The sequence below is a fragment of the Nicotiana tabacum genome, chromosome 10 (assembly GCF_000715075.1).
Source record: "Nicotiana tabacum cultivar K326 chromosome 10, ASM71507v2, whole genome shotgun sequence".
Lineage (NCBI taxonomy): Eukaryota > Viridiplantae > Streptophyta > Magnoliopsida > Solanales > Solanaceae > Nicotiana > Nicotiana tabacum.
The window spans coordinates 76,964,143-77,036,231 of NC_134089.1; the positions used below are offsets into that span (position 1 = coordinate 76,964,143).

The 72,089-nt window shown below is 40.3% G+C and overlaps 1 long non-coding RNA gene across 1 annotated transcript; it reads left to right on the forward strand.

The window, feature by feature from the left end:
• The first annotated feature begins 25,067 nt into the window (after positions 1-25,067).
• LOC142164680 (uncharacterized) lies at positions 25,068-44,331 on the forward strand. Its single transcript, XR_012695562.1, has 3 exons — positions 25,068-25,275; positions 43,787-44,081; positions 44,165-44,331. It is a non-coding gene; the product is annotated as an uncharacterized LOC142164680 (long non-coding RNA).
• Positions 44,332-72,089: the final 27,758 nt, after the last annotated feature.

Genomic DNA, 72,089 nt, shown 5'->3' on the forward strand with positions numbered 1-72,089 from the left:
CCCTCGACGAGGCTTATCGTTTTGGCCTTGTGGTGAGTTTTCGGCCGCGGTAGGGATGTTTTGGCCCCGTGCTCCTTTCTCTTCCCTTTGCTCACCTAGCTTTTCTTCTTCAGGCTTTTGATAGGCTCAAAGCTGAACTGCTTCGTTGCGAGGCCCCGTTGTGGGAGGCTCGAGAAAGGGAAAAATCCCTTAAACTTCTATGTTCGGCAATGGAAAGTGAGCTCGTTTCTTTACAGCGTGGGGAAGACCGAAGTAGTGCCTGGGAGGCCCTCTTGGAGAAACAGGTATTCTGCATTTCGCACTAGCCTATATTCCCTTTTTTGTCTTGCTGTCTTTGACGTGTTGCTGTTTCAGTTGAAGGACAAGGTAGATGAGCTGGAACAACTCTGGGGCGAAGTCGGCAAAGCTAAACATGAATTCTCTTAGCTGTAGGCGCGTGTTAGTGCCCATTCTGAGGCCAAAGAGAGGGCTCAGGCCGTGACATCCGTTCTTGAGGTGCAAATTCAAGACGCTCGTGCAAATTATTCCGCTCGGGCGAAGATGATCGCGAGACTCTCATCCGAGCTATCAAGGGCGAAAACTGAGGCGGTGAATGTCCGGGCCTAGGTTGTAATGAATAATACCAGGGTGGGGAAAAAAATGGCGGCTCATTCAATGAGTGCCACTGCCGCTAAGGCTAAGCTGAAGAAGACCCTCGATCGTGCAAACAATAGAAGGGAGTACAAGAGGTACAGATCCCAGAGGGAGATCCTTGAGGAGATTCATGCCAGAGGCTTCGATCTTTCGGAGGAGATCGAACAAGCCAAAGGAGAGGAGTTCGATACTAAGTTCCTGATGTCCGATGTTGAGGATGATGAGGAGGAGATCGCCGGACCGTAGCTGCCAAAGAAAAAGGGAAACAATTATTCCCTGCCTTCTTTGTTGTATTTATATAGCTTTCATTATACGACGCAGGCCGGGATTGCGCTTCGTCATCAATATGTAGTAATAAGAAGGGGAAGCCCGCAACTTGTATTTTCTGTATTTCTGCTTGTTGGAGTTTTCATTGGGTTGATTCGATCCCGGATTTGCCCTTAGGCTTGCATGCTTTAACTATCTTCAGGTTCAGTCTCCGAGTTAAGGTCCGAATCGAGCTTAATATACCCTCGAGTTTTGCATTTGTTGGGGCTAGTAATGATGGTTTTTATTTCCTGCCCTTGGGTGTTTGGTTGTTTCAACAGCTTCGGGTTCAGTCTCCGAGTCGTGTTGCGACTCGAGCTTTAATTGACCCCAAAGTATTTTCGAACTGGCGATAGCGCCTCTCATGCTGTTTCGATCGTTGAGACCTTTCAACATGTGGATCGGGGGCTTGCATAGTTAACTATTTTAGATCCGGTCTCCGAATCGGGTTACGATTCGAGCTCATTTTAATCCTCAAGTTGTCAGAATTTTTTAGCTGGAGAAAATTGTTCTTACACTATGTGGTTGTAGAGACCTTTCAATATGAGGCCCGTAGGCTTGCTTAGCTGGCGATAATGGCTCTTACACTGTTTTTGCCCTTGGGCTTTTTTGTAGGCTTTGTTTTCTCTCGTTAAGGTCTTTTTAGAGTATTTTTGCTTGACCCGTCGTCGATTCCAGAGGAACCTCAATTTCAAGTCATTGTCGGCGATGTTTCGAGCACTTCATAAGGTTCATAGCTCGTAGGTCGAGTAGATTGACGCTCTTGCGGTTTGGAGCTGACATGGTCGGAGCTCCTTTTTGCCTGTTGAGGGAAGCCTGTTTTAACCGGTTCTTTCTGAAGTGTATTTGAAGTTGTGGCCTGTGATTTTTAGTGATAGTCGAGTGTCCCCGAGTCGCGTTATTTTGGTTGTATCAGCCGTTTTGACCATAGTCATGTACGTTTGGCAGTAGCCATTTTTGATCCCAAGCAATAGTTTAGGCATCTACACCGAGGGTATTCCCTTTAGGGATTCTTACAAATGTGATGTATAGCCTAAACTTCGGGGTTTTCATGCCTGTTGAGGTCTTACAATTTATCATGCTTATTGAGGTCTTACAGTTTGTCATGCCTATTGAGTTCTTACAGTTTGTATGATGTAGAATAGATCTGGTTATGCCGAGTCTACCCGCTAGGGGTCTTACAGTTTTGGATTTTCCAGTTCTCGGCGATTGGCGGCAGTCTCTGAGTCATCGAGTTTGTTTAAGCTTGAAGACCGCTTCTCGTGAACTCGGAGTTGCATTGTGAGGGCTTTGTGAGCCCGGGGTTCTGACCTTGGGGCTGTGTGGGCGTTGAACCGTTTAAGTCTCTGAGTATCTCGGGACGTATTCAGCGGAGAGGCCTTTGCTGCGAATATGCCGAAATAGCCTTTTTCGAAGTATGAAATGCCGAAAAGATATTCTTTATTGCTTAGCGTAAATATAGGCTATAAATACATGTCGTCTCGTTGCTGTGAGCTTGGACCGCATGGGTGCGGCTCCTCTGATCATCTGATCTATTTACAAGATTCCGTTTTGAAACTTAGCCTGCCATTTATTGGCCCTTCCGAGAGGATGGTGTCCTTAAGAGAAGGCCATCACACGTCGTCTGGCTATTGAAGAAAGTCCCGCAATTTCGCCGGATCCTCTTCTAGGGGGTGTGCTACTTTGCTAATAATCTTGCTGGCGGGACCCTCTTTAGGTTGGAAGTCCGGTCGAGGAAAGAGAGCACGGCGAGCCCCGTAGAGGCCTCAGATCTCCGAGTGGAGTTAGAACTTATGAATACCTCGGCTGACTGCCTGCTGTATAGCAAAAGAAAAGCAACAACAAGGGAGCAGAGTAGTTCTTCCCTGTTGCGGGATGTGTAGGCAACGTTTTGAGGTCTGGTATGTTTCTACCATTTTGAGGTGCGAGCCCTTAATACATCCTTCTGTTGTGTTCAACCAGGCTTGGCCAAAGATGTGGATCTGCTCACCCTTTGATCCCTTCGAGGGCGGAGGCATTGATGCCGACGATGGGTCATATGGTGAGGGATCTCCTCTCGTCGCGTGTAGCTCATTGTCGAATACTTTAGTCCTACCTCTATCGTGGAGTTTCATCCCTTTGGTAGAGTGTGGTCGAAGTCGTTTCCAGGCGGTGTGCCCATTGTTATTTGAATGAAACATCCGTGTTTCGCAGGCTCGGCGTTCCAGCCCGAGCTCAGTCGGGCTATATAGAGGGAGCGGCCTTCCTGATTGTTGTGGCGATCAGCGTCTGGAATCCATCAAAGATTTGAGGTATGGGAGTGATTTAGTTCGTTAGTCCGAACCGCCCCATTAGCTTTGGCCTTACATCGTCAGTATAATTGACCGAACCATCTGCACTCATGAACACATGTTTTATTTGAAATAGGTCAAATGAGGAAGGGGTTTACCAATCATGTTAATACGAGGCCGAGGCGAAGTCTCGGCGTCCCTTTCCTTGGATACAAGGGTGTCCTTTGGGTATATTCCCTGGACCCGTCTTTCCCCGGTGATGAGCACTTTCACTCTGCATTTTCTGGATCTTTGAAGGGTGTCGCCGCCCTTTACTGTCGTGGCAATATGCCGTGTCTTGTTAGCTTCATTTTTCCCGATCTCCTTCCTCCCTTGAAGATGGATCCGAGCCTGACTGCTCGATGATACTTGGTGGCGATCTCTATTGAATAGCATAGTTGTCGTTCTTTTGAGCCGGTGACCGCGCACGCCGTGCGGTTCCTGCACCGGACCATGGTTCTCTTGAAGGGGTCATGGTCAAATAGGTCTGAGCCGCCTGGCATTCCCAGTTTTGCTTATGGTGATCATGATGTTCGGTTTAGCAACGTTGAAATCATACTCGGCTGGGCGGGGTTTCCTTGCTAGCTGTGCCTTGTTGAATCTGGTTCAATTAGCAGTTCCTCGAGGGTGCTATCCTCGGGCTATTTCTTTATTGTTGTGAGGTAGGTTGCATCTCGAGTCATTCTTTCCATTCGCAGCGCATGGATGATACCCTCATCCGTTAGGCATTAGCTTCTTTAGCGGGAGTCTTCTTGGATATACTGAACCCGAGGAGGTTCCCGGAAGGTTGTCCACGGCCCCGATTCGTGGATGGAGCCAGGTATGGGCATCCAACCAGACTTTGGTTGGGTATCCGATCAGGCTTCGCTTGAAATGTCCTGGAGTCGTCGGGCATGCTTTGTTCAGGCCTCTGGTGAAGGCCTGTATTGCCCTATCGTCCGAAACCGGGAGCGATCTCATTCGTCCTCTCAGGCAATGGGGTGCGGCTTCCCACGGTATTTCATTTCTTTTTTGTTTGGCCTCAGGTGTATCGGGTCCTCTCGGTACTGCTTTGATGGCGTCGGTGCGTGCTTCCGCAGAGGACCACGCTAGTATGGTAAGCGAGTCTATGAGGTCAGGTGCCGGGCAGTGGCGTTGCGTCATGGTTTCTTTCGAGAGAGTTTCTTCGAACTTCCTCAACGAGATAGGCTCAAACTCATCATCTTGGAGGTCGCTGCCTTTGAATAGGCTCGTATAAATGGTGGTGGACCCGTAAGGATCTGAGGCCATGTCGCACCTAGGGGGTTTCGGCGTTCTGGATTTTTTTAAAGCGAGTTCTGGGACCGTTTTCTCGGGAGATGGTTCCTGTAAGAGCTTCCACAAACCTGATTTGATCCTTTCGAAGAGATTCCCAAGCATCCTCACTGCGACGGGGTTGGTTACCGATCCATCGTTACTTGATCTCTCGGGTACCAGCTCGACGTAAGGAGGTGTCTCCAACGCTACTGCGTTGGGAGTCTCCGGGCGACTTTGCAGCTGAGCGATAGCCAACTGCCGTGCCTATAACATTTCAAAAATAACATGAAAATTAACTTCCTGTTCTACCCGGGCCAGGGTTTTTTGAGCTTCCCGTCGGTCAATGCGCTGTATGCTGTCATCGGTACGCGAGGCTTCGTCAACCTATTGCGCGCCTTGTAAGCCCGCGTCCGCTTGAATCGATCCAATTGAGTTATTGGGGTCCTGCAGTGTCGCGCCAACCTCTAGAGTAGCCATACTATTTTTGCCGTGGTTCGGGGTAGTCATTCTCGGTTATGCTTACCGAGTTGGACATTAACCTGAAATCAAAAGATCTTGGGCAAGAAAAAGTGTGAAAGATAATGTGCGTTTGTGTGACAAAACTATAAAGAAAATAATCACTATTATTTTTAGCCCCACGGTAGGGGCCAAACTGTTTACCGTGAAAATGGTAACAACAATTAAATGTGTAAATGAGATTCTAAAAATATGTGATCTATTCCCGAGCTAGTTCTTAGAGCAGTTGATGTTAAGAACGTGAAGCTTAACAATGAAATGCGAGCTAAAACAAGACAGTAATCAAATCGAAGGGGCCTGTTGCCCGGATGCAAAGCTGGTCGATAAGGACCTCGGGGTCGGGACTTGTATTGATCTCGAGTTATCGGGGGCAACCGGGAATAGGATAACAATTAAGGATACGATCAAGCAAGGCTCTTTATGGCCAAAGTTGCACAATATAGCATGAAATAAGTAAGAAGACAATAGATGTTAAAGCGGCCTCGAGCTAGTGAGAACGAACAACTCAGAAGAAAAGAGAGAGAGATATTATTGCTTTAGTGGAGAAATGGAGCAACATCAGCCTTTTACAAAGTGGTATGAGTTCCCTTTATATAGGCGAGGGAACACGGCATGGTACATAGTGCATTAAATGTAAAGATACGGGGATGGGACAACTAGATATGACACCAGAGCCTATTGATTCTAGCTGCTTGCCTCGGGAGTTCTCCGTCTTCATAACCTTTGCTGGGTCGCGGACAGATCCCCTAACCTCGGAGCCTCTGTAGGGCCTTAGATGATCTTTGAGATAATGAGCCCGGTCATGATCCCACAGCCTCGGGGTGCTGACATGACATTCCGAATATACCTTAATGGCGGGAAATGGATTTCCCTAATTTCACCGCATACAAGCTTCCCTAATTTTGACGGCTCATCGGGATTGTATCCAGCTTTTGCAAATAGCTTGTAAGCGTTATGATCAAAACCTTCATCTGTTCGCTTTGTAGGGAGTGCCACATTCTGCAAACGATTTTGGGCTACAAACCCTGCAAGCGGCTTAGAGGAAACATTTACTACCTTAATTCATTTTACCGGAAGAGTTAACTCCTTTAGCGTCTTGATTTGGAGATTAGATGATTCACCTTCATCTTTCTTCCTTTTAGGGATATATTGGAGCGTAGAACTTACTTTCTTGCCATAAAACGCAATATTCCCTCTATAAGGTATATTCGTATTGGGTTGTACCTCCTCAGTAACAGCTTTGGCTTCACTAGTAGTCACCTCTTCTCTTTTAGTTGTAGGCTTATTATTATTGTTTTTCATGCCATCATCAGCTTTTAGCTCCTTCATAACGCAGTTCTTCAAGTAGAACTTTGCATCGACGAAGTGTGAATCAGCCTCAGTGAATGGCTTATCATCAGCAACTATCTACCTCACCCTCGTAGTATTTTAAACATTGATGGTAGGTAGATGGAACTATTTTATTCTCATTTATCCAAGGTTTTCCAAGCAAGAAGTTGTATGAAGTCTTTGCATCAATCATATGTAGCCATGCACTTGATTGCATATCTTCAATGGTGATGCCCAGCCTAATCGCGCCTATGGATCTTTACCCCATTGGTTGAATCCTTGGATCATCATATGACTTTCTAAGAGTTTGCTCATGGGAATACCAAGTTCTTTCACAGCGCGAATTAGCAAAATATTCACTGAGGATCCTCCATAAACCAAACTTTGATTTACCCTTTCATCACGCATATAGCCAACCAGGTATAATGGGCGGTTATAAAGAGTGTCACCTAGCAGAAGATCTTCATTTATGAACATGACCTTTTCCTCACAAGCATTAACTTCTTGAGGAGTGGCCTCGATGAGCTTTTCTGAAGATGGTGCCAATGGTAGGTCATCACTCTTTTCTTCCCCTTTGTCAACATTGAAACAAGAGGCTTCAATACAATCACGGGAAATCTTCGTACGGAACCAACACGACAAGAAATCCTCCAAGGTCACTGGATGTCGTGGCTTTTGAGGGTGGTGCACCTCCACTTTTGTTTTCTTTACATGCTTAACTGGATTCCATCTCCTCCGTCTTTTCACCATTATTTTCCTTGTTGGTTGTTCCATTGATCCTTTTTGTGGGCTCCTTTTGTGGCGCCTACGACGAGTCACCAATATCCAACCTTCATCATCCTCAGGTTGGTCGTCTTCAACTTTGTTGTTCTCCAGTAATTCTTCATCTTTACTTCCTTCAAAACTACATAATTCATCTAGACTAAATGATCCAAATGTGATAAAGACTTGATTTGCGCTTGCTTTCTCATCTTCAAGCATGATCTTCTTTTCACGAGCAAAGTCCATAACTTTTTCCTTGAAGACAAAGCACTTCTTGAGAGGGTGGCTCACAAGTCGATGGTATTTGCAGTAATTTGGGTCATTTGGTTTCCCCGCTTCATTTGGTCGCTTTATCTCCGGAAGCTCAATGAGATAACTCGAAGAGTTCTTCAAAAATAGCTGGCACATCAGAATCCAGAAATGGGTACTCTTTCTCTTGCATTTCTTTTAGAGTCAACTTTCCACTTGGCTTATCTTGAAAAAATGTGGATTTCATACTTTGCCTCTTGCTCACTTTCGTTGTAAACTTCACAAGTGATGTGTTGACATTCATATCATCTTTGTTTTCAGATTGGGGTATGAACTTGCCCCATTTATTGACTTCTTGCTTGTCATTCCCTTTGCGAGGCTCATAGATAGGCAACCTTTCATTTCCAGCAGAGGCCATGCTCAACTCCATGTCATGGGCACGAGTCGCAAGTTCTTCAAATGTGCCAGGCTTGATACCTTGCAAGATGTAGCATAGTCCCCAATACATACCTTGGATGCACATCTCTATGCCCGAAGCTTCACTAAGCCTGTCTTTGCAGTTTAGGCTTGCATTCCTCCAACGATTGATAAAGTCGATAACTGGTTCACCTTTTCAATGACGAGTGTTTGTAAGTTCTATTATACTCACAGTATGTCTCGTGCTATAAAGGCGATTGTGGAATTCTTGCTCTAGTTGGTCCCAGCTATTAACAGATCTAGCCTCGAGGTCCGTGTACCAATCAAAGGCATTTCCTTTTAATGAGTGGACAAACAGCTTGACGAGGTAATCTCCATAAGTCCCGACATTGTTGCATGTCTCAACAAAGTGCGGGCACATGTTGCTTTGGATTGACTTTGCCATCAAACTGTTGAAATTTTGGAGGTTGATAGCCAGCATGCATCTTCAACATATCGATCCTTAAAGTGTACGGCTTTGCGTATGTAAAGGAGGACTTGGAAGCGACTTCATATTTTTTTATAGTCCCTTCAATGAACTCCTTTAGTTGATTGATTAGAATCATCCCTTCTTAAGAGACTGGAATTTCCTTAGCTGTTGCAACTTGTCGTGGGGGAGGATCAATCTCTTTGACTTCTGGGAGTTTGCTAGGTGTATGGGTGGATTCTTCTTCCATCAAATTCCCACCCTATCTGTTAGCTTGTCGATTCTAGCATCTTGATTTTGCATGTACTTGGTCGAGCCAACAATTGCTTATGTCAAGTTTGCCAACTGCTCCTCCACAGATGAAGTGTTTGTCACCATGGCTTGCATGATTGTCATGGACGATGGAGAGTAGCATGGATTTTCACACAGATTGATTCTTGATCGGCTCACGCTATATGGTGTAAGTGGGGAGGATCCATCACTTGAAGCGTCATCATCTTCCTTCAAAATAGAGTGCTTGGATCCGAAGATGTCAAGCAGAGCAAGAGTTTTCTTGATCTTTTCAGTGACAACGCTTCCTTCTTCGGGTGCGTTTGTGGAAGATCTTGCTCCTTTTGAGGATGAAGATCCGAAAACAAGGGTAGATGTGGACGGCACTTGGGGTGCTTGTTGTCCTAACGAGCTTTCTTTGCTCCTCATAACTGGTCCAAAACTTTCAAAGGTAACTTCGAGTATGTTTTCCACATCAGCATAGAACCTGGAATTCGCAGCCTTGGTGGAAGTTGAACTGGAGTTGATTTTCTTTGAAGCCATTTCGATGTTCTTGAATTTTGATGATTCAGAAGTTGAGATGAGAGGTAGAGATTGTCCCACTGGGTCAGCCAGAATTTGTAGATAATAAATTGCGTCGAGAAAATAAAATCAAGACCGAAAAATATTACAACAATTGTAGTATTTTATTTCAAATATTTGAGTGTTACAGTCTCTATGAATCCTCTAATTCTTCTTTTCAATTGTAAATAAATTCAACGGCCTTTGAGCTTGATATTGAATCTATGTTTGTACCACGAACGATGTTCTTGTTCTTGAGCTTGAGCTTGATTGCTTGAACTTGACCTTGACTTGTTCTTCGTTATTGAGCTTGAACTTAATTTGTTCTTCGTTCTTGAGCTTGAATTTGATTGCTTGAAACTTGAAACTTGTAGAGAAATTTGTGACGTTTGATCCGCGAGCTCTCTCTTGCTTCTTGTTATAACTTATGGTGTTTTTTCTGGGTTATGAAGACCCCTATTTAAAGTTGTGGTAGGGAAGAGTTATGATAATAATAAACTCTTTCCGACCAATCAAATTGAAGCGTGACATGGCCGTATTTGATTGGCTAGAACATGTCACTTGCACATGTGGTGCGGTTTCATTGGCCCTTTAATTTGACTTGCCATGTCTTGTCATTTTGATATGTCGCATGGAACTATTGGCTCTTCCATTTGATATGGCGTGCCACATATTTGACGCGTGGCACCAAACTAGGCTTCTAGAAGATGACATCTTGGGCTTAATGACGTGGGCTCATCACTTTAACCCAATTATATGGGCTAGCCCAATGGATTAAGACTTATTTATTTAATCCATATATATTGGATTTATATAATTTGTTACACCCCATGTTTTCATATGTTTATGTACGCCATAAGTAAATTTATGGAAGATCGGGAATGAGATTATTTTGAGGTTACAAGTATTATGCTATTTCAAACATGGGGTAAGTAAATTCGTGAAGGTGAGAGGGTAAGCAAATAGAAGAAAATGAGTTTTGTCGAAATTTGTAATTTTGGGATAAAATACGGCCCGAGCTAAAATACCCGGTATTTATGGACTGGTGTCATACAAGGTACCACATGACCATGATAGTAAGGTGTATATGTGTTAAAAGTGAGTAGTATTTTAAGTAATTTGAGATAATTCTTAATTATGTGGGTAATTAGTCAATTATTGGGTAACAGAATATTACCTAATTAACTAAGAAATAATAAGATAAGATTAAATCCCCCCCCAAAAAAAAGATGTCACAACACCCCAATCATATTTAAAGTGACTATTAAAGTCTTGCATAGATGGCACAATTTGGAGAATTAAAGTGGCTTAGTCATCCACTAAGTGGGGCCCACACCCAAAAACACTAAAGAGAGCTCTTAATTCATTTTGGAATCTCTACAATTCAAAGAGAGAGCTTCTGTAATGATAATGTTCCAAAGGCAACATGAGTTACTTCAATAAATCATACGAAGATGATATTATGTAGTTGCAGTGTGAATTTGCAAATTCCAAAAGAGCACGGTACAATCTTTCTCAAGAATATCATACGGATTTTTTCCTACTCGGGTCTTGCCGTCACGTGTTTTATCGCGATTGTCGTGTGTTAAAGGAATTGTCCAGAGAATCGGCTCAGATATGTTAAGGCTATCCCTTCTTTCTTTTGGCATGATCTATACGACACAATCGAAACGACCAAATGCACAATTTCCATAAATGACTCTATTCATAGAAATACTAGAGATGCTTATGTTCTTGATTCCCCAAATGTCTTATTATTCTATTATCTGTTCATGGGTCTTAGAAAAATACGTAAGTAGAAAAAAAGTTTACTTCATGATACTACTTAATAGTCTTATAAGATTCTGAAAGATTTTATTAACGTACTTATCATGCATTGCATTCATTTATACATGTATATTGATCCATGACTAGATGACATTATATACACGTACATATGTATATTATTTGTACATGGGATATGGGAAAAGGTTACGATGTTATATACGCACCACCACATGATCAGTTGGTATACGTTAATGATTTGCCCACAGTGATCGAGATGATATGATATGATGCCCTCAGAGGCTTGATGATGTTATGAACGCATATACCCATGCAATGTATGACATTTGTACATATATACATGATATTACAATATTAAATGATTCAGAGAGCTGTGTAAACGTACATGTCGAGTCTTTTACTCCATGTTTCTCTCATATCTATTATTTACTGATTTTCATTCCTTACATACTCGATACATTATTTGTACTGACAAACCTTTCTTCTGGGGACGCTGCATTTCATGCCCGCAGGTCCCGATAGATAGGTCGAGAGCCCTCTAAGTAGGTTATAAGCTCAACGGAAGATATTGGTGCGCTCCATTTGCTTCGGAGTTGCTTGTTTGGTTAGTATGATTTAGACGTGTATTGTTTGGTATGGCGGGACTCTATCTCGAGCTTTATGAAAATTCTGTATTTTTAGAGGCTTGTAGATATATATCATGTACGTAAAAGATTGTATGGCCTTGTCGGCCTATGTTCAGTGTACGAGTGGTTATTTTGGTTTTATAGGCCCGTATGTCTTGTATATAAGTTGGTATCACATGTTGTATTATACTTATCTCATGGAAGCCTTCCAGCTCGGTTATCTATGATAGTATGACATGAAAAGATACGTTATGTAGGTACTCGGTTAAGTAAGGTACCGGGTGCCGGTCGCGTCCCATCGGTTTGGGTCGTGACAAAAGTGGTATTAGAGCAGTTCTATCCTAGGGAGTCTACAAGCCGTGTCTAGTAGAATCTTGTTTATAGGTGTGTCGTGCACCACACTTATTAGCAGGAGGCTATAGGGAATTTAGGACTAACACTCTTTCTTCTTACTCTAGATCATGTGGTAGAGCTCAGTTGTAAGAATTCAATTTCCTAAACTCTATTCTATTCATAATAAGACGATACCTACGTCCAAAAGGCAGCTGGGAAGAGATTGAATAGGGCTGTGGAAAAGTTGAGTCGGAGGAACTCGCTTTTGCATCATGCTTATGATGAATAAATGTGATGTTTTTAGTAGAACATGTGTGTACTAAGACGTGTAAGCTTCTTGATAAAGAGCCTTGAGGAAAGCATATCTATCCACTCATATGGTAAAAATGAATAAGAGAACCGGAAGTAAAAGAAGCAACGTGAAAAAGGGTATGAGGTACCCAGTTAATGAAGATTAACAGTATTTACAATTCAAGCAGAGGAATATAAGCAATCCTAGTTACTTTCAATAGTAACAGAGATATACAATTAGCTACACTCATCTCAATTATGCCCTATGGGAGCTAACAAATATAGTTAACAGAAAGACGGGACATCAGGTTCCAGTTGGGGTTAAAGTAACCCAAAATGTTGGATGGATTGTTTGCGTTAGTTGACATTTCCGAATGATACTGCAAATGTGCTAACAGATCTCCTTGTGAGACACCCAGATGGTGCACTCTAGAATAGTACAGCTAGTATAGAATATTAGAATGTTCAAAGATAGGGACCGAAATCCTTGAAGGGATAAATAGTACCTTAGTATAGCTCCTATCCCTAGTAGAGAAAGAATGTTAGGCAACCCGAAAAGCCAGTAGATGGAACAAGGGGAGCTAAAAGCAAAAGAATGTCTTATCGAAGTTTTTGGAATAAAGTGATTGATAGAAATGTTAGCAAGAAATAAGAAGAGAGTTAATGTAGCATTATGAGTAAGACGTGATACATGGATAACAACTATGGATCAAAAAAATGACAATATTACAAAGTCTATGGTCAATGGAAGGAAAAGACGAGAAGTGACAGGCCTTGAGACAACAAAAGAGTATAGTCCATAAAGTCATATCCTCATTTCGAGAAATAAGTTCGTGACGCCAATGCGACTACCGAAAAGAAAAGTTAGACGCCAAAATAATAGAAATCAGTATGGGCTGGTGAACAAGATAAACTAAACATGAATTAGGGACTGAGTGATTTGATAATAGTCGGTATCATGAGAATCTCATATTTCGTTCTGGCGATAACAGTATGGACAACAAAAGAAGATTCATGAGAAATTCTAAGAATGGTTATTCAGGAAGATGCTTCCCTAAAGCAAACAATGTGAGCAACAATTAAGTTTAAGTGTCACGACCCAAAAATCGACCCGGTCGTGATGACGTCTATCATGAAACTAGGCCAGCCAACCTATTTCCAAATACTCCATTTTTCATTTAAAAGTTAAGAAAAATAATATTTTTAACAGAAATCTGATAAAAGGTAAAAGTAGAAATCAAAACAAGCAGAAAGAAATACAAGCCCGACCTCGGGTGTCACTAAGTCATGAGCAAAATACTACAACTGTTCGAAATAAACAAGACTGACATAGTCTGAGAATATCCAACAAATATACTAAGAGGACGATAAGGAAGGAGAAGGCGGAACTGCGATCGCCAGGCAGCTACCTCGCAATCTCCAAGGAAAAGTCTCCAACTGGTATGATCAGCAACCGCTACCGTGACCTAAGATACCTGAATCTGCACACAAGGTGCAGGGGGTAACGTGAGTACACCAACTCAGTAAGTAACAAGTCCAAACTATGGACTGACAGGTAGTGACGAACCAAACCTCAACAGGTAATACCATTAATTGTACAGAAAAATAGACATGCTTGCAGTTCAAGTAAAAACTCAACAGTAATTAAATGTAGTCTGAACAATACGAAATAATAAGCTCAGGAAATCTCTATGTACCAATGTATAGATAGCATGATCAATGTTTCATGTACCTCCACTCACAAGTGCTCAACCACTCGGTACTGTATATGGCTATCTGGCCCAGGGAAGATCCATCCCGAAATATATAAATCACTGACCGCAATCACCCAGTAACGAGGAAGGCCATTTCAGCTCTATGGAGAAGATCCATCTACAGGTATAATACTTCAGACAAGATCCATGTCCAGGGAATATCTATCCCTCAATATCATCAATTGCGCTCACTGGGGCTGTGTTACAGACTCCGGAGGGGCTCCTACATCCCAAGCACTATCATAATCATCAACATAACCGCTGCGTCGTGTAGCTCGATCCCATATATTTTCACTCACAACTAGGCTCTCTGCCTCACTCAGTCATCACTCTCCAGTCTCACACTCACGGGCTTACAATGTCATGAAAGTAGCCCGAACAATGATATGATGTGCCAAATATTATAACTGAGACTGAGACATGATATAAAAATGCATTAACAGGACTAAGTACAGAATATCAATGAAGAAAATGATATGACAGCAAGAAATGACCTCTCGGGTCTCAACAGTATCGGCGTGAAGCCTTAACAGAATATCTAGCATGATTTCACAACGCATTTACTTATTCACATGATAGAAACACGGATATCAACAAGAAAGAGTTACTAAGTGGTGCCATGGAATGGTCCAGCCACAATTCTGATGGTGCATGCCCACAAGCCCGTCAATTGGCATTTGCGTCACCTCAATAGTAATTATAGAACACATAGTTCGGGGTTTCGAACCCTCAGAACCAAGTTTGTAAGCGTTACTTACCTCAAGCCAAGCCAAACTCTAGCCTGTGACGCCCTTGCATCTCGATTCGGCCTCCAAATGCCCCAAATCTAACCAAAATCAGAACCATAACATCAATATATGCTAAGGGAACAAAGCCCATGCGAAAATAATCAAATTACATCAAAAATCTCGAAATTGGTCAAACCCAACTCCTAGGCCCACGTCTTAGAATCCGGCGAAAATCACATCAATAGAATCCTTATCCTCCCACGAGTCCATACATACCAAAAATATCAAAATTGGACCTCAAATGGCCCCTCAAATCCGTAGTTTACACTCTCCAATTTCAAGCCCTAATTTCCCAATTTTAGGCTTTAAATCCCACTAATTTCATGCCTAATTAGTTAGAAATCATCATAGAATTGAGTATTAAGTTCAAAAATGTTACCTCCAAGTGTTTCCCTTCGAATCCCTCTACAATCCCTCTCAAAAAACTTCAAATCCGGCCAACATTGGTGAGAAATGGCCTAAAATTGCGAAGATGGCTATTTAAACATTCTGCCCAGGTAATTTTCCTTAATCGCGATAGCGGGAAGACCATCGCGATCGCGGGAAGACCATCGCGATCGTGAAGAACAAATTTTGCTGACTTAGAAATAATCCTACGCGAAAGCATCACTCTCCACGCGAACACGATAAACAGCTCTGTTACTCCTACATGATCGCGGACTAGGGACCGCGTTCGCGATGAACAAATGTGTGGTCTAGCTTTGGTCTACTTAACCTTACGCGAACGCGACTTAACCTACGCGTTCGCAATGCTTTACCTGATCAACTCCCGCGATCGCAACCCTTAATATGGGAACATTAAGAACAAACTTGACTGCCTCCATAAATGCTCTACGTGATTGCGAGCCTCCTCACGTGATCGCGTAGAAGGAATCTCTGCAACAGAACTGAAGAGAAAATCTGCAACTCTCAAAACCACAAATTTGGTCTGATAGCCTCCCGAAACTCATCTTAGGCCCTCGGGATCTCAACAAAATATGCCAACACATCCCATAACGTTGTTCAAACTTGTTCCAACCTTCGGAATGCACAAAACATCATCAAAACATCAAATAACCCTCGGATTCAAGCCTAAGGATTCCAAAAACTTCCGAAATCCGAATTCGATCAAAAAGACTATCAAACCTCATCCGAAAAACCTAAAATTTTACACACACATCCTAAATGACACAACAGACCTACTCCAGTTTCCGGAATTCCATTCCGATCCCAATATCAAAATTTTCACTACCAACCGAAAAACGCCAAAATTTTAATTTCGCCAATTCAAGCCTAAATCTACCACGGACCTCCAAATTACATTTCCAACACACTCCTAAGTCCTAAATCGCCTCACGAAGCTATCCGAATCATAAAAACTGAATTTCGAGATTGTTTACTCATAAGTCAACTTCCAGTTGGATTTTCTAACTAAATGGCCAACTTAAGAGACTAAGTGTCTCATTCTTCTACAAAATCACTCTGAACCCGAACCAACCAACCAAATATCACATAATACAGCTAAACCAGACATAAAGAACTAGAAATGAGGAAAATGGAGTAATAACTCATGAAATAACCGGTCGGGTCGTTACATTAAGAGACTGTGTGTTCCAGTTATAGTAATTGTCACCCTCGCGAGTAAGGAATATTGTTATCCTTAGTACATAAGGATTACCGCAAGACAAGTAGGGTTTATCAATGATGTGAAAAGATGCCAAAGATGAAGAGATAAAACATCTATGGGTAGATGCACGTGGCTCCAACTCTTAGTACTCCCCTAGAGGGGTAATGTGGAGTGAGGTGGCATTAAGTCAGAATTAAGCGGTTCTAGTAACTATGGAATAGTAAAGGAAGAATGCGATAAAAATGAAAAAGGAATGAGATTGCACTTATCCAAATCCTACAGATATGCTATGATTCTAGAACATTATGCAAACACGACGTCAAGGAAAGGAAGTAAGGGTTCCTGCCTAGGATGTTATTGATAAATAAGGAGCTAGTGTAAGGGGTAAGTTAAGACAAAGTAAATAACCCAAGAAAGATTACACGGAATACTGAGATAAGAGTGGGCCAACGAGTAGTTAGTAGTTGATTTAGGAAGAGACTAGTTATGGCTTGATAAGAGCATACAAATAAATCAATAGATCGTGCAAGATAAACAGAGTGAACCCTAACATGGGGAATTCAGTCTCACAGATATGACATCATGGTAATGAGAAATATTCAGATAGGAGTTGGGTTAGTTAATGATACTATATGAGTGTTATGAAAATAAAGGAGAGTTCCAAAGGGAATACAATCAAATATCAGTTCAGAAGTAACCCTACAACCACAAGGGCATGGAGATAAGTAACTACAGATAGTTATAGGCAAGGAAGGACATCAAAAGGTCCGTCGAATATACAATGTAATACGCTCACAGCTTTACAAGAGTTAGAGGATCCTCCCTAAGTACAACAATGAAAGACTAGCTGAGGAGGTAAGGAAGAAGGCTTCAACTTAAGCTCAGTGATCGAAAGAGGGAATGGTCTTACAACAACACCATATGCACCCCATAAGAAAGTGGCACCTATCATGGCTAATGAACGGGAAGTAAAGTCATAAGTAATATTTGAGATCATGTGAGTTGCACAAAAGTTCCAACATGCGTGGGAACTAAGATAAGCCGAGTATGCATGAAACAAATGGCAAAACGACCAGGAAAAGCAATTGCTTACATTTGAAGAAAATTTAAATAGAACGAAAGGAACTATTCGATTAATGATCAGCCGTAAAAGACTCCAGTATGATTTAAAGAAGGAATTGGGTCCAGGTCATAGACTAAGGATTGAATCATTACAAGATTGTATCATGATTTTCCATAGCATCCATGAAAGGCCAAAGTAATAACTAAATTCCATGAGCCGCAGATCAGAAGTTAGTTTAATCCTACATAAAGGCTATCAGAAGGAATAGGAAACTAAAGAGTTACATCAATCAAGTGAATCATGAATCTGATTATTGTCCCCAGACAATTGTAGAAATTGTATTAAGAACATTATAGAATCACTCTTAATTTCAGAGGTACAAGAGAGTACAACAACCATATTCTATAATGGCTCTACGATAAAGCCAGTTAGAAGTGTCCCAACCTCATAAGAAGTTAGTATGAAGCTCTCACGAGATTGTGTAAAGAGGTGCATGTATTATAATAGAAGTTCAAGTTGGGGATGTGAATTATACCTATGTGGAAGAGAGGTCATGAAAGAGATAGAAGATCTGATGTGAGATTTTAATGTAAGTAAGGTAAAGGTGAACAACGTATGAGATACTCATGTGTAGAAGATTGTGAATAACCCATACTTCAGATAAAAGGCTAGAAGTGCTGGGATTCAATATCCAGGAATGATAGAGGCATCGTCAGTGGCATATTTTCTAGCCTATGGTTTCTAAGTACCGAGAGATCTAGTTAACAGAGTAAAGAAGAGTTAGAGACGATGTGATGTCTCGCTTGATATTCCAGAACAACATATGGAAATCTATGAGGAAAGCAAGTTGAAAGAAGGTTGAAAGTAGCAAGTTGCAAGCTAAAGTATGGTAGAGCGACAAGGTTTTAGGAAGACAAGAGTAAGGATAATAAAGGGCGAGTAAGAAGGTGACGAGAATGGATAGGTCCTCGGGATTAAGACCACAAAATCGAGAGAGCTGATGGTTTCTCTAAGTTATAGAAAGTTTAGTATAGCCTGAATGAACTCAAAGGAGTCTAAAGACTAATAGCATTTAGAAGCGATGGAATGCTACCCTCATAGTAGAATGAGGGTGTAATTGTGATAGATAAAAGATGATGTTTGGGCCATCGATTAAGTAATGATTTGAAGAAGAAAAAAGAGATTTCATGGATGGCATAGGATTAGTATACCCCCCCCCCCCCCAATAAGGTAAATCACATTAGGATACATGAAATACGGTTATAGAAATTACTCTAGATGTTCCTAGATGCAACGTGAGCCCTAGTGATTACGTAAGAGGTTTCAAGTTATCAGTAGTAAATTATAGATCAATATTAAGGTGAATCAACAATGGATGGATAAAAGTTACAAAGTACGAGATGAGATTAAGCCATCATTCTTAAGATGAACAATAATGAGGAAGCATTAAAGGACTTAGCTTTATGCATGTAGGATAAGCAACGAGAGTAACCTAGAGTTTGGTCGCGGACCTCAGTAACAATAAATCGAAGTAAGTGTTATGGTATAGTATGACCTACTTAAATGTAATAAATCTAATGACACCCAGAGAGACAACTTGACATAATTTTGTATATGTTCACAAAGTGAGGCCTAGAGATTGGCTAAAAGCTGGAGGAAAAAGGAGAGAAGAGTTGCATAGGCGCATTTACAAGGTCAGAGTCATACAGGCTACGTGACAGAAGGTAGCAACAGTTACTAGATTAGAAGGATTCCGACCACAAGTTGTGACGTGAGAAAGAGGCCTAAAGGGAGAAATTCTCTGGCCTTTGGAGTTATTCGCCGAGCAGTTGCCTAGATGGAAAGGAAAGTAATAAAGTACTCGGAAGACATAAGTCATGACAATGATAAGTGCATTAGTCAACATTCAAGGACGAATGTTCCAAAAGGGGGGAATGATGTTACACCCCATATTTTCATACGTGAATGTACGCCATAAGTAAATTGATGGAAGCTCGGGAATGAGATTATTTTGAGGTTACAAGTATTTTGTTATTTCAAACAAGGGGTAAGTAATTTCGTGAAGGGAGGGTAAGCAAATCGAAGAAAATGAGTTTCGTCGAAATTTGACATTTTGGGATAAAATACGGCCCGAGCTAAAATACTCGGTATTTATGGACCAGTGTCATACAAGGTACCACATGACCATGATAGTAAGGTGTATAAGGTGTGTTAAAAGTGAGTAGTATTTTAAGTAATTTGAGATACTTCTTAATTATATAGGTAATTGGCGAATTATTGGGTAACAGAATATTACCTAATTAACTAAGAAATAATGGGATAAGATTAAGATTAAATCCCCCTAAAAGAACGTGGTAGCACCCCAATCATATTTAAAGTGACTATTAAAGTCTTGCATAGATGGCACAATTTGGAGAACTAAAGTGGCTTAGTCATCTACTAAGTGGGGCCCACACCCAAAAACACTAAAGAGAGCTCTTAATTCATTTTGGAATCTCTACAATTCAAAGAGAGAGCTTCTATAATGATAATGTTCCAAAGGCAACATGAGTTACTTCAATAAAGCATACGAAGATGATATTATGTAGTTGCAGCGTGAAATTGCAAATTCCAAAAGAGAACGGTACAATAGAGATGCTTATGTTCTTGATTCCTCAAATGTCTTATTAATCTATCATCTGTTCATGGGTCTCAGAAAAATACGTAAGTTGAAAAAAAAGTTTACTTCATGATACTACTTAAGGCATAATGGTCTTATGACATTTCGAAATATTTTATTGACTTAATTCTCATGCATTGCATTCATTTATACATGTACATTGACTCATGACCAGATGGTGTTATATACGCGTATATATGTATATTATATGTACATGGAATATGGGAAACGGTTACGGCGTTATATACGCACCACCACCTAATCAGCTGGTATACGTTGATGATTTGCCCACGGTGGCTGAGATGTTATGATGGGATGGCCTCAAAGGCTTGATGATGTTATGAACGCATATACTTATGCATGATATGACATTTATACGCATATGCATGACATTATAATATTAAGTGATTCACAGAGCTATGCAAATGTACATGTCGAGTCTTTTACTCCATGTTTCTCTCATATCTATTATTTACTGATTTTCATTCCTTACATACTCGATACATTATTTGTACTGACGTCCCTTTCACCTGGGGATGCTGCGTTTCATGCCCGCAGGTCCCGATAGATAGGTCGAGAGCCCTCCAAGTAGGCTATCAGCTCAGCGAAAGATGTTGGTGCACTCTATTTGCTTCGGAGTTGCTTGTTTGGTTAGTATGATTTAAACGTCTATTCTTTGGTATGGAGGGACTCTATCACGGCCTTTATGAAAATTTTATATTCTTAGAGGCTTGTAGACAGATGTCATGTACGTAAAAGATTGTATGGCCTTGTCGGACTATGTTCAGTGTACGAGTGGTTATTTTGGTCTTATAGGCTAGTATGTCTTGTGTATAAGTTGGTATCACATGTTGTATTCTACTTATCTCATGGCAGCCTTCCGGCTCAGTTATCTATGATAGTATAACATGAAAAGATACGTTATGTAGGTGCTCGGTTGAGTAAGGTACCAGGTGCCCATCGCGGCCCATCGATTTCGGTCGTGACATAATTAATCCAATTATATTAGCTCATAATATTTATTTGGACCAATATATCTTGAATTTAAAATATAGTCCAAATTCTTTTATGGATTTAATTTTAATAAAATTCATATGCCTACAGTCACATTTACGACATCTGGATCACAATTTCGATGCTCGCAAATGCGTAAAAGCGAAGGCTGACTATCTCTGTTCATGTCGCAAATGAGACACAAGACTCGCAAATGCGAGCTCTGAGTTTTTCGCAAAAGTGACAGTTTGTGTCGCAAATGCGGAGCTGCAATCGAAAATGCGATGATATAGTTCGCAATTGTGAACTCCCCTCTCCCAACCCATCGTCGCAAAAGTGAGAAGAATATCGTAAATGCAGACATCGCAAATGTGATGAAAACCTCGCAAATGCGAGAACAGAGACACCAACACAACTGAACCTTCTTCCAACACTTCAAAACACGTATGAAACTCATCTGAGCCCTCGGGGCTCCATCCAAACATCCACGCAAGTCTGAAAACATAACATGAACTCACTCGCATGATCGGAACACCAAAATAATCTTTAGAACCACGAATCGGATGCCAAAACATATAAAAATCACCATGAACTTCAAGAACTTCTAGAATCGCAACCAAGCGTCTGAACCATATCAAATCAATTTCAAATGACACCAAATTTTGCAGTCAAGTCCCAAAGGACATAATGAAGCTGCTCCAACTCTCGGAATCGCATTCCGACCCCGATATCACCAAAGTCAACTCTCGGTCAACCCTCTCAATCTTCCAAAACTTCAACTTTTCAATTTGCCAAAATGCTTCAAATTACCCTACGGACCTCCATATCCGGATGTACGCCTAAGTCCAAAATCGCCACCCGAGCCTATCGGAACAATCGAAACTCCAATCCGAGGTCAAACACTCAAAAGTCAAGTCTTGGTCCATTCTTTCAACTTCTAGCTTCTCAAATGAGAGTCACTTCTAAAAGTCCTTTCCGAACTCCTCAAAACCCGAACCAATGATGCACACAAGTGATAATACACTATGAAAAGCTACTCATAACCTTAAATTGTCGAACCAGATGCAATTGCTCAAAACGGCCAATCGGATCGCTACAGTATCTTGATCCTTGGATATTGTAGTATTTGTAATAGAGTTGTTGTACCCGTTTCATGTTGTTAACATGCAGTTTAGTCACCAGTTGCAATATAATTAAGAACATTTCATGTTGTTCACATATAGCTGTCACCATTTTCAAGTAGTTAACATATAATTATAATCAACAAGTCATCACAACCTTTTCGCTAATATATTGTTAATATTATCCATTAATTATCATTGTTTCGATTTTTTACATTAGAATGTCACATTTATTATTAAAAAATTATTTTTTAATTAAAAACTATTATTATATTGTATTTTATAACAAATCAGTAGTCTAGTGCTACATTATAGATTATAGTAGTAAATTAGTAGACTATCTATAATAAGGGGCATTACCACTTTTAGCCCGCACCAGAAACTATTTACATTTGGTAGCCGAAAAAGTATATAAAATTTATATAATTTTTGCATATAACATACATAATATATATATATATATATATATATATATATATATAATTATACACTTTTTCGGTTATTATTTTAAAAGTGGTTATACGGTATATTTTTCCTTATAATAACGTGCAAACTATTGTTAGGTTGAAATTTATCTTTGCATATCAGTAAGACTGTTATTTGACTATAATTCCTGCATAGGTTATTCCTCATTGGGCTGGAGAAATACTGGAAGGATGATTGGAGAAGCATTTCAAGAAACGTAGTGGTATCAAGGAGCCTAACACAAGTGGCAAGTCAATGCTCAAAAATACTTCATTAGGCAGCAGCAAGCAGACAATAAAGAAAGAACGGAAAAGGCCGAGCACCATATGATACTACAACTACAGTGAACAAAAAATCAGAATTCTTCATAATTTAAATATTTAAAAATTATAATAAAAAAGTAATCTACTTAGAGAGGTCTCTTTAAGTAATCGTTTAATAATCTACGCAGATAGTTTATTATGGATCGTTAAAATTCCTTATCGACCTTAAATATAAATTTGAAATGTTCATCTTCAATTTTAAGCTTAACTTTGAAAATTTAAATTACCTTAAATCTTAACCTATCTCCCTCAAAAATCAAAATTAAGATATAAGCTCCCCAAAATGAACTCAATCTATTTTAATAACACCAGATTTAAATAAGTAACAATTTCACAAAATTTAGTTTCCCAACCAAATTAAGAGGAGAGTATTAATGGAAGATGCCCAGATTAAGAGGAGATGTCAGACTTACTTTCATAAACTTCTGAATGAAGAAGGGGATCGAGATATTGTACTAGGCGAATTGGAGCATTCCGAGAGTCATTGTGACTCTGGGTACTGCAGGCGTATCAAGGTTGAGGGGTCGTGGGAGCTATGCGTAAGATAAGTAGGGGCAGAGTGACCGGGCCAGACGAGATTCCGGTGTAATTTTGGAAGTGTGCGGGGAGAGCAGGTTTGGAGTGGTGACTAGGTTTTTTAATGTTATTTTTAAGGCGAAGAGGATGCCGGATGAGTGGAGGTGGAGTACGGTGGTCTCATTGTATAAGAACAAAGGTGATATCCAGAGTTGTAACAATTATAGGGGTATCAAATTACTGAGTCATACCATGAAAGTGTAGGAGATGGTGGTTGAAGCGAGGGTGAGGATGATAGTGTCTATATCCAACAACCAGTTTGGGTTCATGCCGGGTCGTTCTACTACAGAAACTATATATCTTATTAGGAGGTTGGTGGAACTATACAGAGAGAGGAAGAAGGATCTGCACATGGTGTTTATTGACCTAAAGAAAGCATATGACAACGTTCCTAGAGAAGTTCTCTGGAGATGCTTGGAGGCAAAAGGGATGTCGGTTCCCTACATTATGGCGATTAAGGATATGTATGATGGGGCTAAGACTCGGGTTAGGATAGTTGGAGGCGACTCTGACCATTTTCCGGTTGTTATGGGGTTACACCAAGATTTTGCACTCAGTCCGTTCTTATTTGCCCTGGTGAACGTTAACGCACCATTTTCAAGTGGATGTCCGTGGTGCATGTTATTCGCTGATGACATAGTTCTGATTGATGAGTCGCGAGCCGGTATTAACGAGAGGCTGGAGGTTTAGAGACAAGCTCTTGAGTCTAAGGGTTTCAAGTTGAGCAGGACGAAGACGGAATACCTGGAGTGTAAGTTCAGCGCTGAGCCGGGGGAAGTGGGCATGGATGTGAGACTTGAATCACATGTCATCCCAATTAGAGGCCACTTCAAGTACCATGGATCGGTTATCCATGGGGGATGGGAGATTGACAAGGATATCACACAACGTATTGGGGTAGGATGGATGAAATGGAGGTTAGCATCTGGAGTCCTATGTGACAAGAAAGTGCCACCGATACTCAAAGGTAAATTCTATAAAGCGGTGGTTAGACCGACCATGATGTTTGGGGCTGAGTGTTGGCCTGTTAAGAACTCAATAAAGCCTGTTAAGGTTTCCGTAGATCCCCGAAAGATAATTTATTAGCCTCAATAACAAAAGTATTTGTCTGATTTACAATTTATGTCTTCTTACGCGTCTTATTTAATTGTAAATAAAATAAAATAATATCCTCCCCTAACTTTGCAAATACACTATTTTTTTTCATAAATTATTTTTCCTTTTTCATGATCCAGATCAAGTATCTCTAAGTTAGTAATAGTAGCATTGCAACGACAAAACTAGAATGGTTCTTGTTTTATGTTCATACAATCAAGAGTAAATTTTATGAATGGTCAGCGAACTTTTTGCTTCATTACACAAAAGTTATTATTCTTTCTTTTATCACACAAAAATCATTTAACTTTGCTCCGAATATCACAAAAATTATTTTGGTCGGATTAGACAAAGTTCCCACCGAAAAAGTGACATGGCAGCCTTAATTAATGTATGTGCTTAATTAAATAGGATTAATATACTAAACCCATTATATCCACCTAAGTTATACCCGACCCACTATACACCATAAAATAAACCTGACCTACCCATTCTCCTTAAAATTGATTCTCTCTCTTCGTTACTTTCTCAGTTAGGGCTCAATGTATTGAAACAAAAAATATTCCTTGAAAAAGATGGAATCCTCTTCAAGATCGAGGAATAAATTAAGCACCTCTCTGAGCTCTTTATTCCCATTATCATCATATGTTGCTTCAAGGGACCACCACGAAGAAGAAACAACAAAAACAAGGGCGGAACATGAGGTACAAACAAACCCTTTTTATCTTTATTTATGTGTTATTCAAGGGACCACCATGAATATTATTTTGTTGTTCTTGTTTGTTTATGTGTAATTACAATATGCCCATCATCAGTTTTTCAGAGTTTTAGGGTTTGTGACACTCAATCTTAGGGTTTAAATCGGCCTTTTTAGTGGTTATTTGAAGGGTATTTCATGCATGAATATGGGTCTTTCTTGTTCTCTTTTCTATGTTGAAATAATTCCCAAAGACCCAAGTTAATATTTTGTTAATTCTGGTTTCTCATAATGATATTTTTTTTTACTTTTGTTGGTTCTAACTATGGTTATTTATTTAATTCATATGTAGAAATTTGAACATTTCTTGAGTGAAATTAATGAAAGGGAATTCTAGGATGACATAAATCAGTCTAGTAATGATTTTAATGATGATGACTATCACTTGTCTGAGTCTGATGATGATTTTAATGATACAATAGTTGAAACACATACTAGAAAGAAAAGGAGAAGACCTAAGAAAACAACAAGCAGGTTGCCATCATCCACTAGTATTCTAATACCTGAACTTAATGACAAATATGACTCTGATTTTGCCTCATCAAAAGAATTAAATGATGTCAAGTCTGATAGAGAAAATAAGGAGGAGGATGAGGTGACATATCAAGAGTATGAAGAATAAAATGATAAGTATAATCCAAGTTTGGAACTTGGAAAGAAATTTAGAAGTCTTGAGAAGTTTAAAGAAGTCCGTAGGAATTGGGGTATTTGTAAGCACGTGATTTTTGACCCTCCCCGAGAATTTTCATATTTTTAGCGTGAATATGTGAAATTGGGTCTAGTATAGCTATTTTAACTATTTTACTTTATTTCGTTGCAAAAAGAAAATTTCAAAAAATATATATATAAATTTTAGTTTATGTATTTCTCATAAACTTGAAAAATACAAAAATTGCACTTTATTTTTGTACTTTATATAATTTCGAAAATTACAAAAAAAATATAGTTCTATTAAGGTTTTATAGTCATTTTTAACTTTGAAAAATACAAAAATATTACCTCATATTTTATCTTAATATTTAAAAACGAAAATTACAAAAAAATAGTTTTATTAATATTTTGTAGCTATTTTAAACCTTGAAAAATATTTAAAAAGATATAGTTTTGTTTAAATACTAGTCTTATTTTTGGTAGTTATTTTGCTTACATAGGACTAGTTAAACAACGTGTTCCTATTTCTCGGGTCCGGGCAAAAGAATAATATTCGAGTTCAAACTACCCGGTTTTAGGCCTAATTTTCGGACCTAGCCCATAATAAACCGTGTCCAGGACACGTGGGGAACCCCACCACGCGTGGGGGACATATGCCTCGAACCCCACCACGCGTGGGCTCATTTTTCTGGGCAAAACCCATGCTAAATGCACGGATGAAAGACAAAGGCATGGGGACTTTTAAAAAATGGGAAAAAGGGGTATTGTTCCCTTTTCTTCTTCATAAAGAAGAAAGAAAGGAACAGAAGAGAGGAGGAACGGACAGGACTTTTGGGGGGGGGGATTTTTGAAAATTGAAGGGAACGACTACTGTTCATCGTCTTCTTCTTCAACAAGAAGAAGAAGAAGCCCTAGCGTGGAAAACCCAGGACGACCTCCCCCAGCGACCAAACAACCAGTCCGACCTCCACCCCGTCTCCTCCCAACTCCTACCAGCAGACCCCTCCACTATTCGAGCTTCTTCTTCCTAAAGAAGAAGAAGCAGAAAACCTAAAACCATCGTCCAAAACCACCGGTAAACCCCACCACGTACCAGCTCCGTCGAGTTGCTGCTCGCTGCATCGCCACCCCCCCACGACCAGCTTCCTCCATCGACACCATCACTGGCCCTCCTCCATCGTCAACCAACCATCGACGAAAGCCACCCCATCTTCTTCCTCCTTCTTGAAAACCAGAAAACCCGACTTCCCCCGCGTCAAAACACAGCCAAACAGACCCCCGTCTAGCTCCAGTCCGTCGACCCACCAGCTCCTCACCACAACCCAACACCACGACCAACAGTTTTCCCCCGTCGTCAAGTCCGCCATTTTCAGTCCGCCATTTTCAGTCCAAGGTCATCAACCTCCAAGCAGTCGTAACTGCGTTTCGCGAGCAGTTGTGGGTCGCTGCGCCCCCGCCTTGCCGAGTTTTCGTTTCGTTCGTCGAGGTCCAGTACGTCGAGGTTGTTGTCCGAGGTTTCGTCGCGGGTTCAACGCATCGGACGATAATATCAAGTAGGTCATCTCTGTCCATGTCCTTCATATTTGTTGTTTAGTAACATGAACATGTGTTCGTTGAGATACAATCCTAGTTCATGCGAATAGTATGCAAATGAGCGAGACATATTCACATGATGTTTGTAAGTTGCTATTCCTTGTTAATTAACTCCGTATGATATTGAAATTTGTTCGGGAATGTATTTCTTTTGTTCCGTCATGTTAAGTAGTTATTCGGCATTTTGTTTCTTCACGCTCAGATTGTTGTTATCTCAATGTTTGTCTTAATAGTTGTTTGAACATGTAGTAGCAGTGTTAAAATCATAGTAGTAATTTAATCCCGCGGAAAAATACTCGTTTCATCAAATAAGTCTAATCTACGATCCATGACCTCGCGAAATAGCAAAGAAATGTAGTCATTTTAGCCTTGTCATTTTAGCCTTGTCTTTTTTTAAAAAAAAAAAATAATATAAAAAAATATAAAAATAAATAATAAATAATAATAAAAAAAAAGACGAGCTTCGCTAAATAAAAATGTACAAATTGCGGAGCCCTCGCAAAAATATATGTATTAAATACTTAGATTCCGGGACGGGCCGTTTAGTAAATTTCACGGCCCTACCCCAAAATAATAATGCGCTAGTTGCTTTAGACGCGCCTTTAATAATGTTATCTCCCTAAACTCGGGTGCACATTTATGTGACCCAAATCCAAATCTCAACGGAGTCGAAATATGTCTCTAGTCACGGGCGCATTGATTGTGGCGTGGCCCGGGATACATTTCCATGACGTTGCAAATTCTTTAAAAAAATAAGAATGAGATGAGCCTCGCCGAATAAAAAATACAAACTGCGGGGCCCTCAGTAAATACTTGTTTAAAATTACTTAGCATTCAGGAGGGTCGATTAGCGAATTTCACGGCCTCCGCAAAATAATAACGCGATAGTCGCTTTAGGCGCGTCTTTAATAATTTAATTTTCCTAAACTCGGGTGTGCATTTCATGCGACCCAAATCCAAATCCTAAAACATCAAATAAAATATGTTTCGGATTGTGGGTGCATTTCATGTGACGCAGTCCAAAGACGTGTTTTAAGCGATGTTCACAATTCTTGATAAAATAACAATAATAATAAAAGCAGTCAAGAGTTTAAAACTTGCACATAGGTTTAACATGTACAAAATCAGATAAATAAGCCAAATATAACAGTTGAGTGACCGTGCTAGAACCACGGAACTCGGGAATGCCTAACACCTTCTCTCGGGTTAACAGAATTCCTTATCTAGATTTCTGGTACGCAGACTGTAATATAGAGTCATTATTTTCCTCGATTCGGGATTAAAATTGGTGACTTGGGACACCCTAAATCTCCCAAGTGGCGACTCTGAAATAATTAAACGAATCCCGTTTCGATTGTCCTTTAATTGGAAAAACTCCCCCTGCCCCCTCGGGCGCGGAAAAAGGAGGTGTGACAGCTCTGACGACTCTGCTGGGGATGATAAACCAGAACCACTGGTTCAGGGTTAAGAATTCGAGCTTAGTGTAATTGTTATTATTTGGCTTTATTTATTATCTGATTTTATTACATGTTTTGAGCCTAATGTGCTAAATGCTGCTTTTACTGCTTTGATATTGTTGGAACTGTACATATAAACTGTGCCGAAACCCTTCTCTTCTCTCTTGAGGAGCGCACGCTGGTCGTGGCTTCTTTCTGTTAGTGTCATATGCCCAAAATAGAACGAGGATTCGGAGGAGTTGCAAAATCAGATGGCCTTTTGGTTACCGGTACACAGCTCCCATCCTTGGCTCGAGTTGTCCGCTCGGGTAAGCCAGGTCTAGAACAAACACCTAGGTTTTAAAACTTAGTATAACAAAGCCTCATGCCGGATCCCTAGTAGGAACGTTTATTTGCATCATGTGCATTTGACTTAGGGGACTCAACACAGGGGTTGGGTCCGTCTAGGACAAGCAACCTGAAAATAATAGACCGTCTTCGGCATCCTATGTGCTACATGTTGTATTTAGTCAAGGGCGTATGGGTCATTTGGTCATTTCCAGCATGATGTTATTTTAATCAAAGCATGGGGAACATTTGTGGAATCCAAGAAGCCTTGGAATTCCCTATGTCCCCCACGCTTGCTTTTTGGGAAAACACATGGGGAACATTTGTGGAATCCAAGAAGTCTTGGAATTCCCATATGTCCCCCACGCTTCATATGTTGGGAAAAGCGCATGGGGAGCATTCGCGGAATCCAAGAAGTCTTGGAAATCATTATGTCTCCCATGCCACATTTTTGAAAGAAATAATAAATAAATAAATAAATAAAACAATTACAAATAAAACAAAGCATGAAAATTCAATAATATTTTGTATGTTTTCGTTATTTTCCACAGATTAAAAATAAATCGTGAAAAAGAGGAGAAAATAACAGCATAGAAGTCCGAGTAGAGTCGAAACTCTGCCGAAATTTTAAAAATGAAAAAATGTCTTGTTAGTTTGTTATATTAAAAGCAAAGGAAAAATAAAATAAAAAAATCACCATTGTTCTGTCTGTTTTTAAAAAATATTAAAGAAAATAGTTTGTTTTGCCATTAAATGAAAATGAAAAAGAGTTTGTTTTTTTAAAAAAAAAAATGTTTTATTTTATTTTATTTTGTTTGTCTATGAAAATGCCAGAAATAAAAATAAAAAGAGTTTTTATTTGTTCCAAAAATAAGTATATATATAATCCAAAAAAAAAAATCAAAAGAAAGTTCAAAATTCAAAAAAGATAAAATAGATAAATAAAAAATCTGAAAATATTTTGATTCTTCTTTAGAAAATTCAGAAAAAAAAACATTTTAGAAGCATTTCTTTTATTAAAGGTAAAATTCCAAAAAAAATATTTTCTTCTTCTTCTTTAGAATAAAAAAAAAAGTAAATGAAATTCAAAATATATCTTAGAAGTGTTTCTTTTAAAAAGAAAATCAATCAAAAATAAATACTTCCTTTCTTCTTTTAAAGTAGTTCTTTCAAATTCAAAAAAGGTTAGTTCATCTACTTATCCTTATTTGCCCGAACTACGCGGGTTTGATTCTCACCAGATGTGAGATACGTAGGCAACCCTCATCGGGTTCAACCCCCATTTTGCTAAAAAAGCCAAAAACAAACAAATAATGAAAAACATGTCGAATTTTAAAAGAGTCGTAAATAAGTCAGGTGATGTTGTTTTGCCATAAATAGCCGAATGTTCTCGAAAGGGACGCCGGAAGGCTGACTTTGCGTAAACAGCCACCGTCGGGTCATTTTTTAAGATTTGGTCCAGTTGACCCACACAGCCTTAAAAATCTTCGTCCCCGAGATGTTGAAAGGCCGTGCTTGCAATATTGAGTTTTCTAATTTGAAAAAATGATAAAAAAGAGTCATAAATAAGTCAGGTGATGCTGTTTTGTCATAAATAGCCGAATGTTCCCGAAAGGGACGCCGGAAGGCTGACTTTGCATAAATAGCCACCTTTGGGTCATGTTTAGGATTTTTGGTCTAGTCGACCCACACAGCCTTATAAATCTCCGTCCCCGAGGCGCTGAAGGTCGTGTTTACAACGCCAAGTCTTTTATTGTAATTTGAAAAGAAAAAAAAATCAAAGAGTCAGCGGTCATGTGAATACCGTCTTTTGTCATAATAAGCCGAGCCAGCTTCGGCCGCATCTTAAACCGTTCTTGCCGAAATAGCCTTAGAGTATCTTTCAGGTGTCTAAAGGTTATCTTCGTAAAAGAATGGACAAGTTTGTAAAGTGTCGAAATAATCCTCCCCGGCCTCAAAATTCATGTGAAATTTGGAAGGAACCACATTTGCAAAAAATAACCATTTGGTTGCAATTGTCGAACCGAGAAAGGGAGCTGGAATTTTGTTTTTGAGTCTACCAGTCTTTTGATTAGAACATGCGAGTTGTTTGATTTTCAAGTTTGCGGGTCATCTTTAAATCCTTGAAACCCAGTTTGTTTCAATATGAAAATTGTAAAAAAAAAAAGTTTATTATTGTTTATCTTTTATTGGTCCGAACTACGCAAGGTCTGATTCACGCGGGGACGTGATACGTAGGCAATCCACATAAGATTCGACCGCCATTAATAAAGAAAAAGAAAATACAAAATAGGATAAAATACAGGGGTTCCCAAAGTACTTTAAAGGGGCAAATAAGCAAGTCGGGATGACGCATGTTGTTCGAAGCAAAGCATGTTAGAAATGGTTAACTGCCTAGGAGCATTGCATCCTCAATGTGTTGTTATCAAATCTGTTAAACTCTAACGCTAACAAGTTTGTTGTTTTCCGACATCCAGACAGTTAGTTGTTAAAGAATTCTGGCAACACACCCTTACCAAACTAGATCCAAAGGACCGATAGCAACAAGCATGACTACTTCAGAGAATAGTACCGAGGAAGAAAGGCCGATGAGCCAGTTGTTAAAGGAAGCGATGAAAAAAATAGAAAGGATGGGATTAGAGATGAATGCAATGCAGCTAGCTCTAGCCAAGGCACAAAAGAGCCCTGAGCCACTGGGGCACATGCCGGAATACCCTCATTCCGGCCCTTCAACAAGCCTTCCGAATCCCCGTTATCATCAGGAAAGAAGCCCACATGATTCCCAAGCTCCACCACTCCATCAACCTCTCCCAACACCAAATGTTCCCACCTTTGTGGGACCCACATCAGCCACCTTGCAAAGAACGACCAGTGAGCCATTGTTTCAGGCTCACGATACGCAATACTATCCCCATGAGCCTACATTCCATGCCCCCGAGCCACAGGCTTACAATCCACACTTGGAAGTACCGGCAGAGATTGAAAAGCCGGTTAAAGCCCCTGAACAGGAAGAGGTATTGAGAAAGTTCAAAAGCCTGGAGCAGTCCTTCAGGAACCTGCACGGGTTGGGCAACCAAGTCAGCATAGCTTACAAAGATCTATGCCCTTTCCCGGATGTCCAACTCTCAGCTGGGTTCAAAATGCCTAAGTTTGATTTGTACGAAGGGCACGGTGATCCCATGGCACATTTGCGGGGATTTTGTAGCAGAATGAGAGGGGCAGGTGGCAAAGATGAGCTGCTGATAGCTTATTTCGGCCAAAGTCTGAGTGGATCGGCGCTAGAATGGTATACCAGGCAGGATTCCAGCAGATGGTACACTTGGGATGATCTGGCGCAGGCTTTCGCAAGTCATTTTCAATACAATCTCGAGATAGTCCCTGACCGTCTCACATTGCTGAGGACCGGAAAGAAGCCTGGGGAAAGTTTTCGTGAGTTTGGTTTCCGCTGGAGAGAACAAGCGGCCAGAGTTGATCCTCCTATGAAAGAGGGAGAAATGGTGGACTACTTCTTGCAAACACTGGATCCAACTTACTTTGGTCACTTGGTGACAACGGTTGGGAAATCCTTCAATGAAGTGGTAAAGATAGGGGTCATGATAGAGGAGGGCCTAAGGTCTGACAAAATCCTAAATTACTCAGCTCTCAAGGCAACGACCCAAGCTATTCAGAGCGGCGCAGGAGGTGTGCTCGAGGTCGCATCAGTCGAAGCAGGTACTGGGTCCAAATTCAGAGGTCTTTCCCCTCACTACCAGCCCAGGCCCCACACTCCATACAACCTTCCACAACCCTACTATACACCATCAGAGCCACTCTTTTCAGACCATCATGCCCAAGCCTGCCCCCGAGCTCCATATAGTCCGCCTCACTATTATCCTCCGAACAAGGTCCGGTCGCAGGGTCAACCATCAGGTCACCCCCGCTGGCGAGAGCCAGCACCACGTAATGCATTCTTGCCTTCACAACGTTTTCAAGCACCCAACGACCCTAGAAAACAGGGGCATGGGGGAAAACAAAGGCAAGGAAACAATTTCACGCCAATTGGGGAGTCCTACGCAAGTTTATTTGAAAAGCTAAAGCTTTCAGGACTGATTGAGCCGCTCCTTGGCTATACTCCAGATCCATATGCAAAAGGGTTCAATCCTGCTGTACGATGCATGTACCACTCTAATGTCCAAGGACATAGCATTGAAGATTGTCGTTCTTTGAAAAAGGAAATCGAAAGAATGATTCAGGAAGGGGCAATTGTGATCGACGACAGTGACAGGGAGAAGGCGAATCATCTTGAGAACTTGTTGATTGATGTTGATAATACTGAAGTTGGGGATGGTCTTGGCAATGTTGATATAGAGCTCAATGGCTAAAATGTCATGCTTTGCAGCTGGAAGGTACTCCATTTTGGGTCAGCCGGAGATGCCGTGCTTGGATAGTTGGAAAGACACTCCATTTTGGGTCAACCGGAGAGGATCTTTGATGGTCTATTTTGTTGTCATTTCCGTTGTTCGGATTATTAGGATTGTAATTCGGATTTGTTTTGTGTCAATGTCTTTCCGCTTATCTTTCCGTTTTGTCATAGCGGTTTTGTTTAAGTTTTGTCCAAGTTGTTTAGGATTTTATTCCGGTTTGCTTTGTTTTTAAAACCATTTGTTCAGTCCAATGCAAAAATTCAGTCTTTGATTATTCCCAGTCATCTTTCTGTTTAGTCATTATGTCATTTTTTTTTCTTCAATGTCGATTCTAGGGACATGACATGCGCACACACTTTGGGCCTAGTCTTTAAAGTTAATCATAAAACCCTGGAAAGGCGATCCGACCATTTAAACAAAATAAGGACGGTTTGAGATTATTCAGAGCCCGAGTCATGTGGAACTGGGGCAAGTTAGGCACAAAGAAAATCGTTAAAAGCAAGGTTCGCCAAATTGGCATGAGGGTCGGTCATGATAATGATAGTGTCGCCCAACGGTGCTTAGAAATGACAAAGGAAAAATAAAATGTTTAACATAATTGTCAAGTCCAGCACCATCAGAAGAGACTACAAATTTAAAGTGTGGTGTTTGCACTTGGCATGTTTTGAAGACTGGAATGACGAAGGCATTTTGTTCTGCTACCCAAACACTTTATCCTTCGTTACCCCTTTTGAGCCTTATTTATTTTCTTTCATACCCCTCGTTCGGAGTTAGTAGCAACGAATAAAATACGCAAGCATGGCGGGTAAGAGAAAAGAAAGAAAAGAAAACAACAAAATAGGAAAAGAAGAATGAAAGAAAAAGAAAAAGAAAAAAAAACGACAAAAGAAAATGAGAAAAGAAAAAGAGAAAAGACAAATGATAACAAAAAGCAAAAAAGGGAAAGTCAAATGAAAAAGAGGAATTGGGAACTACGTTTGACCTGATTCCTCAAAGAGGATACGTAGGCGCTTCACGGCTCGGTCATAGTTTTGAAAAAAAAAATGAATGAAAAAAATCAATTAAGATATCCCCAAGCAAGAAACTGGGGCAGATGTTGCGTTTGATGTAAATAAATCTAATTCCGAAGGTTGTAATTAATAACCCAAATTAATGTATTTTTGAGCCTTTTATACCATTTCTTTCTAACCTATCCAAAACCCACATTACGGTCCAAAGAAAGACCTTCCGATCAGTCTTCAAAAGATTCCAAGTCAGACAAATGAAGAGTCTTACCGGCGAACATAACATTCTGTTCCACATCAGAAAGGACTCTAATCTCCAACAGAAAGAGTCGTACCGGCAACACTCCAAATCCCCCCAGCTGGAGAGAGATATAAAACGAGAGAGTCTTATTGGTGAAAACCTTCACAGGCACCATAAGGCGATGAAAGCTGAGAGAAGAACCCAAAAATGAGAGAGACTTGATAGTGAAAACCCTCCGGCCATTACAAGTCGAATAAGATTGAGAATCAGATGGGGAATTGCCAATTGAAGATCTTGAAAGATGATTGACGGTAGAGGATAGGCCACATACGCATGTCATGGCCATTAGAGTCGGTATCTGCATTTGATAGGGTTTTTATTTATAGTTTCTTTAGTCAAAGAGTCATTTTTTTTCCTTTGTCTTTTTATTCTGTTCCATATAAGTCAATATACTCTCATAGAAAATACCCAATAGAGTCTGTCTGGTCAGAACAAGTACGAAATGACTTCAAATAGGCCATCAACTTTCCAAGATGAGATCTGACTAGTACATCCAAGTGGTATATCAGCAGGGAACAAACGCGAAGCCATCCCCAACAAGTTGTGGAGCACAGAGAAAGGAAGGAGAAAGGGAAAGCCATCCCAATAGGAGTATCATAGCCAACCACCATGTTTTAAACTAACAAATTTTGTTTGATTTGAAACAGGTAAAGGAAATGGCATTGATGCAGAAACGCATGCCACAAGGGATATTATCAAACTGGGGCAGAAAATTTTCCTTTCATTTAGAAAATTTTCTGGAAGTCAGGTACCCTCAGCTGATAACATTTTACCCCCAACAGGTAAGTAAATCAAGGGAGGTATTCTTTGAAGGGAGAAGCTATGCAAAAACAAAACAAAAATAAAAAAGGAATAAAAAAAAAGAATAATAATAAAAATGGGGAAGGTAGAAAAGGAAAATTCATCCCAATCCCCAGCAAGTATTCAAGGTAAGACATTTTCAAGTCTTAAAGATATTTTGGGTTCATCCGCCCTCAAATAGGATATGTCGGGTTCATCCGCCCTCAAATAGGATATGTCGGGTTCATCCGCCCTCAAATAGGATCTGTTGGGTTCATCCGCCCTCGAATAGGATATGTCGGGTTAATCCGCCCTCAAATAGGATATGTTGGGTTCATCCGCCCTCAAATAGGATATGTCGGGTTCATCCGCCCTCAAATAGGATATGTCGGGTTCATCCTCCCTCAAATAGGATATGTTGGGTTCATCCGCCCTCAAATAGGATATGTTGGGTTCATCCGCCCTCAAATAGGATATGTCGGGTTTTTCCGCCCTCAAATAGGATATGTCGGGTTTTTCCGCCCTCGAATAGGATATTTTGGGTTCATCCGCCCTCGAATAGGATATGTTGGGTTCATCCGCCCTCAAATAGGATATGTCGGGTTCGTCCGCCCTCAAATAGGATCTTATTTTCAAAGTTATTGTTAAAGACAGGCGCCCACCTGAATAACGAGAGGAATACATTTCTGTCTTTTCATTTTTTGTTCTGGGTCACCCACCAGTATAATGCGGGAATACATTTCTGTCTTTTCATTTCTGTTCTAGGTCACCCACCAGTATAATACGGGCATATCATTTTTCATATCTTTACAACCAGGCGCCCACCTGAATAACGAGAGGAATACATTTTGTCTTTTCATTTCTGTTCTAGGTCACCCACCAGTATAATGCGGGAATACATTTTAAGTTCTAGGTCGCCCACCAGTAAAATGCGGGAATACATTTAAGTTCTAGGTCGCCCACCAGTATAATGCGGGAATACTTTTAAGTTCTAGGTCGCCCACCAGTAAAATGCGGGAATACATTTTAAGTTCTAGGTCGCCCACCAGTATAATGCGGGAATACATTTTAAGTTCTAGGTCGCCCACCAGTATAATGCGGGCATATCATTTTTCATATCTTTACAACCAGGCGCCCACCTGTATAACGAGAGGAATACATTTTGTTGAAACCAGGCGCCCACCTGTATAATGAGAGGAATACATTCAGTCTTTACTTTTAAGTGTTGAAACCAGGCGCCCACCTGTATAATGAGAGGAATACATTCAGTCTTTACTTTTAAGTGTTGAAGCCAGGCGCCCACCTGTATAATGAGAGGCATAAATTCAGTCTTTTTATTTTCAAGTGTTGAAATTGGGAGCCCGCCCAGATAACAGAGGCATAAATTCAGTCTTTTTATTTTCAAGTGTTGAAGTTGGGAGCCCGCCCAGATAACAGAGGCATAAATTCAGTCTTTACTTTTCAAGTGTTGAAATTGGGAGCCCGCCCAGATAATAGAGGCATACATTCAGTCTTTACTTTCAAGTGTTGAAATTGGGAGCCCGCCCAGATAACAGAGGCATACATTCAGTTTTTTTACTTTTAAGTGTTGAAGTTGGGAGCCCGCCCATAATAACAGAGGAATACATTCAGTCTTTACTTTTAAGTGTTGAAATTGGGAGCCCGCCCAGATAACAGAGGCATACATTCCACGTCTTTACCCATAGGAGATGCATTTCCTCCTAAGTTTTAGATTTACCCATAGGAGATGCATTTCCTCCTAAGTTCAGTTTTACTATAGGAGACGCACTTCCTAAATTCAGTTCTACCAATAGGAGACGCACTTCCTAAATCCATTGTACCAGTAAGAGACGCACTTCCTAAAAAATATTTCACCAATAGGAGATGCACTTCCTAAGCAAGTTTTTACCAGTAGGAGACGCACTTCCTAAGAATAGTTCACCAATAGGAGACGCACTTCCTAAGCAAGTTTCATCAATAGGAGACGCACTTCCTAAGCAAGTTTCACCAGTAGGAGACGCACTTCCTAAGCAAGTTTTATCAGTAGGAGACGCACTTCCTAAGATAAGTTTCACCGTAGGAGACGCACTTCCTAAGCAAGTTTCACCAGTAGGAGACGCACTTCCTAAGCAAGTTTTATCATTAGGAGACGCACTTCCTAAGATCAGTTTCACCATAGGAGACGCACTTCCTAAGTTTCAGTTTCACCAATAGGAGACGCACTTCCTAAGCAAGTTTCACCATAGGAGACGCACTTCCTAAAGTTCAGTTTCACCATAGGAGACGCACTTCCTAAGTTCAGTTTCACCATAGGAGACGCACTTCCTAAGTTCATTTCACCCATAGGAGACGCACTTCCTAAGTTTAGTTCTACCAATAGGAGACGCACTTCCTAAGTTCAGTTTTACCATTAGGAGACGCACTTCCTAAGAATAGGTTCACCAATAGGAGACGCACTTCCTAAGCAAGTTTCACCAATAGGAGACGCACTTCCTAAGCAAGTTTCACCAATAGGAGACGCACTTCCTAAGTTAATTCCACCGATAGGAGACGCACTTCCTAAGATAAGTTTCACCAATAGGAGACGCACTTCCTAAGTTAATTTCACCGATAGGAGACGCACTTCCTAAGTTTATTTCACCAATAGGAGACGCACTTCCTAAGTTTCAGTTTCACCAATAGGAGACGCACTTCCTAAGTTTCAGTTTCACCAATAGGAGACGCACTTCCTAAGCAAGTTTCACCAATAGGAGACGCACTTCCTAAGCAAGTTTCACCAATAGGAGACGCACTTCCTAAGTTTATTTCACCAATAGGAGACGCACTTTCTAGGTTCAGTTTCACCAATAGGAGACGCACTTCCTAAGCAAGTTTTACCCAGTAGGAGACGCACTTCCTAACATCATTTTCCACATATAAGAAAATCGTGAAAAGATGGGGAAATGGCAGTGTAGAGATATAACTACTCATTTTTAGAAAGAAAAAAGGAGACACAATTCCTAGTCCAGTTTTTGAAGTTTACCCGTAGGAGACGCACTTCCTAATCGAGATTTTATTCATAGGAGACGCACTTCCTAGTTCTAGTCACTGAAGTTTTCACCCTTAGGAGACGCACTTCCTAGTTTAGCTCATTCCGATTCAACCATAGAAGACACACTTTCTAGTTTGAGTCATTGAGGTTTTTATTTTAGCAGACACATTTGCTAGCAAGAGTTTTGGCTTTACTCATAGGAGATGCACATCCTAGCCTAGTCTTTAGTTTACTCTCATCATTGCATCAGTAGTGTAAGTGAGTTACGATTTTGCTAACGACTCACAAACCTTCCCAGTACAAACTGGGTTAGGAAATTTTGTTTGTTTTGTTTGTTTTGATTGTCAGGGACCCGCCTGTAGAACGGAGGTTGTTGCGTGTCGAAGATAGAAGAAGTCAGAAGTCCGCCTGTAGAACGGAGAAGCATGTTTCAAGATCAAGCAGTGACCCACTGGAAAGCAGAAGGTTACAACAAAAATCCCCAGCACTCAATCCAAGATAGAAGCAACAAGAAGCTCCCCCCAAGAATGCAAGTCAACAGTCTGGGATGATCAACAAAAGCTGGTCACCAAAAAACAAAAAAAAAAAACAAAAAAAAACAAGAAGAAAAAAAAAAGAAAAAAAATGATGAATGAATCCGAAGCACGGAAGTGGAGAACGGATGTGATCTGCTCAAGAACTAGCGCCTACAACTAGCTAAGTATCAAGGTTCAGATCCAAAGTCTGTATGAAACACCATTCAAGACTCAAGACCAAGTTTCAGAAGACTTAGGAGATAGGAATCCTTGTAACTAGTAGCTGATAGGCTTAGTTAGTCTTTTTCAGTTTTCATTTTTGTTGTAATGACAGGACCGCGGACCGCAACCTCAACAGAACGGCACCTCGATCGGCTCTTCACCTCGGTACACTTCACTATCTCTCTCATCCCGAACTACACGTGGCCTGATTCCTGTATAACCAAGGATATGTAGGCAGCTCAGATACCAGGGCTCGGTCACATTCCCTCCCTTTCCTTAAGTGTAGTCCGTCCAAGTAATGGTCGGGTCAAAAACACGTCTAGTCGTTCTTTGTCAGGAAAACTCTTCGTGTTTCCCGTCAAAGAGGGGCAGCTGTAAGCACGTGATTTTTGACCCTCCCCGAGAATTTTCACATTTTTAGCGTGAATATGTGAAATTGGGTCTAGTATAGCTATTTTAACTATTTTACTTTATTTCGTTGCAAAAAGAAAATTTCAAAAAATATATATATAAATTTTAGTTTATGTATTTCTCATAAACTTGAAAAATACAAAAATTGCACTTTATTTTTGTACTTTATATAATTTCGAAAATTACAAAAAAAATATAGTTCTATTAAGGTTTTATAGTCATTTTTAACTTTGAAAAATACAAAAATATTACCTCATATTTTATCTTAATATTTAAAAACGAAAATTACAAAAAAATAGTTTTATTAATATTTTGTAGCTATTTTAAACCTTGAAAAATATTTAAAAAGATATAGTTTTGTTTAAATACTAGTCTTATTTTTGGTAGTTATTTTGCTTACATAGGACTAGTTAAACAACGTGTTCCTATTTCTCGGGTTCGGGCAAAAGAATAATATTCGAGTTCAAACTACCCGGTTTTAGGCCTAATTTTCGGATCTAGCCCATAATAAACCGTGTCCAGGACACGTGGGGAACCCCACCACGCGTGGGGGACATATGCCTCGAACCCCACCACGCGTGGGCTCATTTTTCTGGGCAAAACCCATGCTAAATGCACGGATGAAAGACAAAGGCACGGGGACTTTTAAAAAATTGGCAAAAGGGTACTGTTCCTCTTTCTTCTTCATAAAGAAGAAAGAAAGGAAACTTGCAGAGAGGAGGAACGGACAGGACTTTTGGGGGGGGATTTTTGAAAATTGAAGGGAACGACTACTGTTCATCGTCTTCTTCTTCAACAAGAAGAAGAAGAAGCCCTAGCGTGGAAAACCCAGGACGACCTCCCCCAGCGACCAAACAACCAGTCCGACCTCCACCCCGTCTCCTCCCAACTCCTACCAGCAGACCCCTCCACTATTCGAGCTTCTTCTTCCTAAAGAAGAAGAAGCAAAAAACCTAAAACCATCGTCCAAAACCACCGGTAAACCCCACCACGTACCAGCTCCGTCGAGTTGCTGCTCGCTGCATCGCCACCCCCCCACGACCAGCTTCCTCCATCGACACCATCACTGGCCCTCCTCCATCGTCAACCAACCATCGACGAAAGCCACCCCATCTTCTTCCTCCTTCTTGAAAACCAGAAAACCCGACTTCCCCCGCGTCAAAACACAGCCAAACAGACCCCCGTCTAGCTCCAGTCCGTCGACCCACCAGCTCCTCACCACAACCCAACACCACGACCAACAGTTTTCCCCCGTCGTCAAGTCCGCCATTTTCAGTCTGCCATTTTCAGTCCAAGGTCATCAACCTCCAAGCAGTCGTAACTGCGTTTTGCGAGCAGTTGTGGGTCGCTGCGCCCCCGCCTTGCCGAGTTTTCGTTTCGTTCGTCGAGGTCCAGTACGTCGAGGTTGTTGTCCGAGGTTTCGTCGCGGGTTCAACGCATCAGACGATAATATCAAGTAGGTCATCTCTGTCCATGTCCTTCATATTTGTTGTTTAGTAACATGAACATGTGTTCGTTGAGATACAATCCTAGTTCATGCGAATAGTATGCAAATGAGCGAGACATATTCACATGATGTTTGTAAGTTGCTATTCCTTGTTAATTAACTCCGTATGATATTGAAATTTGTTCGGGAATGTATTTCTTTTGTTCCGTCATGTTAAGTAGTTATTCGGCATTTTGTTTCTTCACGCTCAGATTGTTGTTATCTCAATGTTTGTCTTAATAGTTGTTTGAACATGTAGTAGCAGTGTTAAAATCATAGTAGTAATTTAATCCCGCGGAAAAATACTCGTTTCATCAAATAAGTCTAATCTACGATCCATGACCTCGCGAAATAGCAAAGAAATGTAGTCATTTTAGCCTTGTCTTTTTTTTTAAAAAAATAATAATAATAATAATATATATATATATATAAAAAAAATATAAAAATAAATAATAAATAATAAAAAAAATAAATAAAAAAGACGAGCTTCGCTAAATAAAAATGTACAAATTGCGGAGCCCTCGCAAAAATATATGTATTAAATACTTAGATTCCGGGACGGGCCGTTTAGTAAATTTCACGGCCCTACCCCAAAATAATAATGCGCTAGTTGCTTTAGACGCGCCTTTAATAATGTTATCTCCCTAAACTCGGGTGCACATTTATGTGACCCAAATCCAAATCTCAACGGAGTCGAAATATGTCTCTAGTCACGGGCGCATTGATTGTGGCGTGGCCCGGGATGCATTTCCATGACGTTGCAAATTCTTTAAAAAAATAAGAATGAGATGAGTCTCGCCGAATAAAAAATACAAACTGCGGGGCCCTCAGTAAATACTTGTTTAAAATTACTTAGCATTCAGGAGGGTCGATTAGCGAATTTCACGGCCTCCGCAAAATAATAACGCGATAGTCGCTTTAGGCGCGTCTTTAATAATTTAATTTTCCTAAACTCGGGTGTGCATTTCATGCGACCCAAATCCAAATCCTAAAACATCAAATAAAATATGTTTCGGATTGTGGGTGCATTTCATGTGACGCAGTCCAAAGACGTGTTTTAAGCGATGTTCACAATTCTTGATAAAATAACAATAATAATAAAAGCAGTCAAGAGTTTAAAACTTGCACATAGGTTTAACATGTACAAAATCAGATAAATAAGCCAAATATAACAGTTGAGCGACCGTGCTAGAACCACGGAACTCGGGAATGCCTAACACCTTCTCTCGGGTTAACAGAATTCCTTATCTAGATTTCTGGTACGCAGACTGTAATATAGAGTCATTATTTTCCTCGATTCGGAATTAAAATTGGTGACTTGGGACACCCTAAATCTCCCAAGTGGCGACTCTGAAATAATTAAACGAATCCCATTTCGATTGTCCTTTAATTGGAAAAACTCCCCCTGCCCCCTCGGGCGCTGAAAAAGGAGGTGTGACAGTATTAAGAATAGGCGCCAACTTTATTTTCCTACAAATGACCAGACGGGGGTGATATGTGCTTGTAAATTAAATGGCTATTCATTTAGGGTGTATGCTAGTGTTGTGAGTAATGTGAATCCAACAGCTCAAATAAATCTATTGATATGGCACATACTGGTGGGTATGTGTTTCAGAATTTTCATATGGATGCTCAATAGATTGCTAAGAGGTATTTTAGTACTTTTAGGTCTGACCCTGATGGAGTTTGAATGACATCATAAAGAGGGTAACTGATGATTATAGTTATACCATAAGTAAGACTAAGGTTTGGAGGGCTAAACGGTTAGCTTTGAAATGGATATATGGAGAAGAGGGTGCTCAATATGCAAGGCTCTTATCTTATAGATCGGAGCTATTAAAATCTAATCCTTGCTCAATTATCACTATTTGTAGAGATGAAGGGAGATTTTTGGGATTCTATGTATATCTTAGTGTACTTAAAGTTGCTTTTAAATCAGGTTGTAGGCCACTAATTAGTTTAGATGGCTGCTAGCTGAAAGGAAATTATGGTGGAAACTTGTTGAGTGTTGTTGCTAAAGACCCGAATGACTGCATATTCCAATAACTTATGTAGTCTTAGCTGAAAATGAAAGTAGGAAAGCTTGGAGTTGGTTTCTTGCTAATCTTGGCTAGGATTTGCAGATCAATAACAACCATCACATTGCTTTTATGTCAGATAGACAAAAAGTCAGTCTTTGATTACTTGTTTTTCCCAATGTTTATATAATTTTATTAATTTTTTGGTACATGTGCATAACAAATTGTTATTATTATTTTTTATATGGTTTGATAGCAGCAGTTAGAGACTTATTCCGTAATGCTGAGCATAGAAATTGTGTGAGGCATATGAACCAAAATTTCAAGACAAAACACAAAGGAAAAGCATTAAAGGACATGGTTTGGAATGCTGCTTGGGAAAGCAATAATCTGATATTCAGAAAATGCATGGAGGAGTTAGAAAATGAGGACAAGGCTGCTAGAGAATGGTTCAATCATCCAGAAAGACCCTTCAATACATGGACTAGATCAATGTTCAGGACTCATACAAAATATGATATGCTATTAAATAAGTTATGTGAGAGTTTTAACAGGTAATAATTGTTAAATGTTTTCTTATGAGTTCTGCCTTTTAATTTTTAATGAGATATTTATTCTAACAAATATAACTTTTTAGATATATTCTTGATGCCAGAGATAATCCCATAATCACTATGTTGGAGATGATAAAAAATCAGTTGATGAGGAGATTATGTAAAAAAGAGTGGATTGATAGATACCAAGGGGCAATATGCCCTAAGATTGTCAAAAAAAATGAACAAAATCAGAAATGAATGTGCACCTTTTAAACCAGATTTTTCAGGTGGTCCGAAGGTTCTAGTTGAAGGTCCTGGAGGGCCCTCCATAGTTGATTTGGTTGCCGGGACATGTACATGTAAGAGAAGGGATTTGACGGTTTACTATGTCCGCATGGTTTTGTGAGTATCCTAGGAAACAATGAGAGGGTAGAGGATTTTGTAGTGGCCTATTATCATGTTGCGACCTTTAAGAATGTATATTCCCACTTTATCAACACCACTAATCCGTGTCACATTGGCCAGAAGTTATTAATGGTGGTATAGTAATTTCACCTAAATTGGTCAAGCAAAAAAGGGGAAGACCTGCTAAATCCAGGAGGAAGGAAGCTGAAGAGATGAAACCAAAAAGACAAGAACAAAAAGAAAGCATGGCAACTAGAAAATTGTCTAAAAAGGCAGCATTTCCATAACTTGTTCAATCTGCAAAGAAGTTGGTTATAATTCCAGAGGGCATTCTAAGTTTGCCCAAAAAAATGCTCAGATGCCAATTCCAAAAGAAACAACCACAATTCCAACTCAAGAAGAAGATGATGATTTTCGGGATATTCAAATTTGCCACTCTGAAATGTGTAATTCTGGTACTAACGAAGATGGAGGACTGAACTTTAACTTGACAAATCAGTCTACTATTACTGAGGTTTGTTGGTTCTGTTATGGCTTCTTTAGTTGAATTTTAAGTAACAACAACAACAACAACAACAACAACAACAATAACAACCCAGTAAAATTCCATAGGTGTGGCTGCTATGTGTACTGGTTCTGTTGCTGAACTTGGAGTTGTTATGTGTGCTGAAGTTTCTGGAACTACTATTTGTGATGAAGTTTCTCAAGTTGCTGTTGTTGGTGTTTCTAAGAGAGGCCGGAGTGTGAAGAAAAAAAATTATGACTGACTATGTTACTGCCGTGATTAAAAAGAAGTCTAGGGTCTCTAGGAAGTAGAAAATTATGAAGGAGTATTTTGTGTTTTTTGTATTAAATATATAGTTTGAATGACACAGAATATGAATTTTGTAGTTTCCACTATGCGATGCATTCTAACTACTTATGTTGGCTTATTAAGCAGTATTTTGTTGGGTTGGTCTTGCTTAATAGCCAACATTTTGACATATATTAGAATACACTGTTATGAAATGGTTTCACTTTATATAGTCCCTTTTTTATTTTGTTGTTTAAGGTATCCCATCTTTGCATTTTAAATGGTTTTACTGAATGAATTGAAAATTTTCTTAAGTTGCACTTAAAATGGGTCAAGGCATAGGTAAATCATGACAGGTGCAGAGTATGGAGAAAAATGATCTCCATTCGGGCAATTGGGTTAAGTATTTTATGGGTCAAGCTACGATTTAATATTATATTTCACTTTCTTAATCAATATAAAACACTAATTAAGGCTGCCACGTTTTCGGTGGAACTTTGCCAAATCCGGCCGAAATAATTTTTGTGATAATCGAAACAAAGTTAAATAATTTTTGTGTGACAAAAGAAAGAATAATGATTTTTGTGTAATGAAGCTAAAAGTTGGATGACCATCCATAAAATTTACTCAGCAATCAATTTCTTTTTCTATTAGGAGTACTACATTTTTGAGTTTTTTTCTTCTTCTGAAAATCAGTGGGGTTTTTACTGGCTTGCACGCCAAATTTTGTTGAGCTCACATATTCACCAACATTTTCCTCCAACCAAATAGAAGAAAGCAATATAAGAAAAAAGTTTGCAGGATAAACATTCTTAGTGAAACTATAAATGTTCCATCAAATGTTCTTTAGGGAAGTCTGTCACGACCCGGATTTCCCACCTTCGAGAATTGAGATAGTGCTTACTCGTGGAAGCTAGGCAAGCCGAGTATTATAGATTCACTAACTCTTTTATTTAGCCCTTTTTAACAGTTTAAGGCAACATACGATCAACAGTGAAATATTAACAATAATAAAGACATGCGGAAGACGTAATTTGATAGCTTAGCCAAAAATAAGTACGACAATACCAAGTACATCCTACCTGGAACCGGTGTCACAACATCACGGACCATCTACGAATACTACAAATAATTATCTGGAAATAAAGATACAATCTGTCTCTGAAGTAAATGAAAATAGAATTTAAAGATAGAGGAGAACACCGGGGCCTGTGGACGCCTGCAAGACTACCTCGGAATCTCCGACTGGACTGAAGGCAGCCACCTAATGCTACGGTCCAAAAGCTGCCACTCCAGGATCTGCACACAGTGCAGAGTGTAGCATCAACACAACCGACCCCATGTGCTGGTAAGTGTCTGGCCTAACCCCAGCGAAGTAGTGACGAGGCTAGGACCAGACTACCACATAAACCTGTGTACTTATATCATATACAGCGGAAAATAAACAGAAATACACAATTAAAGATATGAGGGGGACATGTTGTGGGAAATATCATTTACCAATAGTAATTTGAGAGAAAAACATAAAGAACTAATTAAAATTCACAGCAAAAGAATAAGGAAATCGTTATCAATCTATAAACACTTTTATTATATATTGTTGCGACGCGCAACCCAATTCAAATCATAAAAATATTATTGCGGCGTGCAACCCGATCCATATCATTTATCATTGTTTCGGCGTGCAACCCGATCCAATTATATTATTATTGCGGCGTGCAACCCGATCCAAACATAATATTGTTTCAGTGTGCAACCCGATCCACATATACAGTTCAACACCAATCACAAAGAGAGACCCAGCAAGGGAACAATAAAAAACAACACTATCCCGGCAAGGGAATCGACGGTACAATTACGTCCTTGCAAGTAAAAATCAGCTATAACCAAACTTGTTCCAACATCTATCTTCACAAAAGAACCTCAACTAGCATCAATATCCAATCATAAGCAATTTCCACGAGAACAATCATAATCCTTGCTCAACACAGAGAATCAACAACTTAGGCATTCGTAGTACTTATTAAAAACACAACAATTTCAATTTAAGACTCACGGACATGCTTGACACCAACGTATAGATACTCGTCACCATGCCTATATGTTGTACTCACTAAGTAACATGTAACAAATAGGACACAACTCCTAATCCCTCAAGCTAAGGTTAGACCAAACACTTACTTTGAACTTCCGCAACCAACTCAAGCCTCAAACACCGCTTTTCCTTTAGAAATCGCCTCCAAACAACTCGTATCTAGTCCAAATTGATTTAACAACATCAATAAATGCTAAAGAATTAATACTCAATACTCAATTATAGGTTTTCTATCATTTTTCCCAAAAAGTCAAAAATCAATCCCGGGTCCGCTTAGCCAAAACACGAGGTTCGGACCAAAACCCGATCACCCATTCACCCACGAGCCCAAATATACAATTAGTTTCAAAATCCGACGCTAAAACGAGGTCTAAATCCCAATTAATCAAAAAACCCTAGATTTTAGGATGAAAATTGATGAAATGCAATGGGAAATCAACATAAAAAAGGTTTAGAATCATTTACCAATGTTTTGGGGAAGAAATTGCTCTTTGAAAATTTCCTCAATACTCCCAAATTTTGAATATATGAAGTAAATGGGTTCTGCCCATTTTTGCTTCTGTTTTAAAATCACTGGGCAGACCTTCATCGCGTTCGCGATGGGTCAAGCCCAATTGACCATCGCATTCGCGATAACAAGCTCGCGTTCGTGGAGCTTCAGCCCCCAGAGCCTTCGCGTTCGCGGTCGTATGGCCGCGTTCGCATAAAGTAAAATGTGAAATCCCTCCCCAGCCCACTAACCATATGCGTTCACGAGAGCCTGGACGCGTTCTCCTAGGGTATTCCCCCCACAGCCACGCGTTCGCGAAGAACAAATTTTCACCTGAGGGAGATTTCCTCCCATGTTTGTGAGTGAAGCCACGCGAACGCGAAGCACAAAATCCCTGTGCACTAGAAACTGAAAACCTGCAACTTTTCTCTAAGTTTAAAACCTTCTGAAACTTATCCGAAACTCACTCGAGCCCTCGGGGCTCCAAATAAAACATGCATACTAACTCAAAAACATCATATGAACTTATCAGTGCGATCAAATCGCCAAACTAACATCTTTAACAACGAATTTAGCATAGAAATCTAAGAAAACCCTCAAAACTTTCAAAGTATCAATTTTTACAACTACGGGTCCGAATCACACCAAACGACTTCCGTTTCTTACCAAATTTCACAGGCTCGACGTAAACCACATATAAGACTTGTACCGGGCTTCGGAACCAAAATGCGGGCTCGATACCAACAACTTCCAAATATTTTTCATTTCTAAAAACTCATAAATTTTCTAGAAAATAATTTTCTTTAAAAATTCATTTCTCAGGCTTGGGATCTCGGAATTCGATTCCGGGCATACGCCCAAGTCCCATATTTTCCTACGGACCCTCCAGGACCATAAAATCATGGGTCTGGGTTCGTTTATCCAAAATATTGACCGAAGTCAACTTAATCTCATTTTAAAGGCACAATTTATCATTTTTACCGATTTTCACATAAGGTCTTTCTAGTTACCTGTCTGGACTACGCACGCAAATCGAGGTAAGGCAGAAAGAGGTTTTTAAGGCCTTGGGAAAAATTGTTTTAAAATAAGTGGTGACCATTTGGGTCATCACATTCTCCACCTCTAAAACAACCGTTCGTCCTCGAACGGACATAAGAAGAAAGTACCTGAATCGGGGAAAAGAAGGGGATAACGGCTCCGCATATCGGACTTGGACTCCCAGGTCGATGCCTCAGCAGGCTGACCTCTCCACTGAACAGGAACAGAAGGGAAACTCTTCGATCTCAATGGACGAACATGTCGGTCTAGAATAGCTACCGGCTCCTCCTTGTAGGACAATTCCTTGTCCAACTGGACAGTGCTAAAATCTATCACGTGGGATGGATCGTCGTGATACTTCCGAAGCATGGACACATGAAAAACTAGATGCACGGCTAATAAGCTCGGTGGCAATGCAAGTCTATAAGCCACCTCTCCCACTCGATCAAGAATCTCAAACATGCCAATGAACTTAGGTCTAAGCTTGCCCTTCTTCCCAAATCTCATCATGCCCTTCATAGGCGAAACACGAAGCAATACCTGCTCTCTGACCATGAAAGCCAAATCACGAACCTTATGGTCGGCATAACTCTTTTGCCTGGACTGAGCTGTACGGAGCCTATCCTGAATAATCCTGACCTTGTCCAAGACATCCTGAACTAGATCTGTACCCAACAACCGAGCCTCTCCCGGCTCAAACCATCCAACCGGCGACCGACACCGCCTACCATACAAAGCCTCATAAGGAGCCATCTGGATACTCGATTGGTAGTTGTTGTTGTAGGCAAACTTTCCTAAAGGCAAAAACTGATCTCACGAGCCTCCAAAGTCAACGACACAAGCTCGGAGCATATCCTCCAAAATCTAAATGGTCCGCTCGGACTGCCCGTTTGTCTGAGGATGAAACATTGTGCTCAACTCAACCCGTGTGCCCAACTCTCGCTGAACTGCTCTCTAGAAATGTGAGGTAAATTGTGTACCTCAATCCGAAATAATAGACACGGGCACACCAAGAAGACGAACAATCTCTCGGATATTGATCTCAGCTAACCTCTCGGAGGATAGGAGACTGCCATAGGAATGAAATGCGCTGACTTAGTCAGCCTATCAACAATAACCCACACTGCATCGAACTTCCTCTGAGTCCGTGGGAGTCCAACAACGTTGTCCATGGTGATACGCTCCCACTTCCACTCAGGAATCTCAATCTTCTAGAACAAACCACTGGGCCTCTGATGCTCGTACTTAACCTGCTGACAGTTCAAACACCGAGCCACATATGCAACAATGTCCTTATTCATTTTCCGTAACCAATAATGTTGTCGCAAATCCTGATACATCTTAGCGGTGCTCGGATGAATAGAGTACCGGGAACTATGGGCCTCCTCTAAAATCAACTCTCGGAGTCCATCCATATTAGGCACACAAACTCGACCCTGCAATCTCAAAACTCCATTATCTCCTAAGGTAACCTGCTTGGCACCTCCGTGATGCACCGTGTCTCTAAGGACACACAAATTAGGATCATCATACTGCCAATCTCGGAGACGCTCCAATAAAGAAGAACGAGTGACTGTGCAAGCTAACACACGGCTGGGCTCAGAAACATTCAACCTCATGAACTGACTGGCCAAAGCTTGAACATCTAAGGCAAGAGGTCTCTCACCGACCGAAATATAAGCAAGACTGCCCATACTGGCTGACTTCCTACTCAAAGCATCGGCCACCACATTGGCCTTTCCCGGATGATATAAGATGGTGATATCATAGTCCTTTAATAGCTCTAACCACCTTCTCTGCCTCAAATTTAGCTCCTTCTTTTGGAATAAATACTGCAGACTCTTGTGATCACTGAACACCTCACATACTACGCCATACAAATAATGCCTCCAAATCTTCAACGCGTCATGAATCGGATAGTTCTTCTCATAAATCTTCAATTGTTGCAAAGCATAGGCAATGACCTTGCCATCCTGCATCAACACTACACCAAGTCTAATACGAGATGCATCACAATAAACTGTATATGACCCTGAACCTATGGGCAAAACCAACACCGGTGTCATAGTCAAAACTGTCTTGAGCTTCTAAAAGCTCGCCTCACACACATCTAACCATCTGAACTGGGCACCCTTCTGGGTCAACCTGGTCATCGGGGCTTCAATAGACAAAAAGCCCTCCACAAACCGACGATAGTAGCCTTCCAAACCCAAGAAACTCGGAATCTATGTACCTGATACGGGTCTAGACTAGTTCTCGACTGTATCTATCTTCTTCAAATCAACATGAATACCCTCTGCTGATACAACATGACCCAGGAATGCAACTGAACTCAGCCAGAACTCGCACTTCAAAAACTTGGCATACAATTGACTGGCCCTCAAAGTTTGAAGAACTACTCTAAGATGTTGTTTGTGCTCCTCCCGACTGCGGGAATAGATCAAAATATCATCAATGAAGACTATTACGAACTAATCCAAGTGAGGCCTGAACACTCGGTTCATCAAATCCATAAAAGTTGTTGGGGCATTAGTCAACCCAAATGACATTACCAAGAACTCATAATGCTCGTACCGAATGCGGAAAGCTATCTTAGGGACGTCGGATGCCCTAATCCTCAACTGATGGTGGCCAGATCTCAAGTCGATCTTCGAAAATACCTTGGCACCCTGAAGCTGATCAAACAAATCATCAATCATCGGCAATGGATACTTATTCTTGATTGTAACCTTGTTGAACTACCAGTAATTATTACACATTCTCATCGATCCATCCTTCTTCTTAACAAAAAACACCAGTGCACCCCAAGGTGAGACACTAGGTCTAATGAAGCCTTTCTCAAGCAAGTCTTGAAACTGCTCCTTCAACTCTTTCAACTCCAGCGGGGCCATACGATACGGCGGGATAGAAATGGGCTGAGTGCCCGGAGCCAAATCAATGAAGAAGTCAATATCCATGTCTGGTGGCATACCTGGTAGATGTGAAGAAAATACCTCACGGAACTCACGAACAACAGGCACAGAGTCAATAGAAGGAACCTCGTCACTAGAATCATAAACATATGCCAAATAGGCCAAACACCCCTTTACGACCATACGCCGAGCCTTCACATAAGAGATAACACTACGGGTAGAATGACCAGTAATCCTTTTCCACTCTAAATAGGGTAAACCCGGCAAGGCTAGGGTCACTGTCTTGGCATGACAGTCCAATATAGCGTGGTAGGGTGATAACCAGTCCATCCCCAATATGACATCAAAATCAACCATGTCGAGAAGTAACAAATCTACATGAGTCTCGAGACCCTCAATCACAACTATACACAAATGATGGACTCGATCTACCACAATAGAATTACCTACCGGTGTAGATGCATATACAAGGGCACTCAAGGAATTACTAGGCATGACCAAATACGGTGCAAAAAAAGATGACACATAGGAGTATGTAGACCTTGGATCTAATAGAACTGAAGCATCTCTACTACAAACTAGAATAGTACCTATGATAACTGCATCGGAAGCCTCAGCCTTAGGCCTGGCTAGAAGAGCATAATATCGGGGTTGGGCCCCACTACCCTAAACTACATCTCTGGGATGGCCTGCTGCTGGCTGGCCTCCACCTCTAGCTTCCTGACCTCCACCTCTAATACCTCTACCTCCACTTTTAGCACCTCTACCCTCACCCCTAACTGGGCGAGTAGGTAGTGGAATACCCGATGCCTGAACCATAGCGCGGTAACCCTGCTACTGCGACTGAATACCCACAAATCTCGGACAAGCCCTCCAGATATGACCATACTTACCACACTCAAAGCATCCACCTGAGTGTTGCGGCTGAGGAAACTGAGACTGACCCTGGCGACTTGAATGACCACCCCGAAAACTCTGGAGCAGCGGTGCACTAATAGGATCTGGTGGTGCACTGTAGGGATACTGATCGGAATACTACATATGAGAACCACGGCCACTTGAAGCACCATGAGAAACTTGAAGTGCTGACTGAAAAGGCCTAGGAGGATGGACTCTACCATACGGATCCCTGCCTCCAGACGAGGCACCATTGAATCTGCCTGAATGATGAGGCCTCTTGTCAAACCCTTGACCACCCCCTGCGACAGAACCATCTCAACTCTCCTGGCCACATTGGTTGCCTCCTGAAAAAAAATCTCACTTCTCTTCTCCTTAGCCATCTGAAGTCTAATTGGCTAAATAAGTCCCTCAATGAACCTCATAACCCTCTCTCTCTCTCTCGATGGGAAATATGATAAGCGCATGATGGGCCAAGTCAATGAATCTGGTATTATACTGAGAAATGATCATAAAACCACTGGAGACGCTCAAACTACCTCTGATAGATCTCTCTCTGAGTGAGGTAGTAAACTGCTCCCAAGTCAAAGCTGGTGATTCGGCTGGTCTAGCCAAACAATAATCTCTCCACCAAGTCTTGGTGGATCCAAACAAGCGGAAAGTAGCAAAGTCGACCCAATTGTTTCCATTATCCCCATGTTCCTGATAACCTCATGACAACTGTCTAGATAATCCTGGAGATCCTCAGAAGATGCACCGCTGAAACTAGTAGTGAAGAGCTTTGTGAACCTGTCTAATCCCCACAAAGCATCGGCAGACATAACTGCTCAATCACCGGTCTGAGCTACCACACCTGGCTGAACTGCTCTAACTCGCTTAGCTGTTGGAGTTTGAAACTGGGGAGCCATCTGCTCCATAGTGCGAGTAGCAGGAGTCTGGGCTCCTTCTCCAGCCTGAGAGATGGCTGGTGCTACAGGAAGCAAGCCTACCCGGGTGGCACTCTCCATAAGGCCCACTAGACGAACCAGAGCATCCTAGAGTACTGGGTAGCAATAAACCCCTCTGGGACCTACGCTGGGCCCACCGGAACTGTCTAGGCCGGAACCTCATAATCAAAGTCAACCTGAGGCTCCGATGCTGGTGATGCTGCTCTGGGTTGAGCTCTGCCCCTACCTCGGCCTCTAGCATAGCCTCAGCCTCGCCCTCTACCTCTCGAAGGAGTTGTTGTTGGGGGCTCGGGTTGCTGATCGGTGGATGAGGAAGCACGTGTTCTCTCCATCTACGAAAGAACAGAGTAGAAATTCAATTAGCATTGAGTAACCAAACCGCACGATAGAAAAGAATAAATATGAAGTTTTTCCTAACTTTGTAGCCTTTAGGGATAAATACAGACGTCTCTGTACCGATCCCTTAGACTCTACTAAGCTTGTCCGTGAATTGTGAGACTTATGTAACCTAGAGCTCTGATACCAACTTGTCACGACCCGGATTTCCCACCCTCGGGAGTCGTGATGGTGCCTGCTCATGGAAGCTAGGCAAGCCGAGTATTATAGATTCACTAACTCTTTTATTTAGCCCTTTTTAACAGTTTAAGGTAACATATGATCAATAGTGAAATATTAACAATAAATAAAGACATGCGGAAGATGTAATCTAATAACTTAGCCAAAAACAAGTACGACAATACCAAGTACCTCCCTACCCAGAACCGGTGTCATAATATCACGGACCATCTACGAATACTACGAACCATTGTCTGGAAAGAAAGATACAATCTGTATCTGAAGTAAATGAAAATAGAATATAAAGATAGAGGAGAATATCGGGGAATGCGGACGCCTGCAGGACTACCTCAGAATCTCCTACTAGGCTGAAGGTATCCACCCAATGCTACGGTCCAAAAGCTTCCACTCCAGGATCTGCACACAGTTGTCGCTCCCCCTTTTTCCCTCCGTGGAGAGGAGTCCTGGTTTCAACATTCATGAGGTATGATGACTCATTTCCTTTTGGGAATTAGGTATTGTGTTTTTGAAAAGTCGCTACCTAATGATTTTTGAGGTGCGTTAAGGCACCTACAAGGTTTATCTACAACTACATTTGATAACTTGAGATAGGGTAGGGGCTTGAAATTATCCTAAGGGGAAGGTATTAGGCACCCCTCAGGATCCACTAGTGTGGTTCTCGGCCAGACAGTTTTTTTGAATTTATGCAATTAGCAAATAAACAAGTAAGGCTCAAGTAATAGGGGATTTAAGTTTAAATACGCAAGTGTTTGAAAACAATTATTGAAAGGCAAAATTTTGAAAAGAGTTATAATCTAAGGCATGCTTATGAATATAAAAAGGGGGAGTGTCCTAGGTATGTTTGTAATATGGATCACATCAATGCAATACCTGGTATGACACTCCTCAAAAGAGTGGATACACGTGTATTAGCGCACCGGTCATCATATCCATATCTACCCTTTCCCGCTTCATTAAGGTAATTAAAGCGAGAGTTGGTCTCGACCTCTATTGTATGCTATTATCCGTCCCATTCCTGTCAGTCCCAAGGAGATTTAGGACTCCTATTCCTATAGGAAGGAAGTTATAGGCAGACCCTCAGGTTTATAGGCAAAAATACTTAAGCGACATACAAAACATATAAGACTGCAATTAGGGGGAACATATAAGCAAGTAGAAGGCCCAGTTATACCTCCACAAACAATGCACATAGACAGCATAACTTATACACAGTTAAGGTTTGAATTTAAAATCCTAAGCAGGGTGTTTAAGTCAGAACCAAATTTATCACATGACTCAGAAAATAAGTCCGAATCAGGCTTTTCTGCTGGTTATGACAGTCAAGAAAGGCAGTTCCAGTTTTATTTAAGTAATTACCTAAGGCTTGCCTACGCGTAAGCAGTATTCAGAATTGTTAAGACAATTTGGAGATTATTATTACCTAAAACATATTGTTCTAGCTGCAGAGATTATTACGAGTTATTCAGAAACTCCGCAATGCGAAAACTATTACCTTACTACCTTTTTCATGAATCAGTAATTAACTAGGCATTTTTAAAAAATATGCAAACAGGATCCTAGAACATGATATCTAATATGCACATGCAGACGACAGAGTTCCTAAGGCATAATTTCTAAATATACAAAAGAGTTGCAGAATTATTAAGAAACGACTTCATGAGGAACAATTTTTATTTATTCGTCCTAGAAGCAGGATTTCTAAGTGTTGGACACGAAGCATGGAGTAATGAATGAGATGTTGAAGCAGGAAACATGAATCCTAAGAACATGATTCCTAATACATTGTATGAATCCTAAACATGATTTTTATTGCACAACTTGGAATATAAACCTAATAACATGTTTTCTACCCTTTAACTATAGCATGCATATTTCCCCATCCCTTTTCACTAACCACCCCAATATTTGTTTACAAATTATTACAGACCCTGTGATAGAATTACATAAGAAATTCAAAAATAAGAAGTTACAACCATAGAAAGCCTGATCCTGACTTCCTCTCTAAGTTATGTAATAAACTACCTCAAAAGCCAATACTGTTCCAAAGCCATTCTCATACATGGGTATGTCAGAGTTCCCTAAGGACCTCAAGGATCCCGGGCAGTTCTCACACCCAGATTGTATAACCAAGAGTAAGTGCAGTGTGGAAGAGCCAGCCCTTATGTGTCCAGGTTCAGATGGAGCTCAAGGGTCCCAAAGCAAGGCTCACACAAGAGGGGCGGAACCTAATGATCTAAGAGTTCATGTGAGAGTGCTCGACATATACTCAAAGAAGTTGAGTTGGAAAATAGTTTTAGAAACAACATGTTTGAAGTGAGTTTGTAAAACAGCAAAAGAATTGCCTAATAAAATAGTTTTTGAAAGGGAAAGGGGGTAGGAGCAACAACAACACATACACAACAAGTTCAGAGAGAATTACATGCTTCAGTAGTTACAAACACGGGAGTAGGGGTTGGGAACATAGAGGACCCAAATCAGAAACACACAATTAGTCACGAATTAGGTACATTATAGACATGCTAGTCGAAGGACATAAATAGGAACAAGATCACATTTGAACAAAGGAGGGCAGAATTTTAAGCATGCTGAGTAAAACAATAAACACACAGTATAACTCAATAGCATGAGCCATTAAGTTAGTGCAGAAAGAGACAAGGGCTGACAAACAAGGGAACACATAGAGTTGAGTTTCAGTTTAAATTAAGAACATACAAGTTGAAGGAGAAAAGTGCAGAAAAAGTAAAGTAATCAGAGTTCCAAAATCTAGCCTTGGCTTTCAGCCGGCTAGACAAGGCAGTAGCACAAGTAGTAGAGAAAGAAAGAGAGTTTGAATGTGTAAGTGTGTGTTTTTGAACTCAATTGTTCGTGTCTTGTTAATGAAAGTATTAGGGTATTTATAGATTTTAAAACGAGTAGAAAAATAAGGTAACAAGTAAAGGTTTAACACAAATATGGAAGTAATCACAATCAAAATCAATTAATTCAAGTATCCCTTTTAATCAAGGGATTACTGCTCAAACGGATACTAACAGGGATAATTAAGGAAAGAAATCAATTTGAGGAAGATTGATTTCTGACCACATAAGGGATAGTAAGAATATGGAGTATACAATTGAGTCTAGGTACAGAATATACTTAATTGGGGAAAGGATTCAGCAGGGGTGAAATATCACAGCAAATAAAGGAAGGAATCAATCAATTTAAACAAATGAGTAAAATTAAGGGTTTATAAGAAAACCTTGCAACAAAACCGTAACTTAAGGAAATCAAGATCAATCAAGAAACAATCTTGATTCTGCACTTCGCCATATAAATAGAGAAGAATGAACAAGAGTATCAGACATGCAAGGCCAACCATATTGGCAAAAGAGGCAACTAGATAAACATACAATAGTAACACGAGTAGGCTAAGGATTCAGTACTAAAAGAAGCCATTCGAAACATGGCAATCAATAGGTCAAGTAGTCACATAGAACCAAAAATGAAGGAAATAATCTAACACATAGCAACAGGTAGAGGAGATCAGACCAACACACTAAAATAAGTAAAGGGAGTCTTCAAAAGCTCACAGTAACAAGTGAGGAAAGTTTTAAGAAATTAGGGTTTTAACAAAAACGGTAAGACTGCAGAATCAGTCAAGACAAACAAAGGAAAGGATTTAACCATGAGAACTTAATCGAAACAGGCATACATATAAAAGACATTTTCAGAACCCCGGATAAAACCAAAGATACTTAGGGTTTTAACACGATGAACTAGGTAGAAGAAAAACATAAACAAATCGTTTAAACATAGTTAAATCATAAACCAACACTGAAAATCGGAGAAGAGATATTTTTAAAGGAGGCTAAAAAAACCCTAATCGTTGAAGACGAAGAGTCGCTTTGAAAAATCGAAAAACCTTTAAGGAAAACACTTAAGAGGTTCATAACGTACATAGATCTAAGAATCTAAAAGAAAAATCGGAAAGCCTTTAGAGTTAGGGTTTTGGAGAACCCAGAAAAATGAGAAAGACTTCGAAAAGTTACCGATCTAGCCGGAAAAGTCAAGGATCTGACTCAAACAGCCATGGATGGCCGGAAAGAGACCATGGATAGATGTTGAGCAAGACTAGATTTCTTCGAGATCTTTCCATGAAATCTCTGAAACAGGCAACCAGTAGACATAGGAAACCGGTATACATCTCAACAGCCATGGGAGTCCATAGATTGGGTGAGGATCGAAGGGGATTAGGCTTATTTTGGGTGGCGGCAACTAGGGTTGGTTGTAGGTTTCAGAGAGATTTTGAGAGAAGAGGGGATTCAAGGGCGGCGGACCGTAACAAATGAATTAGGTTATGGGTCATTTTGGGTTAAAAATGGTAAGGGGAAAAGGGGGTCGTTGATTTGAATGATCAACAGTCATGATCAAATGGGTAGGTAGAGATCCGGTTTGGGCTTGGGTTAAAATTGCGTTTGGTCGGATTTGAATTGGAATTGGGCTGGGGAATTGGGGATTCGATTTGGGCTAGATTTTAAAACCAATTTTGGCTATAAGTTAAATAGCCATTTTTTCCTTTTAATTTTAAAAAAATAATAAATAATTTCTGAAAATTAATTAAAAGGCTTAAATGATTTATAACACATAAATAACAATTTAAAAATATAGAATCAAATTTTATGAATATAAAACCTAATTAAACCTTAAAAAGGGCTAATATTGCAATTATATGCAATTTAGATTTAAAAATACTAAATAAAATTGTAAAAATTACCTTAGCCATATTTTGTCATAAATATAAAAATTCAATAGATGAATTATCAAAATAATAATTTTGGAAATAGTTATTGGGATTTTATGGATAAAAAGGGAGAAAATAAATCAATTTAAAACTTTAAATATTATGGAAAAATAATAAAACACTTGGACATGCTTATATATGAATATATATGCTATTTTGAAGTTATTTTGCATATTGAAAATATATAGGGAAAAATGAGGTATCAACAGCTGCCCCTCTTTACCCGGGACGAATGAAAGAGTTTCCTGGTAAAGAAATGATGGCCAATTTTGACCGAGCGAAATGGTTTGAAGAGGTTTAGGCCACACCCTGACTTATGATTTGCCTACATATCCCTGGTTTTACAAGAATCAGGCCATATGTAGTTCAGGATTCACCGGCGGAGTATACCGATGAGGCGATTTCAAGAACGGACGCAACATCTAGGGCTGGATGAGTGGATGATTTATGGGAATGGTTAGGTTTGATATGGCTGCAGGAATTGGAGCAGGATGGCTCCTGCCAGGATGGCTGTTGTTCGCTGGTTTACCTGCAATTAGAAACAACAGAAGTGTATATTGTGCATAAATTTAAACATGATGCAAATTCCTGTTGGACCATGAGTGTTGTCTTTGAACGATTTGGAATGGCTTCCTCAGACCATGACTTACTGGGCCATGAAGCGTATGATAAAGGATTTGCAGACCATGAAATGATGTTCTCGGGCTATGATGATGGTGCCTCCGAACCATGACGCCTTTGAATAATGATATGTAAAAGATTGAAAGAGATCCTCAGGCCATGACATGATGTTCTTTGGCTATGAAGATGGTACTTCCGAACGATGAAGCCTTTGGATGAGTTGGCGATATTTCAGCCCATGAAAGATGCAGTAGTATGATGCGGACAAGACAGAGCTTAGTCTTGCAAATTGAAGGGCGGAGCTTAGCCCGTAAGAAAAGAGAGATAAATAATGCTTGGGATAGTGCTTAGTTTCAAAGAAAATTGGAGGCAGAGCTTAGCCTCGGAAGGCAGAATGATAGCCTTATGCAAAGATGTGAATGCAGATGGAGGTAGTGTTTAATCTCGGAAGGTAGAATGGTAGCCTTATGCAAATTGGAAGGCAGAATAGTAGCCTTATGCAATGCAGATGCAGATGGAGGTAGAGCTTAACCTCGGAAGGCAGAATGGTAGCCTTATGCAGATTGGAAGGCAGAATAGTAGCCTTATGTAATGCAGATGCAGATGGAGGTAGAACTTAACCTCGGAAGTCATAATGGTAGCCTTATGCAGATTGGAAGGCAAAATAGTAGCCTTATGCAATGTAGATGCAGATGGAGGCAGCATTTAGTCTCGGAAGGCATAATGGTAGCCTTATGGAAGAAATGAAATAACCAATGGCAGTAGAGTTTTCTTAGTTGATAGCAGATTACGACGTTGTGATTATTAGGAGCATTGTGACATACGGGACATCACTGGTGTGTGCTGATAGCAAATGTTGGCAAGTGTAACAGTTTGGAGAGCAGTATTCTTGAACAATGTTTGTTCCATGGGCGTACAGTATATTTAGTGATTTCGCAATCCTAGTGCTTACATCCAAAAAAAAGTCATGATTTTTGTAAGGGGGAGGGTTAGTTCGTATCCCCGCTGGCTTTACTTGACCCGTTCGGCTTTGATCTGGTGGTACCGTCTGTATCATTGGGGTAACGTTGCTAAACAAAGAAATTTTAATAATAAACATGCATGATTTTGTAAAAGTATAACATAAATGTAAAGTTAAAAAATAGCTTTTAGATGAACCAACGACTGCGACATGGTTCAGGACATTTCAACCTCTCTTGCTATGGAATTTTGAGGGTCCTCCTCAAAATTCTTCCCCAGTTTGATGAGTTGACGTATCTGACTGTTGCTCGTGTGACGATCCGCTGAAATTACTTCAAAATTTTGATGGTCCTCCTCAAAATTCTGCCCCAGTTTCCAATTGCAGGGGAAATGAAATTTTTATTGAATTCTGACTGAACCCATAGGGCTGCCTACATATCCCCTCTTAAATGGGAATCAGGTCAGGCATAGTTCAATTTACATCATGTCACACCTCATTTTTCCGCACCCGGGGGGCGCAGGGGGAGTTTTTTCCAATTAAAGGACAATCGAAATGGGATTTGTTTATTTATTTCAGAGTCTCCACTTGGGAGATTTAGGGTGTCCCAAGTCACCAATTTTAATCCCGAATCGAGGAAAATAATGACTCTTTATTACAGTCTGCGTACCAGAAATCCGGATAAGGAATTCTGTTAACCCGGGAGAAGGTGTTAGGCATTCCCGAGTTCCGTGGTTCTAGCACGGTTGCTCAACTGTTATATTCGGCTTATTTATCTGATTTTAAATACAATTATGAACCAATGTGCCAATTTTATCTTTTTACCGCTTTATTATTATTATTTCAAAAGAATGTGAACATCGCTTAAAACATGTCTTTGGATTGCGTCGCATGAAATGCACCCACAATCCGGAACATATTTTATTTGATGTTTTGGGATTTGGATCTGGGTCGCATGAAATGCACACCCAAGTTTTAAGAAAGTAGATTATTAAACACGCGCCTAAAGAGACTATCGTGTTATTATTTTGGGAAGGCCACGAAATTCGCTAAGCGGCCCTCCTGTATTCTAAGTAAATTTAAAACAAGTATTTACTGAGGGCCCCGCAATTTGAATTTTTTGTTTGTCGAGGCTCGTCCCATTTATTATTTTAAAAATGAATTTGCAACGTCATGGAAATGCATCTCAGACCACGTCACAGTCAATGTACCCGTGATTAGAGACACATTTCGATTTTTGTTGAGATTTGGATTTGGGTCACATAAATGTGCACCCGAGTTTAGGGAGATAACATTATTAAAGGTGCGCCTAAAGCAACTAGCGCATTATTATTTTTGGGATAGGGCCGTGGAATTTGCTAAACGGCCCGTCCCGGAAATCTAAGTATCTAATACATATATTTTGTGAGGGCCCCGCAATTTGTCCCCTTTATTTGGCGAGGCTCGTCTCATTTTATTAAAAGCAAACCTGAAACAACTATGATTATCTATTTCATTTGCCTCTAACAATCCTAATTTATTTACTAAGATTATCTTAAAGTCCTTATAATCGGGTTACATAAAATATACCCCGCATTTAGGCATTGTAACCATGTTACGAGAACTGTACACATAATCACGATGATGATTTGCCTACATGCTTACAGTAAGCCACGAATGTTCATAACGACCAAAATAATTAATAAAAATAACGATCAAGGCTCATTCATTCATGAGAACTAACAGTTTCATAATTCATGCACAAACTAAATTCACGCTATACCATTCAATCATAGAAATTTAGAGGCATGCTAAGGGAAAATCCCGAAACAGAGAATCAAAAGATGGAAATTTTCGACTAAAGCAATGTCACGTATTCATTCGAGATTCAAGTATTACTCCGGCTAAAATGTAATCATGCAAGAACAGACCAAAGAGAGAATAAAACTGGACCTCAAACTTGCAATGTTTTCGTTTCTTTTCTTTTTTGAAACATGCTGAACATAGCGTTCAACACATAGTTCAACCATTAAAACCCAACTTAAACAAAATACAATCAATGACCAACATTAGGACCATAGCAAATTCTGAAACTCATGGAATCGTGTAATATATCTATGGATCAATAAAAGAGAGTGATAGGAACGGACCTTTCTTTGTCCTCAACGTAACGGACCTCGACGAACAACGACGAAACCTCGGACAAACCTCGACGAACCGGACCTCGACTCAACTTTTGGGCTTTGGACTGGAACTCGACGTCGACACCGCAGGGCTGCCTGGCGTGAAGCTGACAGACTGTTTGGTCGACGACTGTGAGGTCGACAAGCAGTCTTTAATGGCCGGAGGCGTCGCTGGACATGGGGGCGACGGACAGCAGTGGTCGTCGGAGGCTTGGTGGTCGACGGACTGGTGGAGCTGGAGTTCCGACGAGGGATGACTGACGGGTCTGCTAGGTTTCGGTTGAGGTCGACGGGACTGGGGCTGCGACGGGGGGTGGGACTGATTTTTCCTCGGAGATCGGTGGTTATGGCGTTGGGGAAGGTGGTGTTGAGTTGTGGACGTGAGGCAGTAGAGGTTTCACGATGGGAGGGTCATTGACGGAGGTGGTTCAAGCGTTGGGGGGAGTTGGTCGTAGTGTTGGGTTGTGACGGGGTGATGTTTGGGAGGAGGAGGGTGGTCCGGTTATGGCGGGTAGCGGGCAGCAAACAATGGTGGTGTTTGGACTGGTGGTTTCCGGCGAGGGGGAAGTGGGGAATGGAGTTTGGGAGGAGGAGGGTGATGGTTTGTTGGTGGTCGTGAGGGTGTGGGACTGGTGGGTTTGGGTAGGGTTCCGCTAGGGTATTTGCTTCTTCTTCTTCTTCTTGAAGAAGAAGTGTGAACAGTAGTATCGTTTTCAAAATTTCCAAAGTCCTCCCCCATGCTTTTGCCTTTGTCCGTGTTTTGTAATGCTTTGCCAAGAAAAATGAGCCCCACGCGTGGTGGGGTTCAAGGCATATGTCCCCCACGCGTGGTGGGGTTCCCCACGTGTCCTGGACACGGTTTATTATGGGTTAGGTCCGAAAATTAGGCCTAAAACCGGGTAGTTTGAACCCGAATATTATTTTTTTGCCCGGACTCGAGAAATAGGAACACGTTGCTTAACTAGTCCTATGTAAGCAAAATAACTACCAAAAATAAGACTAGTATTTAAACAAAACTATATCTTTTTTTAAAAAATATTTTTCAAGATTTAAAATAGCTACAAAATATTAATAAAACTATTTTTTGTAATTTTCGTTCTTTAATAAAGACAAAAATATGAAGTAATATTTTTTGTATTTTCAAATTATAATGACTGCAAACATTAATAGAACTATATTTTTTTTGTAATTTTTGAATTTATATAAAGTACCAAAATAAAGTACAATTTTTGTATTTTTCAAGTTTATGAGAGATACATAAACTAAAATTTATATATGTATTTTTGTGATTTTTCTTTTGCGAGAAAAATGAAGTAAAAATAGTTAAAATAGCTATACTAGACCCAATTTCACATATTCATGCTAAAAATGTGAAAATTCTCGGGGAGGGTCAAAAATCACGTGCTTACAGCTGCCCCTCTTTGACTGGAAACACGAAGAGTTTTCCGACAAAGAACGACTAGACATGTTTTTGATCCGACCATTACTTGGACGGACTACACTGAAGGAAAGGGAGGGAATGTGACCGAGCCCTGGTATTTGAGCTGCCTACATATCCTTGGTTATATAGGAGTCAGGCCACGTGTAGTTCGGAATATGAGAGAGATAGTGAAGTTGTACCGAGGTGGAGAGCCGATCGAGGTGCCGTTTCGTTGAGGTTCCGGTCAGCGGTCCTGTCATTACAACAAAAATGAAAACTGAAAAAGACTAACTAAGCCTATCAGCTACTAGTTACAAGGATTCCTATATCTTAAGTCTTCTGAAACTTGGTTTTGAGTCTTGAATGGTGCTTCATACAGACTTTGGATCTGAACCTTGATACTTGCTAGTTGTAGGTGCTAGTTCTTGAACAGACCACATTTGTTCTCCACTTCCGTATTTTGGGCTCTTCTCTTTCTCTTTCTTTTTTTTCTTCTTCTCTTTTTTTTCTTCTTTTTTTTTTCTTGTTTTTGTGACCAGCTTCTGTTGATCATCCCAGACTATTGATTCGCGTTCTTGAGGCGAGCTTCTAACTTGGATTGAATGCTGGGGATTTCTGTTGTAATCCTTCTGCTTTCCAGTGGGTCACTGCTTGATCTTTGACAGGCGGACTCCTGACTTCTTTGATCTTTGACATACCACAAACTCCGTTCTATAGGCGGGTCCCTGACAATCAAAACAAACAAAACAAACAAAATTTCCTAACCCAGTTTGCACTGGGAAGGTTTGTGAGTCGTTAGCAAAATCGTAGCCCACTGATACTACTGATGCAGTGCTGAGAGTGAACTAAACACTAGATTAGGATGTATTCCCTTGTTATACAGGTGGGCGCCTAACTTCAATGCTTGAAATGTAAGGACTGAAATGTATTCCTCTGTTCTATGGGCGGGCTCCCAATTTCAACACTTGAAATGAAAAGACTGAAATGTATTCCTCTCGTTATACAGGTGGGCGCCTGAATTTAGGGAAATGACTCTTTTTTTTTTCAAACGTTTTTTTTTTTTTTTAGCATCTTAGGAGAAAGATTCATCAGACTAAGATTTTGATCCTAGGAGAAGGTTCGTCAGACTTGGTCATTTTTGTTTTTGGTATCTTAGGAGAAAGATTCATCAGACTAAGATTTTGATCCTAGGAGAAGGTTCGTCAGACTAGGTCTCTATCTTAGGAGAAAAATTCGTCAGACTAAGATTTTGATCCTAGGAGAAAGTTCATCAGACTAGGTCTTTTCTTTTTGGTATCTTAGGAGAAAGATTCATCAGACTAAGATTTTGATCCTAGGAGAAGGTTCGTCAGACTAGGTCATTTTTGTTTTTGGTATCTTAGGAGAAAGATTCATCAGACTAAGATTTTGATCCTAGGAGAAGGTTCGTCAGACTAGGTCTCTATCTTAGGAGAAAAATTCGTCAGACTAAGATTTTGATCCTAGGAGAAAGTTCATCAGACTAGGTCTTTTCTTTTTGGTATCTTAGGAGAAAGATTCATTCAGACTAAGATTTTGATCCTAGGAGAAGGTTCATTAGACTAGGTCTTTTCTTTTTGGTATCTTAGGAGAAAGATTCATCAGACTAAGATTTTGATCCTAGGAGAAGGTTCATCAGACTAGGTTTTTCTTTTTGGTATCTTAGGAGAAAGATTCATCAGACTAAGATTTCGATCCTAGGAGAAAGTTCATCAGACTAGGTCTCTATCTTAGGAGAAAAATTCGTCAGACTAAGATTTTGATCCTAGGAGAAAGTTCATCAGACTAGGTCATTTTTTGTTTTTTTTTGGTTATCTTAGGAGAAAGATTCATCAGACTAAGATTTTGATCCTAGGAGAAGGTTCGTCAGACTAGGTCTCTATCTTAGGAGAAAAATTCATCAGACTAAGATTTTGATCCTAGGAGAAGGTTCATCAGACTAGGTCTTTTCTTTTTGGTATCTTAGGAGAAAGATTCATCAGACTAAGATTTTGATCCTAGGAGAAAGTTCATCAGACTAGGTCATTTTTTTTTGTTTTTTGGTTATCTTAGGAGAAAGATTCATCAGACTAAGATTTTGGATCCTAGGAGAAGGTTCGTCAGACTAGGTCTCTATCTTAGGAGAAAAATTCGTCAGACTAAGATTTTGATCCTAGGAGAAGGTTCATCAGACTAGGTCTTGTTTGTTTTTGGTATCTTAGGAGAAAGATTCATCAGACTAAGATTTTGATCCTAGGAGAAGGTTCGTCAGACTAGGTCTCTATCTTAGGAGAAAAATTCATCAGACTAAGATTTTGATCCTAGGAGAAGGTTCATCAGACTAGGTCTCTACCTAGGAGAAGGTTCATCAGACTAGGTCTTTTCTTTTTGGTATCTTAGGAGAAAGATTCGTCAGACTAAGACTTTTTTTTTTTTAATATCTTTAACAACCACTTAGGAGGAAATGCATCTCCTATGGGTAAAACATAAACTTAGGAGGAAATGCGTCTCCTATGGGTAAAAACAAACTTAGGAGGAAATGCATCTCCTATGGGTGAAAGTAAACTTAGGAGAAAATGCATCTCCTATGAGGCGAAACTAAACTTAGGAGGAAATGCATCTGCTATGGGTGAAACTAAAATAATCTTAGGAGGAAATGCATCTCCTATGGGTGAAAGTAAACTTACCTAGGAGGAAATGCATCTCCTATGAGGCGAAACTAAACTTAGGAGGAAATGCATCTCCTGTGGGTGAAAGTAAACTTACCTAGGAGGAAATGCGTCTCCTATGGGTAAAACTAAAACAAACATAGGAGGAAATGCATCTCCTATGAGTAAAACTTTAATGATTTCAAATTAGGAAGTGCGTCTCCTATTAATGACATATTCATTTAGGAAGTGCGTCTCCTATGCGTGAACCATTTCCTCTTTTTTTTTTGAATTATTTACTTACATGTGTTGTCTTCCCTCGAAACTGTTGGGAACTATTTTGATGGGGATGACTTTTTTGTTTTTTTTTTGTTTTTTCATTATTATCTTTTTATTCTTCTTTTTTGATTTTATTCTCTTTTTTTTCCGCATAGCTTCTTCCTTCGAAGACTATCTCCCTTGAGAGTCATTTTGCCTTTCCCTGAAAGGAACCGCTGAGGATACCGACTTTCCAACCTTGTGTTGGACCCCTCGCAACTGCTAGGGATAACACTTTTGAGGAATTATTTACTTACCTGCTAGGGATAACACTGTTGGGTAAAATGTCATCAGCTGGGGGTACCTGACTTCCAGAAAAATTTTCTAAATGGAAGGAAATTTTTTTGCCCCAGTTTGATAATATCCCTTGTGGCATGCGTTTCTGCATCAATGCCGTTTCCTTTACCTGTTTCAAATCAAACAAAATTGTTAGTTTAAAACATGGTGGTTGGTTGTGATACTCCCAACGGGATGACTTTTCCTTTTTCCCTTCCTTGCTTTGCGTTGCACAACTTGTTGGGGACGATTTTATTTGTTGGGTACAATCCCTTTCTGCTGGGGATATCCCTCTTCTTTTGTGGCATAGCTCGGAAACTGGCATTTCCCCGACCTTTTAGTCTAGTATGGATTTCGCCAAATCATGCTCACTGCTTTCCTTGCTTTGTCCATGGGCCTTGGCCTTGAGGTTTATAACTTTTGATAAAGGCAACGGTATCCCTCTTGACGCTTGTCAATCCTTCTGTCAATTCCCTTTTGCTGGGGATATCTTTTTGACACTGGCTTCGCGTTTGTTCCCTGCTGACTATACCACTTGGATGAACTAGTCAGATCTCATTTTGGAAAGCTGATGGCCTATTTGAAGTCATTTCATACTTGTTCTGACCAGACAGACTCTATTGGGGATTTTCTATGAAAGGAAAAAGATAAAAGGGAATAGAATAAAAAGACAAAGGAAAAAAAACATGACTCTTTAACAAAAGAAACTATAAAAAACCCTATCAAATGCAGATACCGACTCTAATGGCCATGACATACGTATGTGGCCTATCCTCTACCGTCAATCATCTTTCAAGATCTTCAATTGGCGATTCCCCATCTGATTCTCAATCTTATTCGACTTGTAGTGCCCGAAGGGTTTTCACTATCAAGTCTCTCTCATTTTTGGGTTCTTCTCTCAGCTTTCATCGCCTTATGGTGCCTGTGAAGGTTTTCACCAATAAGACTCTCTCGTTTTATATCTCTCTCCAGCTGGGGATTTGGAGTGTTGCTGGTATGACTCTTTCTGTTGGAGATTAGAGTCCTTTCTGCTGTGGAACAGAATGTTATGTTCGCCGGTAAGACTCTTCATTTGTCTGACTTGGCATTTTTGAAAACTGATCAGAAGGTCTTTCTTTGGACCGTAATGTGGGTTTTTGGATAGGGCTAGAAAAAAAGGTATTAAAGGCTCAAAAATGCATTAATTTTGGGTTATTAATTACAACCTTCGGAATTAGATTTATTTACAACAAACGCAACTTTTGCCCCAGTTTCTTGCTTGGGGATATTTTAATTGATTTTTTTTCATTTTTCAAAACTATGACCGAGCCGTGAAGCGCCTACGTATCCTCTTTGAGGAATCAGGTCAAACGTAGTTCCCAATTCCTCTTTTCATTCCGACTTTCTTTTGTTTTTTCCTTTGTTATCAATTTTTATTTTTTTTTGTTGTTGTTTTCTTTCTTTCTCTTTTTTTTTCGTTGTTGCTAATTCCGAACGAGGGGTATGAAAGAAAAATAAATAAGGCTCAAAAAGGGGTAACGAAGGATAAAGTGTTTAGGTAGCAGAACAAAATGCCTTCGTCATTTCAGTCTTCAAAACATGCCAAGTTCACACTTTAAATTTGTAGTCTCTTCTGATGGTGCTGGACTTGACAATTATGTTAAACATTTTATTTTTCCTTTGTCGTTTCTAAACACCGTTGGGCGACACTCTCATTGTCATGACCGACCCTCATGCCAATTTGGCGAATCTTGCTTTTAACGGTTTTCTTTGCGTTTAACTTGCCCCAGTTCCATATGACTCGAGCTCTGAATAATCTCAAACCGTCCTTATTTTCTTTAAATGGTCTGATCGCCTTTCCAGGGTTTTATGATTAACTTTAAAGACTAGGCCCAAAGTGTGTGCGCATGACATGTCCCTAGAATCGGCATTGAACGAAATGATAAAAGGACTAAACAAAAGACGACTGGAACTAACAAAAGACCGACTTTGTATTAGACTACCGGCGAAATGGTTTGAATAATAAAACAAACAAAACAACCAGAATAAAATCCTAACACAAATTGGACAAAATTTAAACAAACTGTTATGACAAAATGGAAAGATAAGAAGGTTTGACACAGGACAAAATCCCAATTACAACCTTAATAATCCGAACAACAGAAATGACCACAAAATAAGCCACCACAAGCTTCTCTCTTGCTGACCAAGGAAACGAAGCGTCCTCCCACTTTAGCAAAAACTGGCATCTTAGCCACTGAGCTTCGCATCAGTATTGTCGAGACCATTACCAGTTTCAACCTCATCAACCTCCGTCGGCAAGTTCTCGAGGGGGTTCGAGTGCTCCATGTCACTGTTATTGATCACAATCCGCCCTTCTTGGATCATTCTTTCTATTTCTCTTTTCAAATCCCGACAGCTTTCAACATTGTGCCCCTGGACATTGGAATGGTATTCACACCTTTTAGAAGGGTCAAAGCTTCTTGCACGTGGGTCCACACGATTTGGAGGAATAGGTGCAATCATGTCATGATTCTTTAATTTCTCAAATAAGCTTTCATAGGACTCTCCTATTGGTGTAAAATTATCTTTCAACCTTTGTTCCCCTTTATACCACTGGCTTGGCTGTGGGTTATAGGGCACCTGAAAATTTTGTGGAGACTTCTGGAGATTTTGTGATACTCGTGCTCGCCTCCTGGGGTGTTTTGGTGGCTGGACAACATACTGAGGTGGAGCGACAGAGTATTGAGCGTCCTGAGGTGGATAATACTGCTCAGGGGAGCCATAGAAAATTTGAGGAGGCTGCTCATACCCTCGAGATGTTCTCCTGGGACCTCTTCTAGACCCTGATGTCATCATGATTTCTTCAATCTCCTCATTTGTGCCGCTAAGATTATCTGACTCAACCCGGACAGCCTGAGTTGCGGCCTTAAGAACAGCTTGACTTATAATTTTGCCTGTATTAAGACCATTCTCTACCATTTCTCCAATTTTGATTGCTTCTGAGAAGGTTTTGCCAACTGCGGACACCATGTTTTGAAAGTAATCTGGCTCTTGCGCTTGAAGGAAGACAGTAATTAGCTCGTGGTCATCCATGGGTGGCTTAACTCGAGCTGCTTGCTCTCTCCATTTTATGGCATATTCCCTGAAACTTTCACTTGGTTTCTTCTTCAGGTTTGAAAGGGAAATGCGGTCTGGGGGAATGTCGATGTTGTATTGGAACTGTCTGACAAAGGCCTGTGCCATGTCATCCCAGACATACCAGCGAGACGTGTCTTGATCCATAAACCATTCGGAGGCTACTCCCGTAAGGCTTTCCACAAAATAAGCCATCAACAATTTTTCATTTCTTCCTGCCCCTCTCAGTTGATTGCAATACCTTTTCAGGTGGGCTATGGGATCTCCATGTCCATCGTACTTTTCAAATTTTGGAGTCTTGAAACCAGGCGGCAAGTGGACATCGGGGAATATACATAGATCTTTGAAGGCAACACTCTTTTGGCCTGCCAACCCTTGCATGTTTTCCAACCATTGTTCTAAGCTTTTCACTCTTCGGGTCATTTCTTCCTGTACCATCTTTCGGGCAGGCTTCTCAGTTTTTGCAGCAAGATCAAACGAGTACGAGTGGTACTCAGGAGAGTGGTACTGCTCTTGTTGTGTCGCAAATTGTGACTCATGACGAGGAACCTTCCCACTCTGAGTCTTTGGAACACTTGTAACAGCTTCGACGTTAGTTGTCATTTTCTTTGAGGCACAAACCAACCACCTCGACTTTCTTCACAATTCAAAACCAAATATGTTAGAATGGACTCAGTCGGTCCTTATTATTATCAATATACATATATTTATTTATTTATATTTTTTTTTACCTTTGTTTTTCTTTTTCTTTTTTTTCTCTTTTTTATCATTTTTTTTGTGTGTGGTCGAATCTTATGGAGATTGCCTACGTATCATGACCCCGCATGAATTAGACCTTGCTTAGTTCGGACCACTAAAAGATAAACAATACTAAACATTTTTTCATATTAGAACAAACTGGGTTTCAAAGGTTTGAAGATGACCTACAAACTCGAAAATCAAACAACCCACATATTCTAATCAAAAGCTTTACAAACTCAAAAACAAAAGGCTAGCTCCCTTTCTCTGTTCGACAAATGCAACCAAACGGTTATTTTTGCAAATGTGGCCCCTTCCAAATTTCACATGAATTTTGAGGCCGGGGAGGATTATTTATGACACTTTACAAACTTGTCCGTTCTTTTACGAAAATAGACTTTCGACAACTGAAAGATACTCTAAGGCTATTTCGGCAAGAACGGTTTATGACGCGGCCGAATCTGGCTCGGCTTATTTTATTAAAATTCAAACGGTATTCACCTGACCGCCGACTCTTTGTTTTTTTTTTCAAATTATAATAAAAACCTGGTGTTGCAAACACGGCCTTTCGACGTCTCGGGGATGAAGCTTTTTACGGCTGTGAGGGTCAACTGGACAAAACTCCTAGACATGACCCAAAAGGTGGTTGTTTATGCGAAGTTAGCCTTCCGGCGTCCCTTCCGGGAACATTCGGCTATTTATGACAAACAGCATCTCCTGACTTAGTTGTGACTCTTTTATTGTTTTTCGAAAATAGGAAACCCAATACTGCAAACACGGCCTGTCAACGTCTCGGGGACGAAGATTTTTAAGGCTGTGTGGGTCAATCGGACCAAAT